Raw genomic sequence first — 72,089 nt, 5'->3', positions numbered from 1 at the left:
ACTTGCCCGTATTCATTGTTTATCAACAGTTTCCTATTTATAAACAATCTTCTAACCGCTTAATCTCATTGATCACATTTCCCATGATCTATCATAGCCATCAGATCTTCAATCTTGTCCAGGTTCAATGTATTCTTTGATCTGAAAATGTTTTACCCCACCTTGGAACTTGCATTGTCACCTTGGAACTTGTGTTAGGGTAATGCGGTTCAATCTGAGCTATAGATCTTCATGCCGACTTTCCATTGCCTTAGATTTGCTAACAAACTTCTTCCACGGCTTACCAATCATTGATCCACTCCAGCTCATCAGCTTCTTTCATTAAATATCACATGTAAACATTTAATGCATTATGTTATAGCTCGGTTGTAACTCGGTAAATACTATACTTCACTTGGTAGGCACTCTGCCTTCATTAACCGATAGCGATAACCTTAGGGTTTACCGACTAGGTTCTTTAGGGTTTACTGACTAGGTTCTTTGCTCGGTAACATAGTATAGTATCAACCTTTACATTTTACAACATATGTATGATGTAAAACAATCTAAAACATCATGATCTCATCATTTTCTGACTCGGTAGCAGTTGCCCATTGAATACCTTATTCATCCCTTTATTCATCATATTCTTTTATGTGTCTTTTACTGACTTCTTTATAATCTTCATATCATACTTCTCAAGATATGGCAACATCATATTGAATTAGAAAATCAATTTCTTGACATCAATGACAAAATAATAATATCAAGATAGTAAAACATATTTAATCAGTTATGTCCATAATCATCAACAACCTTCTCAATATCCTTATTGAAATGTCAACAATCTTTCATTGTCTGTTATATTGTAATATTGCCAACAATAACACTACCAAATAATCCACCTTATGAACCAAAAGTAAAACTTGTGTGGTGGAATGATGATGAGTATTGTGAGTATCACAAGAGAAAAGGACACACAAGTGGTAATTGTCATAGATTGAAGGATGTTATACAAGATCTTATTGACAAGGGCGACATAGAAGTTGATGGTCATACCATCAATGAAGAACATGCGATGTTTAAGCAGCCTTTCCCTAAACATGATAAAGGAAAAACCAAAACAGATAAACAAGTGAACTATGCTAATATGTCCTATGATTATGAATCAACTGTTAATCACGTTTCAGTGGACAATTATGTTTCTACTATTATCATAAAGGACAAAACTCTTGAAGGTTCTACCCAAAGGAGTAATTTTTTTTTAAAAGGCATTGGACCATCTTCCTCATCTTCCAAAGATGAAACCACTGAATGAAATGTCACAACCCATCGAGGTAAAGTCACCTTGCAAGGAGTTCCATCCAACACCATATCCTCATCATCCACCAATAATTAGTATGACCTTTTATATTAGTTAGGGAAGACACCTGCCCTCATTTCTATCCTTGAACTTCTATGCATATCCCCTTAGCATAAGGCCACTCTTGACAAAGCATTGAGAGAGACCTCTATACCTACTGATCTAAACGTGCACCGGTTTCAAGCCATGGTGGGATACCTTTCCACTTCACATTGTCTTACATTCACAAAATTTGATGATATCTCCATATGCCAACCACAAAATTCACCCCTTTACATTGAGGCATTTCTCCACCAAAACCATATCAAACAAGTCTTGATATATGGAGGAGAAGGTCTAAACATTTGTATATTGAACAATATTAGACAATTGGGATATTCGGGACAAACTATCAATTCAAAGAACAAGATCACTATTAAAGCATATGATGACGAAGAATGCTCATCCAAAGGAACAATCACCTTACCTTTAAGAATTGGACCAATCATGAGGGATGTGGTTTGTCAAACACCTTGATTTAGATCTTGCATACAATATACTTTTTGGATGTCTGTGGATTCATAATATGAGAGAAGTACCATCAACATACCATCAATGTATCAAATTCCTTTATAATAGAGTTGAAGTAACAATAAGAGGTGATCCAAATCCATTCATGTATTGTAATAACCTACAACCGGGATCAAAAATAATAATTCCAATCAACAAAGAAGAAACTCCATCATTGGTATATGTGCATCCAAAATCATTAGAACCTTCCACATCAAAACAAGGTGAGCTTATAGGAAAATACAATGACAAAGGCATGGGAGAATATGTTTTGAATCAAACTATGTATTTAAGACAAATAGTGGATTCTCCTAAAGATTATGGACAACCACATCCCTCTAAAAATGTATCCACCATTACCCTAAAATGGGATCCCACTATATTCTACAGATGGGGTGAGATGGAAGAAGAAGATCTATACAAAATTCTTTATAAGGAATTTGAAGAGGAATCTACACAAGATCACATCAAAATACCTTGTGAAAAATATGGCAAAGGATTCAAATTCTTGCAAAAAATTGTATATGATGGAAAGAGCCCTCTTGGGTTACAAAAGAAATAAATTATTGAACCATTGCTACCAGAGCTAACATTCAAATATTAGTGCTCCAAAGGACTTGGCTTCATAACCCTTAGATTAGGCACTCATACTCCTATAGAAGAATTGCAAATTATAGACTCAAATAACCAACAAGAAAATAAATTCTACTCCACAGACTCTAACGAATTGGAATAGGGTTTAGATAAGTCATCTAGTGATTATGAGCTCACCGAACCATTCAAAGAACTAGGTGAACCCATAGAAGAAGAAGAGTTTAATAAAAAAATTAAAAGTTGGTCAATTAACTTCATCAAAGTTTACATCACAAACAAATAATGATAGTGGAGATCCATAGATAAAAATATTTTGGGATCCCTAACCCTCAATATTTCAAGGTTCTAGGTCGAAACCACAAAGAGTGAAGACTCTCGTTGCTGAGATACCCTCTAGTGATGTCAATTTGGATTCATACATAATCGAGGCTGATAAGAAGAGTTCTAGTGATGACCCCGACGATTTCAATGAGATACCCAAAGACTCTTGTGTCTTTACCCTTACTCTTGTTGACTTTGAAAATATTGATGGCCTTCCCCTCAATCATCCACAACTCATTGATTGGGACCAACAAGAGCCTCCACAATTAGACACTTTTTAAAATGATGAAGCTTTTATTGATTATCTTGGCATAAGAGATGATCTACCTGTCAGGGACCACAAAGCATGATTCATCATAGAACTTGATAGTGCGACATATCTTGGAGAGAACACCAAACCTTCTAGTCACAAAAATATAAAAAATAAAAACAAATAATGAGTCTTATGGTGAAAACCACATTGTGGTAGTGTCTGACCCTAAAAAAGTAAAAAGAAATGACGTATCCGAGGGTGAAAACCTCTCTGAGGCGCCTGATGATGGAAGGTTTGACACTCTCCCTATGACATCATATGAAGAGAAATCATCAATGCTGGTAGAAGAGACTATCAAGACAAACATTGGGATGAAAGATAATCCACACAACATATTCTTAGCACAATCTTTGACAAAACAAGAAAGACTGAAGTTCATAAGTTTCTTCACAAAACAAAAAATAAATTTTGCATGGTCATATGCGGATATGCCTGGATTGGACCCTGATTTAGTAATGCATCATTTGACAGTTACTCCAAGAGATAAGCCTGTAAAATAGAAATTAAGAAAGATGCATCTGCAAGTGGCACTATTATTCAAGGTAGAGCTGGAAAAATTATTGGATGTGGGATTCATTAGACCGATTGACTACCCTGAATGGATCTCTAACTTAGTACCTATCAGTAAACTAGATCATAGTATTAGAATATGTACAGATTTTATAGATATCAATAAATCTTGTCCTAAAGATGATTTTTCGTTGCCAAACATTTATTTGATAGTGGATCTTACAGCTAGTCATCCAATGTTATCATTGATGGATGGATTCATTGAGTATAACCAAATCAAAATAGCATCTAAAGACCAACACAAAATAGCATCTACTTGTCCTTCAGGTACTTTCTACTAGAATGTTATACCCTTTGGATTAAATAATGTGGGTACTACATATCAAAGAGAAATGGAGACAATCTTTCATGATCTCATGCATATCAGTGTGAGATTATGTTGATGATCTCCTAGGGAAGTCGATAACAAGAGAAACACATATGGATATTCTATCAATGGTTTTTGAACATTTGGAAAAATACAAAGCTAGGCTAAATCCTAAGAAATATGTCTTCGGGGTAACCTCTAAGAAACTCCTTGGATACATTGTTTCACAAAGAGGAATTGAAGCAGATCAAGCCAAAGTTAGAGCTATATTAGAGATGCCACCACCAAAGAATATTAGTCAACTTCGGTCTCTACAAGGAAGACTTCAATTGATACAAAAATTCATTGCACAACTTGTAGATAAATGTCATCCTTTTCAACACCTCCATAATAATAATATTAAATTTAAATGGGATGATAAGTGTCAGCAGGCTTTTCAAACTCTCAAGGACTATCTTTTGAATCCACCAGTATTGATGCCACCTATTCTAGGAAAACCCCTACTATTATACAAATCAGTTACACAAATAGCACTGGGGGTACTCTTGGCGCAATAGGATAATGAAGGCAAAGAAAGAGAAGTATACTATATCAGTTGCACATTGGTTGGCTATGAGCCTAACTACACACCAATTCAGTATGCACGTCTTGTTGTGGTTTTTGCCTCATGGGAAATTATGAAATTACCTGGTAACTCATAAAATAAAGCTCATTGCAAGGATAGATCCACTAAAATATCTTCTTAATAAGGCAATACTCACTGGAAGATTAGCTAAATGGGTCATGATTCTAAGCAAGTTTGACATTGAATATGTGGATAGAAAAGCAATTAAAGGACAAGCTATCGTAGATCAACTGGTAGATGCACCTATGATTGATGAAACTCCTATTATCTTTGAATTCCTGGATGAATCCATTCTCACAATGACAAAGATAAAGCCTTGGAAATTATAATTTGATGGTTCATACACACAACATGGTAGAATACCAATTTTCCTTCCCTTACACCAACAACATAGAAGAAAATGAAGCGTTAACAACAGGACTATGAATGGCAATTCAGTGGAAGATCCAAAAACTTCATTTTTGGGGGGACTCTCAACTGGTAATTCATCAATTAAATGATGATTATTACAATAAATATGAAAATTTAATTCCTTACAAGAAAATGGTGGATGACTTCAAGCAATATTTCATGCAGATAGTCTTTGAGAAAATTCCAAGGGATAACAATTGAGCTGCAGATTCCATGGCTACCATAGATTTATTAATCGATATGCCTCAAATGAAAATTTTTATGAGTTCTTGGTAGATAATCTTTTGGTTCCCTCATATGAAATTACTCCCACCGAGATGATATGTGTTGTTGGTCCCCATTTCCCTTGGTACAATGCCATTTTCACTTATCTCCATGACAATATCCTTCCACCTGATCTTTCCAACAATTAGCGTCGTACCTTCATCTGACAATCCTCTTGATATGTCATCTTAGTCGATACCCTTTATTGTTGGGGTCTAGATGGTACTCTTCTTACATGCTTAGAGAGTGACGAAGCTCAAATTGTGTTACATGATGTTCACAAAGGTATATGTGGTACTCACTCTAGTGGTCAAAAATTAGCCAAGGTATATGTGGTACTCACTCTACTGGCCTACTATGGAAAAAGACTCATATTAGTTTGTCAGAAAGTGTAAGCAATGTCAGATTCATAGAGACCTTATTCATGCACCAACATAGGAAATTCAACCAATTGCTACTCCATGGCCCTTTTGCTAGTGGGGACTTGAGCTTGCAAGAAAGATTCACCCTCCTTCTTCCAATGGCTATAATTCATTATCACAGCTACAAAATATTTTATAAAATAGATTGAAGTTGTTCATCTCACCCAAGTCACTGGAAAGCAGATTGCAACTTTTATCCTTAATTATATCATTTGACACTATAGTGTTCCCCTTTCCATTCTCACAAATAATGGGTGTCCTTTCAAAAACCAGGATTTTCATGAACTGTCTGATCATTTCTATATCCATCATCACTTTTCCACCCCATAATATCCTCAAGGTAATGGTCAAGCTGAGGAATCAAATAAAACCATTCTCAAAATCCTTAAAAAGACAATCGATGATGTTGGTCGTAACTGGCATATCCAACTTAACCCCGCACTTTGGGCCTACTGTACAAGTGTTTGCACACCTACTAGAGCTACACCTTATTCACTTGTCTATGGTGTCGAAGCTATCTTGCCTATTGAGGTCGAGTTACCATCCCTGAGAGTTTCTTTGCACAATCTAATCAATGATGAAGATTACAGGGTCTCCCACTTACAAGATCTAGAATTATTGGATGAGCATAGACAAACTACTTTTAGTCATCTCAAACTATATCAACAAAGAATGAGTGGCAATTATAATAATAATAATAAGGTAAGGCCTCACACATTTGAGGTGGATGATTTAGTTCTCATAGAAAATCCTAAGAATCAGTAGGATAGAGAGAAAAAGGGCAAGTTTGAACCAAATTGGCTCGGTCCTTATGTCATCACAATAGTCTATGCATCAGGTACATATCAGATCTCAACACAAGATGGAGAACCTTTGGAAGATCCAATTAACAACATGTACCTTCATAGGTTTTACATAGTTTTTTAGAATATCCCATTGTCAAAAATACAAAAAATCATAAAAATAGAAAAAATCGTTACTTGGAGAAAATATGGAAAACAAACGCCTTGTAACACAAAAAAAATGAAAAATCAAAAAATTAAAGAGAAATAAATTCATCCAATGGTGAAAACCACTTTACCAATGCCTTGGGCAAGTACCATGGTGAAAACCAGGTTACCAGTGCCATGTGTAGAGACATTTGTCCCCACTCCTTCAGGATTCAATCTCATCCTTTCACCTTGCACACACTCACAATCTACTCCTCCATAATAAATCTACCCATTCCCATCATGGCTTATTATTGATCTACCTAATATTGGTTAGCCATTCATAATAAACCCCCCCTTTTTTCACCCTTTCCTTCCATAGTAAATCAGGTCCAATCAGCAACTGGGGAAAAATCTTAAATCTAGTGATGGAAGTGGTACCCTAAGCATCACATGTTTTGACAAGTATCGTTTGTTCATTCCTCCTTCTTTTCGTACATGATACGCAATAAAAAATCACTTGCATCAACATTCGCCAATAAAATTCCATTCTTATTCACAATAAAGTATCAATTTCAGGAATTCAGATAGTTTTAGATTAGACGCAAGTAGCAGTGGGCTTTCAACAAATCAAATCTTTCAGTAGACTTTGGCAACAATATGGTTTTCGACGTAATTTGTCCTTTATTAGGATAACAATATTGTGACCAAATCAAACATGTTAACATATGTGGCAAGAAACACAAATAACTTGAGGATTTCATTGTGTGTTGGTGTCAAGTCTTGGTTTTCTTTTTATTTCATCTTATAAGGTGACATGCCTTTTAGCTTTTTCCAGGATGTCTCTGACTAGATATTCTATCTCCAGGATGTCTTTGACTAGAAAGGAGAGGATGGGGTATGTTCACCTGTTATTTTATTTGCCTATGGATTGTCCCTTAGTAATGATATGGCTTGTCCAATGATAAGAGGACACTATCAGTCTAGTATGAACTGGGGAATTCCTTGTTTGTGACTATCTGGTCTCCATGCAAATGGGTACAATGACTTTCTGGGTTGAACCTATACCTAGATTGTCATAACCTATTTTCCATAATAAAGCTCAATGATGATAATAGCACTCTTTCACTTCTATATATTATACCTTCCATCCCCCTTTCTTGATTGTCCTCCAACATCCTTTCCTGAGTCCGTGTAGCCCATTATCACATGACCGAGTATAATGACATGCCAAAAGTATCTGCATTTCATGTAGTTTGTACCTGCATTGTCACGTGTTAGCATATCTCATTTTAGGCATATATATAGATATTAAAATCGCACCACATCCTGCATATATCATTGTTAGCATCTGTATTTCCATATAAATATAAAAAATGACAAAAATATAGACATCATGCATTTCATCTTGTAAATAATCATAGCACATCATTATCATACATCCATTTTTATTTAGTACATTCACATCTGCATTTTCATGAAAAACATAAAAAAGGAACAAAAATAATAATGCATCTCATCATGAACATATATACATCCACACATCATTAGCATTATAATACCGCATGCATACATAAGATTGCATCATAAAATAGCTACATACATTTTGTAAGAATATCACATAGAACACATGCATATAGTTTTCGCAAGGATAGATCATCTTATATATATATATATATATCAAAAAATAATATTAGTGTCATAATACAATGATGTCAAAATCTCATATGGCTAAAAAATCACCCAAAGGTGTCTACATCATCATACAAAAATAAATACGAAATGGCAATCAAGAGAGCTATGATGAAGACCCTCCCTCGGATATGGCTGGCCTCGGTGGAATTTGAGCACTTGAAATCCCTTCTCATGGATCACCTTCTTTTTCCCCTCCTCCCCCTGGTGGTGTGGGTGGACCCATGACCCCGCCACTAGATTTTTCTCTCCTATCTCTCCCTATAGTCATAGAGCGTGAAGCTCTCCTATAGCTCCCTGCCCGCAGCTCTAGTGGTATTGCTACATAGTAGACGTTCCTCTAGTAGGCTATCTCATCTCCTACTTGGAGACAAAAAGAAAAACCTGATGTGGTATCACCTGCAATTGTAGCCCTTGCAACCCGTATGGTCTCCTCCGTGGTCATATATCTCTATATGGCCTCATCTCTCTCTCACTGCATGTCACCTAGATGTCGACTATGTTGGCTTGATGATGATTTTTGTATTTAATGACTTCATGTGTTGTCATTGATGGCACATCTATTTTGATTAGCATAGTTAAGATAAATCAATATACTATTGATTCATTGTATTGTTAACCAGTATCATATGTATGAAGAAGTCTAACCGGCATGAAGATGTCTAAACTGGTATATGTAGATAACCAGTATATGTAGTTAAGTCAATTGGTTTTGTTCAGTTCCAGAGTTACCAGTTTTGAGATGCATCAGATAAAATCAAGTAGGTGCGTGGAGATAATCATCTAGTGTGATTTCAAGTGAATCATTCTGTGAGTTTGAAGCAGTCAACACTTAACCGATATTAGTGTTATAACCAGTTTCCTAGTTTGTGTGATGAGTTATCACCGATTGTGATTTGTTAACATCGACCGACACTATGGCGGTGATTTGTGTCGTGTTAAGGAAGATTGTCCATATTCATTGAACCTAATAAATTGTGTCAAGGTTTAGGAGCCGAGATGAAATATAATATCTATAAAAAGACACTGTGATGAGATATTTGAGATAGAAGATACAATTTATGTTATGAGTTGGAGTTGATGCGATTTGTTCAAGGAATTGAAGAGTATGTTGGTGATGTAGTAATGTATGTGAAAAAAAGGATCTAAACCAGCAGAAGGTATTATTCTTAGATCATTCCCAGTGTTGTTCTTTAACAACTACAACAATAAAATCACTTAACTGGGTAATCTCTGACAAGCTTCATTGTATAAATCCTCTAACAAGGTGATTCATTAACTTGGATCTAAATCCTCCACTGAAGTTACCTTTAACCAGGTATAGCTCCTAATAGGGCTTGAGATCTCTAACAGGATCTACTCCTAACAGAGCATTTGTAGACCTTAACCGGTCAGTTATCTATTTCTGCAGATAGTTAACTTGTGAGTTCTATCTCACCGTGGTTTTTCCTAGTTGGGTTTTCCATGTATAAATTTTTCTGTTATGGTGAATGTTTTGCTTGTGGTGAATACTTTTATAACACTTTGGATTATATGTTAAGTCACTAGTAAACTAGTTAAATGTTTGTACCAATCTATAATTAAAGTGTTACTATTTTAGCTTTCACTGATTCACCCCCCACCTCTCAGTGCTTTATAAGTTTATCAATTGGTATTAGAGCCTAACTTCCTTAAGGCTTAACCGCTTGGAAGGAAACCCTAAAGCCATTATGGGGGATATGAGTTATAGAGAGATGGATAGAGAACTTGTTGAAACTAAGAATGAGCTAGAAACCCTAAGAAGAAAATTCAAGGCTTCACAAGCAAAAGGGAAAGAACTAACTGAGCAATTATTGGAGATATCTGACAGTAGCTCTTCAGATGAGGAGAACATTGATACACTGGTTGAAGAAGTGGAGACACTGAATGGTGAGAAACTTAACCTAAGGAGAGAACTTGAAGCCCTTACAATCTATATGAGTCAAGAACTTGAAGCTAGGAGGGCAACTGAAGATCGAATCAAAGATAAGGAGCATGGAATCTTTAAGATCAAGCAGGAGAATGCAACTCTATATGAACATTGGCATGATGAAAAAGAAGAAAAAGAAGAATTACAGTCATAACTTGAAATAGAAATGTCTCTTAGAGAGACTCTTATGAAGCAAAATGAAGATCTTACAAAGGAACTTGTTGAGGCCAATGAGAAGCTTGATAAATTCAACAAGAGCTCCTCTATGCTGGATGAACATATCCAATCTCAAAGGATGAAGGGTGATACATCTGGGTTAGGATACAATACATCTAATAAGGGTGAATCTTCCGATACCAAGAGTGACATGCATGAAGGTAAAACTTCTCCTAAGGCTCAAAATCCTAGTGGTAAGAAAGCTTACAAACCTATTTGCTTTAACTATCATAAGCCAAGACATATTGCTAATGTTTGTAGAAGCAAATCTATGCAAATATTGGTTATTGTTATACATGCAATAGGTATGGGCATAGATCAAATGAATGCAGATATGGAGCAAATAATCCTACACTTCACATGAATCCAAGACCTATTGGTGATTGGAGTAGGAATATCACTGACCAGAGGAACACAAATTGGCAAAGACCCTATGTTAACCGATCTAGCCCTTATGAGATGGAAAAGAGAGTCAATGTGACTTGTTCAATTTGCAACAACTTTGGACATGTGCCTATAAACTACAGAAGAAGAACAAGAAGGGGCAATGTAGGACCTTGGAGAGCATCAGGAATGCCCTGCTATCATTTTCATAAATCAGGACACATTGCCAAGTTTTGTAGAACAAACAAGAACCAACTAGTGAATCATCCTTCAGACTAGAAAGGAAAGCAGAAGGTTGATATTGAGGAAACCAAAGCCAAGATGAATAGGATCTGAAAGAAGAAAATTGAGGACAAACCATCAAAAGAACCAAATACTTCACCTAGTGTGGAGAATCCAAACGCTAGCAAACTGAGCTTCTCAACAAGCTTAGGGGGAGCATATCGGTAAATCCTTTTTCGGACCCCTTGAAGAAAGTATAGTAAGTAAATTTTGCATTTTGAGTTGGAATATGAGAATTTTTATATTGCTATCACTCAATCAATCGGTTAGTATACCTACCGGTAAAGGCAAGTTTGTTAAGTGGTAATTAGGGTTTTTCAACCTATCAGTAGTGCAATTAATGCAATGGATAAAATTAATAAAAAGCAGTTTCGCTAAGTCATTTTTACCCTATTGCATTTGAAGAGAATTTTGTGAGCACTTGTAGAGAGAAATAGAGCATTCCCAGCAAATTGTGAACAAATTTGATCAACTAAGTGAGAAGTTGGATCGGATTTGAAGCAAAGAAAAGCGAATCTAGTGTGCAAGCGAGAGAGCAATCGGAAATCCTAGCAATGCGAAGGAAACAAGGTATTTGATCAATCTCCTCTCTTGAATCAAAGTTATTTGGAATGACATCATCATCTACACTGGCAAAGAGTCTTTTTATCACTGCTGAAGCCATTGAGTCTATGGGGCTGAACAAGATAGAATAATACAATGCATTATCAAAGGTAACCCAAATAGTTTTCATTAAAGGTGATATGTCAAGTTATATAGATTGCAAGATTGAAGATTTAGGTTCATTGGCAATCTATTCCTAGCTGAAATCTTTGTGCAACAAGGATGGGAAGATTAAACCCAAGTACATTAGGGTTTATGAGAAAGGTTTTCACAATGCAGTTTATTTTCCTGAGGAATTTGAGGAAGAGCACATCAAAATCATCCTAAGCCGTGTTCATGGAGGGAACATGTATTTAGATAGGTCTCTTACTACCACCAAGGAGGCTATTCATGTTGTGACCAGATTCTGTCAAATTGGTGAAGTTCCCAAGTTGAGGAAAATCTTGTAGAATACTATCATTGAACTGACAAAGACCACTTGTGATGGTTGTGATATGTTTGTCAGTAACATTGAAGATGAAGCAATCAAATATGCTACAATGGTTATTGGTTACAGAATATTTCATTCTAGCCGAATGAATAATGTGTCATGGGCTATCGTACATGCTACCTACCATATGATAAAGGAAGATGCAGATTATGATCTGTGTAAGGAAATGTGGAGTCAGCTAATGTTGAATCTAGAAATGATCACAAATGACAAAAATCAAAAGTTCAAGTTTGGGTAACTTTTGATTAGTTTGTTTTTCTATTTTTAGAATTGCACCAGATGAAATCTACACTGATAAGGATAAGAATGACACTAATGCACCACCTATCATATTCTTTGTTGATGAAACTAAGGATACTGAGGATATTGTTAATATAACCAATACCAATAATGAACCAATTAAGGAAAAAGAATAGGTACCAGATATGGTTAAGGAATAGAAAGCAAAGGAAGCACCGACTATTGAACAAAGTGTGGTGCAGAGGCACCTAAAGTACAAGAGATAAATGAGTTTAAGAGTCCTTATATCATGTATTAAAATATATTTTATTCATTTGTGATGTATTTGAGTCTAAATGTAAGGCTATGTGAAGCCATTTATATGACATTGTTAATATTGTTATGTTAAGGTCCTAGTTTGATCAAGAAGACAAAAATATGAAAGAATGTCTAATAAAGGCTAAAAATCATGTAAAAGGTCTTAAATAGGTTATTTGGACATGTCTAGGGTGATTTTACAAAGTGTGGAGTCATTTTTATTAAGTGTCATAAAAGTTGTCAAAATGCATAAAAATTGTAAAGCATGAAACAATGCAAAAAGGCATTAAAAGTTGTCAGAAGGAAGATGAAAGGTCATAAGGGTGGTTAAGTGGTTTCTAACTACCTAAATATGTATAAATATGATGTATTGTTCGAACCAAATCATATGGGAGAGAATAGAGAAAGAGGAGAACATTTTGGAGCAATTGAGTGAATTTGAATCTCTTATTTTGATTGGTTTTTTTTGTTAAGTTGTTGTTTCCAGGCCTTGTATGGCCATGTACGGCCTGGAAACCCTGTAATATAGTAATGGTTAGATAGTATATTGAATCCTCTTTCCTATACTTTTGGTTTGATCAATTTTTATTAACTATGGAGGAAGTTATGATATTTTTCGTGAAAGTTAGTATTTGCAGATTCAGGATTTTTGAGAACAGTCATAGTGAAATGCATGGTAAGAACGCATATGGAAGATTAAAGAACTCTAATTATATTCATTGGAAAGATATTTGAGTAATATTTCATTTCCTTTTGGTTTGGTTCAATTTCATGATGATTTGTGGAATCTATGACATTTTTAATGAAGACTGGTTTTAAACCCTCTTCAATGGAGTTGCAGGAAAAGAGTTGTGATGGTATAATTATTTATGATTGGTAAAAATAAATAGTTTACATATTCAAAAACTAGATTCATATATTCTTCAGATGGAATTGGTTTGGTATCATTTGAAATTGTTTTGAGAAAGATATATGATGCCCTAGGCAGGGGTTGGAGTTTTAAATCTGGATTATGACAGAGACATGGATCAGAATTTATAGTCTAAAAAATAATTGTTTGGGGAATCAAATGAGATTATCAGACCTTAAGATTTTATAAGATGATAGATAATGTAGTTATCTACAAACATTGTATTTTCCAGAAATTTTGGTTTGGAGTTTTGATTGGTCAAATAATTCAATCTTTAAAGACTGTCTTGAAGACAGCAATGTTGTGGTTTTCTTTATAAGTTGCCTTTGTTCAAAGATATTATTGAATGAATGTTGAAAGGATCATAAAGGATCCTATTGATCATTTGGTTTGTATGATTCTCTGCATCAAAGTGTGGACATGAAACCACCATCGGTAAAGGAAAATAATGTTGAAAGTCAACTGCCACCAGTCACTACAACAACATAGAAGGAACAACCAGAGACAAGGAAAGAAAAACTAGAGAAGAAGAAGAAAACAATAGTTGAGGATAATGATGATGACTCAATCAACATAAAAGGTCCTATAGATATGGATAATTTGAGTGCCTTTGAATTAATGGAGATTTCTACTACTATGCATTCTTGAGCACTTAAGAAGAGGTTGAAAGAGAAGAAATGAGAAGCAAAGACCATTCAAACTATTGTTGACATTTTGTCAAGTCTCCTACTGGAGACTGATACAGATAATATATCCACCCCTATTGCTAAGCTTGGACAGTTAGTTGTTGATGCCAATGAAAGACTAAAATCACTTGAAGAGGAAGCTCATCCTTTAGTAGAAAAACATTGCAGGAAGAGAAGGGGAGAATAATTGATTTCAGAAATTGACAAAGGCAAGGTTGCTTTAACAATGAACAAAGATCTTTTGATAACTGGAATAGAAACTGGCGGTAATATTTTGGCCACTATATCTAAAGTATAATTATTTTGTTCCAACTTAAAGAAAAAGAGAGAAGACATAGAGAAGGAACTAGATAGGATAAGTGATGCATACATATCAGTATAGGATTCCACTTTGAATTTTGGTAAATCTGTTGATGCCTTACAACACATATTAGAAGTTTATTGTTTTGAACAGGTTAAGCAGATAAGATCCTTGAAGGAGTTGAAGAACCAGTTAATTTTGAAAGTTGAAATCTTATAGAGAGCATATAAGGTGTCTGACGCAATTTTGACTACCCCAGAGATTGGCATTGTTGATGCTATGGAAGAATTTGCTGCATAGATTTTCACACATGTTAAAATCACTAAGACACTATTAGAAACATAGGACAATAACCTTAAGCAGTTAAAGTTTCATTTCAATGACATTTTCTTGAGAATTACATTGTAAAGACTTCAAAACTCTTATATGTATATATATATATGTAGTTTTTGATGACAAATTCTGATGTAATGTATGTACTTTACTTATTTATTTGGCATTGTTGTCAAAGGGGAGTATAATTTGTTTAAGAGTAAAAATTTTGTATGTAATGTTAAGGGGGAGTAACGATCATTTTTGTAATGGCATGCAATTGCTAAGGGGGAGTTTATGTCATGGAGTCAATTTTTGTTTTGCACACTTAGTTGACAAAAAATTTCCTAAGTGTTGCCATTAATGCCAAAGAGGTAGAATGTTGGCTTGATGATGATTTTTGTATTTCATGACTTCATGTGTTGTCATTGATGATACATCTATTTCGATTGTCATAGTTAAGATAAACTAGTATACTATTGAGTCATTGTATTGTTAACTAGTATCATATGTATGAAGAAGTCTAACTGATATGAAGATGTCTAAACTAGTATATGTAGATAATTGGTATATTTAGTTAAGTCAATCGATTTTGTTTAGTTCCAAAGTTACTAGTTTCGATATGCAACAGATAAAGTCAAGTAGGTGTGTGGAGACAATCATCTAGTATGAATTCAAGTGAATCAGTATGTGAGTTTGAAGTGGTCAACACTTAATTGGTATTGGAGTTCTAACTGGTTTCCCATTTTGTGTGATCAGTTATCACTGATTGTGATGTGCTATCATCGACTGACACTATGGCGGCGATTTGTGTCATGTTGAGGAAGATTGTTTAGATTCATTGAACATAAGAAATTATGTCAAGTTTCAAGAGCCGACATGAAATCTAATATCTATAAAAAGACATTATGATGATATATTTGAGATAGAAGATACAAGTTATGTTATGAGTTGGAGTTGATGCAATTTGTTGAAGGAAGTGTAGAGTATGTCGGTGATGCAGTAATGTATGTGTAGAAAAGAATCTAAACCAGCAAAAGGTGCTATTCATGGATCATCACCACTGTTGTTCTTTAACAACTACATCAATAAAATCCCTTAATCGGGTAAGCTCTAACAAGCTTCATTGTATAAATCCTCTAACAAGGTGATTCATTAACTTGGATGTAAATCCTCCACTGAGGTTACCTTTAACCAGGTATAGATCCTAACGGAGATTGAGATCTCTAATAGGATCTGCTCCTAGCAGAGCATTTGTAGACCTTAATCGGTCAGTTATCTATTTCTGTAGATAGTGCAGTTCTTGTTATAAGTGTGCCAAAATGCATGGCCCATGTTAGTCTCAAATTTGGATTTCCTTATCCTCTGCAAGAATTCTCCAGCCTTAAGGTACTTATGGAGAGAAACAATAGGAAACAAAAACAAAAGACAACATATAACAAGGTTTATATAGAAACCTTCTACACTTTAAGCTTCCACTTAGCTTAGGTGGGTATACCCTTTGTGATCATTTTTTCACAAATGCAATTAAAGAATTACAGAGAAAACCAATGCCAACCTCTGCAAACCCTATCTCTTTGAACATAATTGAAAATAAAAGTAAGACTTGTGCTCATTTTTTATTGATCAACAAGAAGGTCATGAGCTGCAACAATTTATACCAGTGCCTTATCCGGGCCTCAGAGTCATTCAGAATTGAACAAGAACTGATAGAATAAACTCACATACATTTCATTACATTTTTCTTAACTAAATCTATATATGCCTTACATATATAAACTCTCACCAGCCATCAAATTCAAGCAAAGTTATTGATCACCAACGAGAAGATTTAAGTGTATTTAATTTCCCTCCTTGAGAGAACAACCTAAAACATTTTCGTAAAATTGCCTGGCAACTTATTTAATTAAACAACCCTAGATCATCTAATCAAAATGGTAACCAATCACACAAACAAGAAGACAACATGAATCAAGACTCAAAATATTCTGGTTTGTATATTAATATCCTCCATCAAAGTTTACATAACTCAGAATGATCTCCAAAAAACATCAGAAAAACCCTAAATATATTTTGCCAGAGCCTCTTTACAAAATTATTGCGATCATCTATTCTTTAGTCCTGGTATCCATTTATAACATTATGGATGCATACAAGCTTTGGACATTCATAAGAATAGTTTGTTACAACTGCCATTTTCAAAAGAAGTTACAAATCTCTTTCAATCCTAGTGGCCTTTTAGTTGGTTATTAGTTGTAGCATCTTCTAACTATTTTGGGACTTCCTCTTCTTGCACCGCATATTTTCTTGTCCACTCTTGGAACATGTCATCAATAGGCCATGAGAAGCTAACAATATTTTCTTTCAACTTAACTAAACTTTTCCAAGAATTTCTCACTTTCTTAACCCATGATTCCAAGAAACGTAATGTGATTTTATCTTCTCTATTTCCTCAACTCTCTTGACAAACAGAGATGTGTCATATGTATTGATGATTTTATTCACCCTTAGAGACAAGTTAGCTCCTAACTCATCAAGCCATACTTTTTTGTCCTTCAACTGATCTGGACTAACAAAACCCCTGGGAAACAATTCAAATTTATGCTGAGTATATTCCTTCTTGTACAAATTCACTTTTCTCTCTACACCAGCTCTTCCTTCTGATAGCCTGGTCATGATTTTCGCTAGCTCACTTATGGATTTAATAATGACATCATATCTTGCCTCATCATAAGATACACACATAAGTTCTAAATCCACTTCCCTAGGCATCCACTTCTCTAAAATTGGCTCCAAAGTAGCCTTGTCTTCATTCCACTCACTCAAAATATCCAAAATTCTCTTCATGTTAGTGTGCACAATGGGGGCTTCTACTGTATTAGCAAAACTCAAAACTGTGGCCTTTACCTTTTCTTCATATTTATTTGCAAATAGGACTTGAGCCTGTTTTAACTTTTCCAATTCATGTTGAATGGCCTCGACTGGTTAAAAACAAGAAGACATAGGAGAAGGGGGAAATTCGATGATGGGACTGGTGGGTGGAGGTCTTGTTGGAGAAGATGCAATCATTAGAGTTGAGGACTTACCTTTCTGGTATTGTCTTGCCAGTTGACTCTATAATCTAGCAATAATACTATTCTTGTTGGCTATCTCTCCTTTGGCCTCATTATCAGCCTTAAGAATTGTTTTTAGTTTCACTTGGAGATCAGTTGTCTCCTTTGCTTCTTTCTTAGCCACTACCACACTGAATTTTGTAGTTTCTAGAACTATTTTGATAGCTTCCACCACCCTTGTATCTTGGACTCTCTTCACTATCATACCTCCTAGGAAACTGGATTCTGAGGTTTCCTTTCTTCTTCTACTCTCATCCCTCTTTAAGGACCACATGACCAAAGCAGCATTATCCTTGCTGAAAGTCACTCCTTCCATAGGCTTGGTTTCTTTTCTGACCACTTCAAGTACCAAGGCATCTACTATATCCCATTCAAGGAGAATTAAAACACCAACCTTTGACACCATTTCTCTTCCTCTTTCAAGAGTGATGGCTTTAAATTCTGCAATGATTTCTTGCTTTACTTCTTCCTCCACTAAAGTTGCATCTTTGTGGGGTTTCTCATTATTTCTCTTTTCACACCTTGCCTTGAGTTGCTCAATGTTTTTCTTCCAGACAAAGTGCATGAAGGCCCTTGTTGTGACAAAATTACTATCAACCAGGAACTCCTCACTGGCTTGCTTGACAACAAGGTCTAGCTCTTTACCTTTGAACTCATCAACAATTAACTTCATCTCAGCACTCGATGGCTCTTCTGGCATCCCCTCTTGTGTTTCCTCATATGTATAGGCAATCTCCCCAAGACTCCCTAACTACAATAATTGTTCTACCATTTCCTGTTCATCTCCTATATGGATAGGGGATTGAGATGGAGAGTACAAAGACTCACCTGTTTGTACCTCTTCCCATTCTTTGCCTCTTAGGAGAGTCTTGGATTTCAATGACATCTTTTATTGCTCTCTTTCCTCTTGAAGTAGAGGGCTCACCTGTTACTGGCACCAACAAAATATATTTTGGCTTCTTATGAATTTCATAATTACCCAGAGGGATGGCCTTAGCAAAGGCAGGCTTAGCTAGAACCAACTTAGAATTGTCATGATTATCTCTTATTATAGGTTCCCTCTTTTTGTTCAAAGTTTGCATTAGGTCTTCAAAATAAAGAATTAAGAATGTAATCTTCTCCTCAAAGGGATTAAAGATAGAAAGAGGGTCATAACTACTATCAAATTGATGAATAAAATCAAGAGCCCTTTTGTATGCCACCCACTTTTCTTTCCTCAATTCCTGCTCATCCAAATTGAATTCATTTCTAATCAGATCCTCAGGGAAATGAAATTGGTGTGGCCTACCTTTACATACTGCTCTCTTCCTGAACATGCCATTGAAAAAATCTTCAGGGTCAGCAACCTTTGATACTAGAGTAGACAACCTATATGGGTGAAAGAATTCATCAAAGTGTTTCCAACCACCTTTGGTGATTACAAATTGATGAGCCATGGTGACAGTTGGGAAAATGGTCCCTTTTCCCCTATTTGTTAGCTCTGCCTCTTGCACACCCCCAATTTTCCTTAGGACCTCTGCAATTCCTATCTTCAATGGGACTTGATAGGGAAATTAATATGGAGTGCCTCTGAAACCATAAACTCTGAAAACTGTAGAGACAGGGTATAAGTATATGTCACCCCAATTGTGCACAATCTTGATACCTTCAGCAAATTCCTTAGGCCTAAGGAATTCTAAAAGATCTTTGGGGACAAAATGGTGCTCCATGATTGTGCATGCATCTCTTCACCTTCCTTTTCCTTAACTAGACCCATTTCACTAGCAAATTAATCAACACCTTTAAATAAAAACATATGCATGAGAAGGGAGTACCATCCAAAAGGTTTGTCTACCTTACCACTTTTTATCCCTATTAGTCTTGCATGGATTGCATCAGTGAGATAAGGTGCATAATCAAATGTTACTGCTAGAGAGGGGTTCAGAATCTGTGCTATCATTAGCATATAATGGGTTGGCGTAGTTGTTTCAGCATCTTCCCCAAAGATTTGACATAGTGACCAATACATGCCTTTAGCCCTTAGAGTAAACAAATTTAGAGAGAAAGGTTCCATGGTACTAGGGCCTACAACAGTTAGCCCTCCTATTTTGACAAAAAACTCCTTCAAAGGGCCACTCCTGAGGTGATCTCTCTGCACACTATAAACCTAGGCTAGTGTTTCAAAATTGATAGGCTCTAAGTAATTTGATAGCTCGCTGAGCTTAAACACCTTCCTAAATTCATCATCATTGATCTCAAATAAAGCTCTTCCATTCACATTCATGATATATTTAGCCACAGGGTCATAATTGTATGCAATCCGGGTTAACAAATCTATATCCATGGAAACCCTAGGGACTATGAGCTTTCTTACATCTAATTCCCATATACTATTCATTGGGGAAAGGGTGTTGGCATTTTTTATGACGATGTTGTGATTGTGATTGATGGACACACACTTTCTTTGAGATCACTTTTTCTATGTATGAGTTATGCTCAACCGGTATTTGTTCCAACCTGTTATGTATTATAGTCTTTAGACTATCCGTGTTTTGCAGAAAGTGTTTACCGATGTCAAGCGGTATGAAGACCCAAAGCAGTATGAAGACCTCAAGTGGTTTGAAGATCCCAAAGCGGTACAAAGGAACAAAGCGGTTGTTATCATTTTTCCCAGTCTTCATTTTGACAAACCAGTAATTGGTAAAATGTATGAACCGGTATTTCTGTGATGAGTTATCATCCACCGACACTTTGGCGGTGATTTTGTGTCATGTTACCAAATGTGTCCAGATGCACTGAACCTAGAAACTTACAATGCAATCCTATTGGACCGACATGAAATCAGATTCCTTTATAAGGACATCATGTCTAGGGTTTTAGGGGTTTTTAGGGTTTTAGGTGGTTGATAAGGTTTTTGTATGTGCGATCATAGAAGAAGATTAAGTCTGTGTGAAGAAACAGAGTGTGGAGATATTGAAGACTGAAGTAATGCTAAATGTACATTAACAATGAGCTATCAAGGATCTAACCAAGCATACTATGCTATTATCTAGTTCACTCACTTGTTGATTACTCACATCTTAGACAAGTCTGAAACCCTTAACCGGGTAGACCTGGCAAAGCCTTTGTAAATCCTCTAGCAAGGTGGTTCACAACTATGGATCTGAAATCCTCTCATAAGGTAGTCTTTAATTGGACTTATCTTCTAACAGAGATCAAGATTCCTAACAAGATCTGTTCTGGTGAAGAACATTCTATGACCTTAACCGGTGTGACCTTAACCGGTCTGGTTTCTATTCTGCAGATAGTTACTTGTGAGTTTCATCTCACCATGGTTTTTCCCATTTGGGTTTCCACGTCAAAACCTCTTGTGTTATGGTGATTGTGCTCCTATGGGTGAATGCCTTATTTGTTGTTTGGTTTGCATTTTTTTAAACCGGTTTGTTAGTAAATATGTTATACCAGTTTACTACTAAGTTGTTTAAGTGTTTGAGTTTAGTATTTTTTGGTATACTAATTCACCCCCCTCTTAGTATTCATCAATTGGTATCAGAGCCAACGTTTCTATAAGTTTAACCACTTGGAAGGAGATATGGGGGAATACACTATGAGGGAGCTTACTCATCATCTCACTCAGATTGAGAAAGCCTTTGATGAACTTAAAGTCAAGTATAAAGCCTCTCTAGCAAAGAGAAGAGAACATGCTGAAAAACTGATGGAGCTTACTAAAAATAGTTCTTGTGATGAAGCAAACATGGAAGCCCTAGTTGAAGAAGTTGAAAAATTGAATGAATATAATGCCAACCTAAGAAGGGAACTGGAAGGACTGACTATCAGAATATGTCAAGAGCTTGAGAACCAGAGGAAAGCTAAAGACCTGGTAAAAGACAAAGCTCATGAGATCTCTAGGCTGAAGCAAGAAATCAGTGCACTTACCGCTCATCTCCAAGAGAGTAAAGTAGAAAAAGAAGAAATGCAAGGTGAACTAAACATGGCTATTTCTAAGAATGCAACCTTGAAGGAATCCAATGCTGCTATTTCCAAGGAACTCACTTAGTCAAAGGAAATACTTGTCAAATTAAATAAGAGTAATGTTAAGCTAGAACAAAAGCTTGAATCAGCAAAACCGGTAAAGAATACCACTGGACTTCATTTTTATGGTTATGAGGAAGGTGAGACCTTTAGACCAAAATATGGAGCATCAAAGAAGCAACTAGCACCAAAGGATAAAGGTAAGAAAAAGTTTAAACTTGTTTTCTTTAATTGTCTCAAGGAAGGACATACTGCTAATGTATATAGAAATAAGGCTTACAATAATTTTCCTTACTTTCTAAACAATGAGCCTAGATCCAATAGATTCAATGGTAACTGTTATGCATGCAACAAGTTTAGGCATAGAGAATTTGAATGCAGGTCAGTTATACACAACACTGGAAGGTATCCTCAAAGGAGTCAAGGAATTTTTCCTAAATCCTTTGTGAACCATAATTCAAACCGGTATAATACCTATGACCATTAGTCAGGTGGTGGTGGCTATCGAGCAACAACCAGTTGGAGAGCAACCTGTTTGATTTGCCATTGTAGCGGTCACACTGCTACAACATGTAGGAGGAAGAATGGTAGAATGAACAATGGACCTTGGAGAACACCTAGAATGGTATGCTATCATTGCAACAAACTGGGACACCCTACTAGAACCTGTAGAATGAGAAAGAACATATCAGATAAGATACCGGTCACTCTAGAAGGAAATATTGATGTTGAAACTATTCAAGAAAATATGAAGACAACATGGAAGAAGAAACCTGAAGAAGTGTCACAAGAAGAACCGGTTTCTGCACCTAGTGTGGAAGTCGTTGAACCGGCAAACTAAGCTTCAGAAAAGCTTAGGGGGAAGAGATCGGTGAAATGTTTTGAACCCCCGGTTTACACCGGTAAAAGACCTTAATCGGTATGTGTTACCTGTCAATCAGTAGAAGATCGAAAATGGTAAAAGGCAAAATTAGGGTTTATAACCTAATGGTGGAGCATTTATTATGGTAGGTGAAGAATTTGTTTAAAAGGGATTTTCAAGTCATTTTCACTTATCAATTTGCGAGTGAAGAAATTTTCAAGTGCAGAGCGACCAAAGGTGATTTGACTTACGATTCAGAGTGAATTGAAATCTTGCAGAGGAATTCTAAGGTACTTGCAACCTATCAGCGAAGAACACTAAGCGGTATTTAGACAATCAAAGTGGTGAAGTGTGCACTATATTGAAAAACCCTAAATTTCAAAATTATGAAGGTATTTATTGAAATCCTTGTTTATTAGTTAATTATGGCTTATGCATTGTACTCCAGTCCTAGTGCACCTGTTGATTTAGTGGATTTTATCCAACAGAAAATAAAATACAATGCCCTATCCCAGAAAACCGTTGGAGTCATAGTGGAAGATGATATTTCAGGGTACATTGATTGTAAATTGGAAGACCTAGGATCTCTAGTGATCCATTCCTAGCTAGGTCTATTATGTGGGGATGACAAAAAGATCAAACTAGAATACAACATCTTGGAGAGGAAGAAACTTCACAATGTGGTGTACTTTCTTGAAGAATTTACGAAAGATCACATCCGCATCATCTTGAGCAGAGTGCATGGCAACAAGATGTATCTCGAAAGAACACACAACATTACACCTGAAGCTATTCATGCCATCACCAGTTTCTACAACACTGGTGAGGTGCCAGCCCTAAGAAAAGTCATCAAGATTGAAATGACCAAGCTCACCGATTCTGTGAGCGACCAACGGGGAATGACCGTCAACACCATCAAGGATGATTTGGTCAAGTATGCCTGCATGGTGATCGGATACTGGACATTCCATGCTAGCAGAATCGACTCTGTCTCTACTGCTATGGTAAATGCTACCTACAGAATGATAGTGGAAGATGCCTCATTTGATCTATGCACCTGTATGAAGATGCAACTTTTGGTAAACCTGAAGTCTATCAAACAAGACAATGCCATCAGATTTAAATTTGGACAACTCTTGGTAGGTCTGTTTTTCTACTTTCAAGGCTATTTTCTGGGAGTCAGTGATATTCAATGGTCTGCTGACCAACCAGTTACCAAACAAATTAGAGGAAGTCTACAAGTGGTGGGAATCGGTTATCCTGAAGTCTTGAATAAATAATTTGATGAATTCAAGCTGAAGAAGAGCCAGCGAATGAGAATATCTGGCGATATTGTTAAGAAGTATGAAGAGGACATCTACTTTATCATCAGAGTAGATGAGTGCATAATGGAGGTGGTGGAGCTCAGAAAGGAAAAATTTGAACCCATGGGATATGAGGTGATGTATGACATGCTAGATGGGTATGCCTCTACCCTACTTGCCTTGCCTCTTGATCCAAAGAAGAAGAGAACCAGCACCTACTTGGAAAGGGTAACACTAGTTGAAGAGCCTTCAATGAAGAAGGGAAAGGCAATGCCATCGGTATTGGCACCGGTTACCTCTGCCAGTCCTAAAGTGACCAAGTGGTCACCGACCAAGAAGAAACTGAAAGTTGCACCCGCCAAGGTTTTTGAAAGAAAGCAGAAGATTAAGAGTACCTCACCAGATTCTGAGGATACAGAACCTGAAGTGCAGCCTAAAAAGACTATGCAAACAAGGAAGAAGGCAAAGACAACCAGCAATAAACCGACATCGTCAGCATCGGTAAATATAGACATTTCCTCTTACAAACCATTGACACATTGTCAAAGGACTATCAAGAATGTTAGGATAAAAGTGCTAAGTGATCTAATAGATCATTTTGATGATTTTAATGATAATGAAAAGAAGGAAGTTGAACAGTAAGTTATTCAATATCTATATTAATGACTAGTTGCCATTAGAAATTAGATCTATGACAGCAGATTCGTTATACAATTCTTTAGATAACAAATGGCACATTTCCATTGAAAAGGCTAGGAAATAAGAGAGGAAATCTTTGCACAGTATTTTCCTGATGTGTCAAATTCTGAGCTTTATGAAATCATGGATAAGTACAAAGGCCTCTTCTTCATGAGAAGAAGAAGACTCTTATTACTAGAAGGCAAAGTCTTTGAAGTGGTGAAAGATACACACTCCCATGCCAAAGCCGCTCTGAGGTTGCACCAAGTGTCTAAAGCGAACAAGAAGACTGAACAAGAATTGGAAACCAGAAAACCAGATGGTGTATATGATAGTGAAGGAGAATCGGTTACTAAACAAATGGACACTATTGACATTCATGCTTTTGATGGTGAAAATGTCACTCCAGATGCAGCAAAGCAAAAAGGTTGATAAAGAGAGAGTGGACAAAGAAAAATAGGATAAAGAAAAGGCAAAGAAGAAGAAACGAGACAAAGAAAAGGCTCACAACGAGCAAGTGGAGAAAGAGGAAAAGAAAAATAAAGATGAAGAGAAGAGGAAACAAGATGAAGAGAAAAAGAAATAGGAAGAAGAGAAGAAGAAACAGGAAGAGGAGAAGAAGAAACATGAAGAAGAGAAGAAGAAACAGAAAGAGGAGAAGATGAAACACGAAGAGGAGAAGAAGAAAGAAGAAGAGAAGCAGAAAGAAGAAGATAGAAAGAAGGAAGAAGAGAAGAAAAAGAAAGAAGTGGAGGAGAAAAAGAAGGTAGAAGAGGAAAAGTAAAGAGTCGAAGAGAAGAAGGAAGCAGCAAGGAGCACACAAGTGGAGACCCCAAAGGCAACCGGTGGTCAAGCCAAACCAGCTGACATCACTAGTCCTATTGACCTCCAATCTACAAATGAATTGGAGTTTCTCCAAAGCATTAAGCTTGCACTAGAATGACTGGAAGCATTAAGGAGGAAAAAGGAGCAAGATGTTATTCAAACTATGGTTGAAACTCTTACCAGTTTGATTCTCGGTACTAACCTCACTAGTACTGATTCCTCTTTGGCCCAACTAAAACTTCTATGTACAGTTGTGGAAGACCAGGTACAATTCTTGGAAGAGGTTACTAAAGCTAATGCACAGAAGAAGCATCAAAAGGCACTAAACACTGCCTTAGTGAAGAAATTGAATGAGCTTTGGTCTAAACTTCAGAAAGAATAGAAGGACATAAGAGATGCTATGGATGAGGAAAAACTTCTAATTAGCAAGATAAGCCAACCCCATCTATTTTGTGATGATGTGCTTGCATAGTAGGAAAAACTGCAATCTGATTTGCAAGCATATATAAGCACCTTCAAGACGCCCTATGATTCCTTCACTACATATGGGAAAACTGTTCACCGGTTTCACCTCCAGTCTGCCAGAATTGAAGTAGAGATTTGCAGGAACTTCAACTAGTTCTACTACCCAAATTGCAAATACTTTAGAAATGTTATCTCAATTTGGATACCTTAATAGTCACTCAAGAGATGAGAACGATTGATGCCATGAAAGAAAAGGTATCCCAGATGCAAACAGAAAGTGAGGTGACTACCTCATTACTTGAGTCATGGTCTTTATCCATGAAGACTTTTATGCAGGATTTTAAATTGGTTTTTGATAAGTTTCACTCATTACTGTCATAAACATTTATTATATTAATGATAATGAGAAACAGGGGTTATTTTGTAGTTTTTTGTCATTGTTGGCAAAGGGGGAGTAGTATTTTGTATTTTAAAATTTTGATGAATGTATACTTTCATTTTATCTCTTTAAGGGAGTAGTATACATTGTATTTTCTGTAAAAGAGATAGTGTATATGCTTAGGGGGAGTAATTTTGATTATGACACTTTTTTTTGTTGTAAAACACTTCAATGTCAAAATTTTCCTAAGTGTTGCCATCAATGCCAAAGGGGGAGATTGTTGGCATTTTTGATAATGATGTTGTGATTGTCATTGATGGACACACACTTGCTTTGAGATCACTTTTTGTATGTATGAGTTATGCTCAACCGGTATTTGTTCCAAACGGTATTATGTATTATAGTCTTTAGACTATCGGTATTTTGCAGAAAGTGTTTACCGATCTCAAGCAATATGAAGACCTCAAGTGGTTCGAGGATCCCAAAGCAGTATGAAGGAACAAAGCGGTTGTTATCATTCTTCCCAGTCTTCATTTTGACAAACCGGTAATTGGTAAAATGTATGAACCGGTATTTCTGTGATGAGTTATCATCCACTGACACTTTGGTGGTGATTTTGTGCCATGTTACCAAATGTGTCCAGATGCACTGAACCTAGGAACTTGCAATATAATCCTATTGGACCGACATGAAATCAGATTCCTTTATAAGGACATCATGTCTAGGGTTTTAGGTGGTTGATGAGATTTTTGTATGTGCGATCATAGAAGAAGATTAGGTCTGTGTGAAGAAATAGAGTGTGGAGATATTGAAGACTGAAGTAATGCTAAATGTACATTAACAATGAGCTATCAAGGATCTAACCAAGCATACTCTGCTAGTATCTAGATCACTCACTTGTTGATTACTCACATCTTCGACAAGTCTGAAACCCTTAATCGGGTAGGCCTGGCAAAGCCTTTGTAAATCCTCTAACAAGTTGGTTCACAACTATGGATCTGAAATCCACTCACAAGGTAGTCTTTAATCAGACTTATCTCCTAACAGATATAGAGATTCCTAATAGGATCTATTCTGGTGAAGAACATTGTATGACCTTAACCAGTCTGACCTTAACCGGTCTGGTTTCTATTCTGCAGATAGCTACTTGTGAGTTTCATCTCATCGTGGTTTTTCCCATTTGGGTTTCCATGTCAAAACCTCTTGTGTTATTGTGATTGTGCTCCTATGGTTGAATGTCTTATTTATTGTTTGGTTTGCATTTCTTTTAACCGATTTGTTAGTAAATTTGTTATACCGGTTTACTGCTAAACTGTTTAAGTGTTTGAGTTCAATATTAATTGGTATACTAATTCACCCCCCCTCTTAGTGTTCATCAAAGGGCATGTCTCTGATCAAATACTACTTTGAAAAGACCCAGACCGGATATCCCTATCTGTGGATCCCTAAGCCAGTTGCCTTTGTCATACAAATCATCTCCAATTCTTAGACGTGGGGCTTTGGGTACCAATTCTTTAATTATGGCTGCGACATTTGTGGACACGGTTAATTGTTCTAAAAAATCATCACAGATAGCTTTGTCCTGGTAATTTAATTTTCTTGTAAAATCCCTTCTTGGTGCCATCTTGAAAATGTAATTATATCAATCACAATTTGGACAAACTTCTGAGAAAACAAGCATGCAGTGATACCAATTCAGACTATAATTAACAAGTAATATGCAAAAACTTACTAATTGCATGAAGAAATTTTCTCTGTGCACTGGCTCCTCTTTAAAACTATTCAAAATGGTGCTAATGTTTAGTTGATGTGAAGCTTAATACGGTAGCTGAGCATTGAATTGAAGCATTGAAACTGCATGCTTCGGTAATCAACTCAGGATTGAATTCACAATTGAATTCAAAAAATGGCTCCAAGGGATCATTAAATTTTCTAAGTGTTTCACCTTTCACTATTTCACAGAGGTTAAAATCCTTGCACTTTTTCATTACGAAGCAATGCTATCCTTTGGATCCATAGAAAACTACACATCTTTTACCTTGGCTCAAGCTGCTTAAAATCGGGCCCTACCTTCCTTTCGCTATTTCTTGGAGCATAAACCCTACGCATCTCTTCCTTGCAAAACAATGTCTACCATTAGATCTTCCACCATCCACTTGATCTTTACTCCCTGCGATGATCGCTAGTCCCTTATGACTAACTGCACACAACCGTCACCGCTAGTGGTTTTCGTTGTTTCGCAAAGGTTAATCGCCTTGCATCTTCAGGCTGCAAAACAACGTTCGTCATTGGATCACCTTTGAGACGCGTGACCTTTACACCCTTTAACCTTCAAAGTGGGCCCTCTACACAGAGTCCACGTGCCCTTTTTATTTTCGGCAGATAACTCTGACGTGTCAGCCACCAATTAGTCCAAGAACTCTATCAAAATCCATATTTTAATAGCCACGTGTTTTATTTTGGCCATGGATTTCATCACCATCGCTACTCAATCAAAGTGGGCCATCCACGATCTACTTGGAGCCGTATGTCATACCGACAGATCATCATTTGCCCTAGCTGGACATCCAGTTGTTCCACCAAATCATCTGTCATGCAACTTCCACCTCATTTCGCTACTTCGCGAAAGGTAAACCCCATGTTGCTTTTGGCTACGAACAAATGTGGGTCGTTGGATCTTGAGCGAGATGCTCAATTTTTAACTTCATTCTTTAACCCAGCCACCCGGGTCCACCATCTCTTTCACTACTTTGCAAAAGGTAAATATCACACATATTTCCTTTACAAACCAACGTGGACCACTTGATCAATCTTGACTTGATCGGTCTTTAATCATAGGATCTGCTTACTTTTCGAGCCCGCTACCTTTTCGCTACTTCGCAAAAGATAAGTCTCGCACATCTTCGAGCTATGAAACAATGCGGTTCGTTAGAGCTTTCGAGAGATGATAATCTATTAACCTTCCTTGTGACCATTTTCACCAAGCCCGCCACCTTTTTGCTACTTCATGAAGCTTAAAGTTCGAGCTACTTTTGGCTACGAATCTACGCACACCATCGGATCAACTTCAAACCTGCATGATTTTTATGGGGCTCGACAAAGAACTCAAAACTTAGGAAAAAGGGTTTTAAATAAAAGACTTAATAAAGATCTGCCTAAGGCAATTCATAAAGGGGGGACCCTTTCACGATGGACCTACCCTTCCGGTTAAGTGGAAAAAGGTAACACAAAAGTAGAATGCAAGGGCTTTCAGAACATATGAAGGGTTAAATTTCAAAAACCCTAAACCCTTTTTGACCCAAAAACTCAGAGGCAACATGAAATGCTAAGCAAAACTTTGCAGATTTTAGCCGATTATGGAACAAAATCACCCAAGGTTCAAAACAGTGATAACAGCGGCTCTGATTAGGGACGGTTGATTGCAAGATCAACACAAGAATACATAAAACTCTGGAGAACAGACCAAAAAGAAGCCCAAAAGCAACCAACAGAAGCAAACCTAATTATATACAGACTAAAACCTACTGTGCATGGACCTAAGAGAAGTAATGCTTCAGGAATTGTCCATGCACTGGGAATTCATGTACCTCACCATTCATTGTCTACAAAAAATAGGAATCTTTTCCATTCAGATCTTAAACAACAAAAGGGCCTATCCATAATGACTCATTTTTTTTGTGTTTTCATTTATCTTTCCCTCTTGCATTCCATTGAAGAACTATGTCACCAATTTGAAACTTCCTTACGGTGGTTCTCTTATCAAACAAATACTTGGATTGCAATTGAATCTTCAAATTCCTTTTATGGGCCAAAGTTCTGATTTCCTCCACCTCGACCATTTGAATCATTCCAGCTTCCATAGGTTCTGACAACTCCATATCCTCATCTTGTAGGAACTTGTACATAGGAAGGAGATTGTTGATTGGCACCCTAGATTGTATGCCATAAACCAATTCAAATGGTGATACACCAATTTCTTTCTTGACAGTAATTCTATCTACCCATAGGGCCAATTTCAATTTCTGATCCCACGACGTTTTGTCCTCCTCAAGGATTTTCTTAATAATATTCAGAAGGCTCTTATTGCTGGATTCTGCTTGTCCATTACCTTGAGGGTGATATGGTGAAGAATAAGACATAATTATTCCATGACTGGTGCAAAACTCAGTAAAATCCTCTAATCTGAAACTCATGGCATTATCCATTACCAGTTTCATAGGAACACCAAATCTAGTTATAACATTATCCATCAGGAAATCAATAACAACTTTACTAATGGCTTTTCTAGTGGGCATAGCTTCAATCCACTTAGTGAAGTAATCAGTGGACTATGATCCACCTATGACCTCTTCCTGATTCTTAACTATTTCCCCAATAAAATCAATCCCCCATTGGACAAAAGGGGCTTCCACTGTAACTAGGTTGAGGGGCAAAGCTCCCTCATACTTCAATTTGGAAGAATTTTTTTGGCATGGGTCACATCTCCGAACATGTTCATAGGCGTCTTTGAACAAAGTAGGCCAATAGTATCCAACTCAAACTATCTTACCAACTATGGTCTTGGCAGAGTAATGACCTCCACATACTCCATCATGCATTTTAGTTAATATCCTTTTAGCTTCGGATTTGTCTAAACATATTAACAATGCCTCATCTCTATTTTGCGAATATAGATCACCCTTAATAAGGACATACTTTTGAGATTTTAGTTTCAATGTCCTTCTTTGGTTGTGAGTCATCCCCTCTGAATATGTTGCATCCCTTAAAAAATGTACTATCTCTGAGTACCACGACTGTATCTCAATACTTGTGACCAAGATGTTCTTAATTTCAACATTATTCACCTCAACATCAAGAAGGTTTGATTCAGCCATCAGCTTAGCAAGACCTAAACATATTACTAATTTAGTAATTTTAATCTCTAGATCAAACTCTTGAATTTTGGTTATCCATCTGCACCTTTTACCAGTGACCTCAGACTAAGATAGAATGCCCTTGATAGTCGCATGTGGGACATAAGCAGTTACTTGTGCATTCACAAGATATGGCCTAAAAGATTTTACTGCCTTAACCAAAGCATACTCTTATTTCTCCATGATTTCATATTTTAACTCCACAACTTGTAGAGATTTACTATAAAAAGCTATATGGTGTTCATGTCCTTCATTATCCTTCTATAAAAGAACTGCATCCATTGTATGATAAGAAGCAAAAGAAAATAGAGAAAAGGGCTTAATGTAATCAAGGGACTTCAACAATGGTGCCTCCTAAATAGTCTTTTTAATTTCACCAAAATCTTTTGAAGCTTCTTCATCCCAGTAAAACCTTGTATCTTTCTTGAGCAATCTAACAATAGGCTTAACTATCTCTGCAAAATTGGTAATGAACCTTCTAACAAAATTTACCTTGCCCAAGAAAGACTGGATACCTTTGACACTCTTTGGCTCAGGTACATTATTTATAGATTCAATTCTTTCAAGATCTATTCTAACCCCTTCCTTGGAGACAATATGCCCAAGCAACTTTCCTTCAGTGACAGCAAAATGACACTTTTTTGGATTTAAAGAAACACCAAATTCCAGAGCTTTATTGAAAACCTTTTCCAAGTGCCCACAGTGGTCATCCGCCCTTTTGGAGAAACATGTTAAGTCATCTTGGTACACAACCATGATGATGTTAATGAATTCCTTGAAAGCTACATCCATTGCTCTTTGGAAAGTAGCTCCAACATTTTTTAAACCGAAAGGCATTCTTACATATACATATGTTCCCCAAGGGGTGGTAAAAGCAGTCTTGAATTGTTTAGATTCTTTCACTAACACCTAGTTATATCCTGAGAACCCATCCATCATAGACAACAGGTCACAGCCAGTTACTCTTTGCAACATTGCTTCCATATTGGGAGAAGAATAGTTGTCTTTTAAAGAAGCCACATTTAAGTTCCTAAAATCAACACAGAGCCTTATGTCCCCATTCTTCTTTCTAACTAGGACCAAATTAGATACCCATGATGAATGTCTGATAAGATTAATGATCCCCCCTTCCCTCAACTTAGTTAATTCTTGTTGCATTTTAATTTCCAAAAGGGGGTTGATGGGTCTCTATTTCTGTCGAAAAGGCTTAGCATCTAGAAGCAAAGGGACTTCATGCTGAAACAAATCTTGTCTATACACCTTCAAGTCTTCATAAGACCAAGCAAAAACATGCTTATATTTTTCAATAAATTAATAAGGTTAACTCTAATGTGAGGATACAAGTTTTTCCAATATATATCAGCTTAGGGGATGATTTTGTCCCCAAATTCACTTCCTCTAATTCATCTAACTTGGTGGTTGACTGCTGATGCATTGCAATCAATTTTCTGTCTAGTGTGACTAAGCATACCTTCCAATTTTACTAATCCTTTGGGTATTTCATTAGTTTCCAACTAAACCATGTCATTTCCAAACACTGTCTCTCTATCTTCCACCAGTTCTACCAATGCATTGCAATCAATTTTCTGTCCATCATAGTCATCAATGCATTGTATGAATCTAAGAATGTCTTCATCATCGACAAACACTTGCCAATTATATACATTATCAAGAATAGGAGGCCTAGCTTTTATCTCAACTGTGGATACACCAGTTAGTGTTACATCATCATTATTTAATGCAACATTTTCTAAGATATTCTTTGATCTTTCTATCCAGTTAATAGAGAAAGCACAAAAATGTTCAATCACATCCCAAACAACATGTTTATACCTTTTTTAGACTATTATTCTTGGATTCATACTTAGACCTTACTTGAGAAACAACCAACTCTGAATCCCCAAACACTCTTAACAACTGAATTCCATGCCTTTTAGCAATTTCAAGCCCCAATAACTATTGGTATTTTGGTATGGTTTTTTCATTGATGTCAACACCTACTAAACCTTATCAACTTTGGAACTTTGGAGAATCAGCAACATTCACCAGCAAGCAAGTGACTTATGCATAGTCACCGGTATCTGGTACACCGGTAGGATAAAATGATCATCGACATTTGGAAGGACATGGAAAACACTTGGTTATGTTGAAGACATCATGTGGACACCTTGTCTTGGAGTTTTGTTAATTGGAATATTTGTATTTACATATTTGTTGTTACCGGCAAATAGGTCCAAGTTACACTGGCAGGTTTATCTTCTCCAGATCAACATGGCACGCTATGGAGATGACTTATTATTGTTGTAAATTCATTGAGCCGACATGTTGAATCAGTTGTTGCATCGGATATTGTTTTTATTATAAATGATTTTATTGTAATATATCTTGTAGAGCCGACCTACTAAAATTGGTCCTAGGTTATGGTATAAATGTAAGATCTTATTTGTAAGATCAGGTGTGGAGTGTGAAAAAGGATTGTGTAAAGGTATATGCGAGAATAAGCAGAGCTATACACGCAGACATCATTTGAAGATTGAAGGAGGTTTTTTGTGAAGACAATCAGAACCACACCGGTATTGAATCTAGCATATGAAGATGATATTTTGAGCAGTACACTCTTATTAAATTTAACCATCCAATTGTAGTCAGTGTGACTCCTATTTTGTGATTGAGCAGTGATCTCTAGGTGCTTGGTCTTTCTGCATGTGCTGACCCCATTTGTATACACTTACTATCTATAGTAGTATCATCTGATTGTGGGTAAGGTTTCCCACCATGGTTTTTCCCCTTACAGGGTTTCCACATACAAATATTGGTGTTATGTGTTTTGGATGACTTTGTCTTTTTGTTTCATACATTAATCTTTACCGGTATTGCAATTATCTAGCAAAACTGTCCACCGGTATAATAGACTGTTTCACCGGTATTAAGCAGAAAGTTGTTTAAGTTGTTTTTGGTTTAAATTCATTTGACAACTAATTCACCCTCCCCTCTCAATTGTCTCTGGGACCTAACAATAACAAGGCTTCATATTTAGCAGTGTTATTTGTACACTGGAAGGCTAGCAAAAAAGAGTATTTGAAAGTTATACCTGATGGAGACATAAAAAGTACTCCTACTCCAGATCCTTCTTTATAGAAAGCTCCATCAAAATACATATGACATAAACCATGCTGCTAAGATTCCAATTTAGTCACAATAGAACCAATATTTTTTAATTGATGTAAAATTGATTGTATTCTAAATTTGTCAAGATCCACATCAATAATATTGTTTAACATATTAGGGTCTATCTTCTCAATTACCCTAGGGGCATGTGGTTCTCTATACAACTTGACCTGGCTTCCATTTATTGGGATTGTAGCATATGAAATATCTAACTAAACATTTCCCCCCACTGCTACAACCCATTGTCTAGATAGTAGCATGCCATAATGAGGTTTGGTATTAGTTACTATGACATCCATCTTATATGTTGCTTCAGGAAATGCTGCTATCTTCACTTCCACATCTTTCATTGTACCTATCACTGGCACTTCTTTGTTATCCATAGCATAACACTTTCCATACACAATACTTACTGATAGTCCTAATTCTTTCATGACACCATATGGAATCACATTTGCAGCAGCACCAGAATCTATCATGCAATTCTTAATCAGTCTATTGTTCACTAATAAAGTTTCAGAGAAAGGATCCACCTGTGAAGGTTCTTGATTAATAGTTGTTCCCACATATACTTTTGGAGTTTGCAACTCATGATCCTTTTCATCTTTTATGGCAGCTGTAGACAAAGCCGCACTATTATCAGATATATTAGAAAACAAAGACAAAGCATCTTCTCTATGTTCCTTTATTTTCAATAATTCTACCAATGGAACTGTAACCTTCATTTGGGTCACAGCCTAAGTCATATCAAAAGTGGAATTATTAATTAACTCAGTATTAATTTTAGCTTTGTCTACCTTAGGCTGACATGCCTTTTTCACTGTAGCAGTCCCTTGTATATCACCAGTAGCATTATTATCCACACTCTTGGATACATCTTTAAATTGGTCACTCTTTGCCTGGCCATCTTGAGGCAAGGTTCCATTACTTCTTGTTGTCTTCTTTTGAGATATCTCTTTTATGAACATTGAGCCAGGTTCGCCCTGATCTACATCCTTTTTACTACTTCTCAAGTTGTAATTATGCTTGGCTTTGGCTATGGCAGTCTTAGTAAGATTTCTTACCTCTTCATCACTGGGTCTTCTGAGATGAACTTCTTCATCTTGAATGGTTACAACATTTAAGGTAGGATGCCAATCAAGTGTCAATTGTCCTTGGTAACATTTATTATTATTTAGCACATCACACTCACTAGATTCACTTTGTGAGGACTCATCATCACTTTCAATAATAGTTTCAAACATGTTAATATCAAGCTCACCTTCTTTTCTCATAGATTCTTCAAGAGATTGAGCTACAACACATTGATGAGGAGAATGTGGTCCATCACAAGCCATGCACCAAGGAGTATTTTCCATATTATGAAGATTTCCTCCTTTCAAAGGATCTGGGATATCTTGGCTTTGAGTGTTTTTTGGCTTATCATATTGAGGTTTGCCATCCTTCCAAGTAGTGTTGTAAGGCATTTCATGTAATCTAGGAGGTCTATCTTTCCAATTATAATGAGGTTTTTCATTTTTACTTACCTTAGTAGTAAGATCTTTCATGGCAGTCATTAACATCTCTATTTTGTCATCCTCCTTGGCAACTTTATTTGGCTGTTGTTTTGATTCTTGCCACAACCTTCCATCAGTTCTCCTCCCTACTTTTCCAAATGCTTTCCTATTACTCTCCACATTAATGGCAATCATAAAAGCATCTCTCAGACTGTGTGGGTTTTTATCTCTCAATATTTAAGCCATTTTTGAATTAAAAGCATTATAATAAGTGTTCAGACATTTATTATCATCTAACCTCATTACTTGGTAAAGCCTATGTATTGCTTTCTAAAATCTAGAATTGAAATCTATGACAATCTCATTAATAGGCTTTCTAATATTATTGAACTCATTGAGCATGAATCTCACATTTGTTTTATCACCATATTGTTCCTGGAAGCAATTCTTAAAATCCTCCCAAGAACCAATGCTATTCATAAGCAAACCTCTATACCAATCCCTTGCATCATCTACCAAGGATTGTACAAATAGTTTCATGATAATATCTTCATCTACAATTTCATAATCATTTATCAGGTTGCCAAATGATTTTAGATGCTCTTCTGCTCTAATTGCATTTTTACCAGCAAATTTATGAAGCCTATCTCTTAATTCAGTAGGAACATGGTTAGGATACCCTGGGATTCCTTAAAAAAAGAGCTACCTATATAATTCCAAGTTAATGGGTCTTCTTTGGAATTGATTAGCATTAGAGTTATTACCCATATTCATTCTCATATTTAAATAATGAGTCAAAGGGACTTGGCTACCTTGATTAGTAACAGGGAATTGATTAGTTGGCGGAATGCTTACAGGTAAAGCTGACTGAGTCTTTACTGAAGGGAGTGAAGCAGGCTAAGGTAAAGATTTACTTAAGTCTGTTGAAGGAAAAATTATAGGAGGAGCCTTTAGATAATTAATTTTCCATTTAACCTCTTGATTGGTTGCTTCTAATTCAGCTCTCTCCAATTCTCTTTGCAGGTCTTCTTTTTCTTTTCTCATTCTTTCTATTTCTTTCTCATATACTGATAGAATGTGAGAAACTTCTACAGTAGTCTTAGACCCAGACTTATCTTCCATACATTTTTGTTTTCCTTTGTCAACAACATTCCTAATAGGTTGTGGGTCACTAAGGACCTCCCTACTTGGTTTCACAATAGATTTGTATGCACGGTTAATTTTGGTAACTAAATTTTCTTTGATGACTGGACCTTCATCCTCACTCTTAGCTTTCTCCTCGGTGAACAGTTCAAGATCAGCAATCTGTCTTAGAAGCCTATCCCTCTCAATCAACTTAGCTTTCACTTCCTTTTCTTTATTTGCTTCCTTTTGTGCCCTTAGGGAGATTAAGTGATGGACTCTTCTATTGAGGGCTTCAATTTCTTGGGACACCTTATCTTCATCAAGGAACATTTCTTCAGAATCTAACACATTGACTTGGTCAATATCAATTAAACTAATATTTCCATCTACTATTCTAGGTACAGAATCCATCTTCATATTAGAGTTATTCCTATCCTTCCCTGAGATACTAGTGTGAGAAATCTTTTGATTCAAAACTGGGACATCCTCAATATTACCAAACAAACCAGAATGGAAACCCAAAATGTCCTGCTTAGATTCACAGGAAGAAGAATTTGAATTTGCATATATGGGTCTATCAGATAACTTACTCATATGAATGCTCTTTTGTACCCATGCTGCACTAGATGGCTCATGTGCAACTGATCTTTTTTGGCCTCTCTATGTTTGTTCAGGTAATCCCTCTTGCAATGTCTCTTGAGGATGCTTCCTCATAAATGATCTAGTGTTTCTTCCTCTCTGCATTATACTTGTTTCTCTTAAAAGAATTATACTTATTCAACAGCACTGGTTATACTTGTCAGAGTCACCACCCACAAATATGGGGAAAAAAGAAAACAAGTTTTGATGAATCACTTGCAGAGACTTGGATAACAGGAAAATTTTCAGAGAGAAAGAGATGGCACAAATGAGAGATAAGGCAATTTGCCACAAACACACAAAAATTCAAATGAACTCCTGAGCTAATACAAGCACAAATCTATAACATAGATACACACTATGACTCTCCCCAACAGAGTCACCATTTTTGTTAGTCTCAAATTTTGATTTCCTTATCCTCTGCAAGAATTCTCCAGCCTTAAGGTGCTTATGGAGAGAAACAATAGGAAACAGAAACAAAAGACAATATATAACAAGGTTTATACAGAAACCTTCTACACTTTGAGCTTCCACTTAGCTTAGGTGGGTATACCCTTTGTGATCATTTTTTCATAGCTGCAATTAAAGACTTACAGAGAAAACCAGTGCCAACCTCTACAAACCCTATCTCTTTGAACATAATTGAACATAAAATTAATACTTGTGTTGATTTTTTATTGATCAACAAGAAGGTCATGAGCTACAACAAGTTATACCGGTACCTTATCCGAGCCTCAGAGTCATTGAAAATTAAACAAGAACTGACAAAAGAAACTCACATAAATTTCATTACATTCTGCTTTACTAAATATATATATGTCTTACATATATAAACTCTCACCAGCCATCAAATTCAAGAAAAGTTACTGATCACAAATGAGAATATTAAAGTGTATTTAATTTCCCTCCTTGAGAGAACAACCTAAAACATTTTCGTAAAATTGCCTGGCAACTTATTTAATTAAACAACCCTAGATCATCTAATCAAAATGGTAACCAATCACACAAACAAGAAGACAACATGAATCAAGACTCAAAATGTTTTGGTTTGTATATTAATATCCTCCATCAAATTTTACATAACTCAGAACGATCTCCAAAAAACATCAAAAAAACCTTAAATATATTCTGCCAGAGCCTCTTTACAAAATTATTGTGATCATCTATTCTTTAGTCCTAGTATCCATTTATAACATTATGGATGCATACAAGCTTCGGACATTCATAAGAATAGTTTGTTACGACCACCATTTTCAAAAGAAGTTACAAATCTCTTTCAATCCTAGTGGCCTTTTAGTTGGCTATTAAGCTATAGCATCTTCTAACTGTCCCGAGACTTCCTCTTCTTGCACCGCATATTTTCTAGTCCACTCTTGGAACATGTCATCAGTAGGCCATGAGAAGCGAACAATATTTTCTTTCAACTTAACTAACCTTTTCCAAGAATTTCTCACTTTCTTAACCTTTAATTCCAAGAAACCGTATTGTGATTTTATCTTCTTTATTTCCTCAACTGTCTTGACAAATAGAGATGTGTCATCTGTATTGATGATTTTATTCACCCTTAGAGACAAGTTAGCTCCTAACTCATCAAGCCATACGTTTTTGTCCTTCAACTATTCTGGACTAACAAAACTCCCAGGAAACAATTCAAATTTATGCTTAGTATAAATTCCTTCTTGTACAAATTGGCTTTTCTCTCTACACTAGCTCTTCCTTCTGATAGCCTAGTCATGCTTTTTGCTACCTCACTTGTGGATTTAATAATGGCATCTGATCTTGCCTCATCATAAGATGCACACATAAGTTATAAATCCACTTCCCTAGGCATCCACTTCTCTAAAATTAGCTCCAAAGTAGCCTTGTCTTCATTCAACTTGCTCAAAATATCCAAAATTTTGTTCATGTTAGTGTGAAAAATGGGGGCTTCTACTGTATCAACAAAACTCAAAATTGTGGCCTTTACCTTTTCTTCATATTTATTTGCAAATAGGGCTTGAGCCTATTTTAACTTTTCTAATTCATGTTGAATGGCCTTAGCTAGTTGAAAACCAGAAGACATAGGAGAAGGGGGAAATTCGATAATGGGACTAGTGGGTGGAGGTCTTGTTGGAGAAGATGCAATCATTAGAGTTGAGGACTCACCTTTCTGGTGTTGTCCTGCTAGTTGACTCTATAATCTAGCAATAATACTATCCTTGTTGTCTATCTCTCCTTTGACCTCATTATAAGCCTTTAGAATTGTTTCTAGTTTCACTTGGAGATCAGCTCTCTCCTTTGCTTCTTTCTCAGCCACTGCCACACTGAATTTTGCAGTTTCTAGAACTGTGCTAGCAACTTCCACCACCCCTGTATCCTGGCCTCTCTTCACTATCATACCTCCTAGGAAACTAGATTATGAGGTGTCCTTCCTTCTTCTACTCTCATCCCTCTTTAAGGACCACATGACCAAAGTAGCATTATCCTTGTTGAATGTCATTCCTTCCATAGGCTTGGTTTATTTTCTGACTGCTTCAAGTACTAAGGAATCTGTTATATCCCATTTAGGAAAAATTAAAACACTAGCCTTTGACACCATTTCTCTTCCTATTTCAAGAGTGATGGCTTTAAATTCTGCTATCATTTATTTCTTTACTTCTTCCTCCACTAAAGTTGCATCTTTGTGGGGTTGCTTATTCTTTCTCTTTTCACACCTTGCCTTGAATTGCTCAATGTTTTTCTTCCAGACAAATTGCATCAAGGCCCTTGTTGTGACAAAATTACTATTAGCTAGGAACTCCTCACTAGCTTGCTTTATAGCAGGGTCTAGCTCTTTACCTTTGAACTCATCTGTAGTTAAGCTCATCTCAGCACTCGGTGGCTCTTTTGGCATCCCCTCTTGTGTTTCCTCATATGTATAGGCAATCTCCCCGAGACTCCCTAACTGTGATAATTGTTCTGCCACTACATGTTCATCTCCTATATATATAGGGGATTGAGATGGAGAGTATAGAGACACACCTGTTTGTACCTATTTTCCCATTCTTTGCCTCTTTAGAGAGTCTTAGATGTCAATGACATCTTCTATTGCTCTCTTCCCTCTTGAAGTAGAGGGCTCACCTATTACTGGCACCAACACACTATATTTTGGCTTCTTCTGCATTACATAATTATCCAGAGGGATGGCCTTAGCAAAGGAAGGCTTAGCTAGAACCAACTTAGCCTTGTCAGGATTATCTCTTATTATAACTTCCCTCTTTTCCTTCAAAGTTTGCATTACGTCTTCAAAATAAAGAATTAAGAATTTAATCTTTTCCTCAAAGGGATTAAAGCTAGAAAGAGGGTCATAGCTACTATCAAATTGATGAATAAAATCAGGAGCCCTTTTGTATGCCACCCACCTTTCTTTCCTCAATTCTTGCTCATCCAAATTGAATTCATTTCTAATCAGATCCTCTCAGAAATGTAATCAGTGTGGCCTACCTTTACATACTGCTCTCTTCCTGAACATGCCATTGAAAAAATCTTCAGGGTCAGCAAACCTTGATACTGGTGTAGACAACCTATATTGTTGAAAGAAGTCATCAAAATGTTTCTAACCACCCTTGGTGATTTCAAATTGATGAGCCACGGTGACAGTTGGGAAAATGGTCCCTTTTCCCCTATTTGTTAGATCTGCCTCTTGCACACCCCCAATTTGCCTTAGGACCTCTACAATTCCTATCTTCAATGGGACTTGATAGGGAAATAAATATGGAGTGCCTCTGAAACCATAAACTTTGAAAACTATAGAGACAGGGTATAAGTATATGTCACCCCAATTGTGAACAATCTTGATACCTTCAGCAAATTCCTTAGGCCTAAGGAATTCTAAAAGAGCTTTGGGGATCCTAGGGTTCTCTGAGTATAAGAGAATCCTAATCTTAGATGCAAAGCATCTTTCAAACTTTAGGTAGCTGACATCCTCTCTATCCTAGGACAAAATGGTGCTCCACAATTGTACATGCATCTCTTCACCATCCTTTTCCTTAACTAGGTCCATTTCACTAGCAAAGTAATCAACACCTTTAAATAAAAATATATGCATGAGAAGGGAGTACCATCCAAAAGGTTTGTTTACCTTACCACTTTTTATCCCTATCATTCCTACATGGATTCCATCAGTGAGATAAGGTGCATAATCAAATGTTACTGCCAGAGAGGGGTTTCGAATCTGTGCTATCATTAGCATATAATGGTTTAGCATAGTTGTTTCAGCATCTTCCCCAAAGATTTGACATAGTGACCAATACATGCCTTTAGCCCTGAGAGTAAACAAATTCAGAGAGAAAGGTTCGATGGTATTAGGGCCTACAACAGTTAGCCCTCCTATTTTGACAAAAAACTCCTTCAAAGGGCCACTCCTGAGGTGATCTCTCTACGCACTATAAACCTGGGCTAGTGTTTCAAAATTGATAGGCTCTAAGTAATTTTATACCTCATTGAGCTTAAACACCTTCCTAAATTCATCGTCATTGATCTCAATTAAGGCTCTTCCATTCACATTCCTGATACATTTAGCTATACGATCATAATTGTGTGCAATTTGGGTTAACAAATCTACATCCATGAAAACCCCAAGGACTATGAGCTTTCCTATGTCTAATTCCCATATACTATTTATTGGGGCAAGGTCATGTCTCTGATTGAATCCTACATTAAAAAGACCCAGACCGAATATCCCTTTCTATGGATCCCTCAGCCAGTTGCCTTTATCATACAAACCATCTCCAATTCTTAGACAGGGGGCTTTGAGTACCAATTCTTTAATTTTGGTTGCAGCATTTGTCGACATGGTTAATTTTTCTAAAAAATCATCACAGATAGCTCTGTCCTGGTAATTTACTTTTCTTGTAAAATCTCTTCTTGGTGATATCTTGAAAGTGTAATTATATCAATCACAACTTGGACAAACTTCTGAGAAAACAAGCATGCAGTGATACCAATTCGAACTGTAATTAACATGCAATATGCAGAAACTTTGCAATTTCTTGAAGAAATTCGCTCTGTGCATTGGCTCCTCTGCAAAACTCTTCGAAATGGTGTTGATGTTGAGTTGATGTGAATATTAATACAGTAGCCGAGCATTGAATTGAAGCATTAAAACTGCATGCTTTGGCATTGAATTCATAATTGAATTCGCAATTAATTCAAAAAATGGCTCCAATGGATTATAAAATTGTCTAAGTGTTTCACCTTTCACTATTTCATAGAGGTTAAAACCCTTGCACTTTTTTATTGCGAAGCAACGCTGTCCTTTGGATCTTGAGAAAACCGCACGTCTTTTACCTTACCTGGGTCAAGCTGCTTAAAATCGGGCCCTACCTTCCTTTTGCTATTTCTTGGAGCATAAACCTTATGCATCTCTTCCATGCAAAATAGCGCCTACCATTAGATCTTCCACCATCCAGTCAATCTTTACTCCCCATGGCGACCGCTAGTCCCTTATGACTAACCGCACACAACCGTCACCGCTAGTGGTTTTCGTTGTTTCGCAAAGGTTAATCACCTTGCATCTTCGGGCTGTGAAACAACGCTCGTCATTGGATCGACGCATGGCCTTTAACACCCTTTAACCTTCAAGTGGGCCCTCTAGATGGAGTCCACGTACCCTTTTTTATTTCCCATAGATAACTCTGACGTGCAACCGCTAATTCATCCAAGAACTCTATCGGACTCCACATTTTAACAGCCACATGTTTCATTTTGGCCATGGATTTCATCACCATCGCCGCTCAATCAAAGTGTTCCATCCATGATCTACTTGGAGCCGCGTGTCATACCGACAGATCATCATTTACCCAAGCTGGACATCCAGCTATTCCACCACATCATCTGTCATGCAACCGCCACCTCATTTCACTACTTCGCGAAAGGTAAACCCCACATTTCTTTTGGCTGTGAACCAATGCGGGTCGTTGGATCTTGAGCAAGATGCTCAATTTTTAACTTCATTCTTTAACCCAGCCTCCTGGTTCCACCATCTCTTTCGTTACTTCGCTGAAGGTAAATATCACACATCTTTCCTTCACAAACCAACGCGGACCACCCGATCAATATTGAGTTGATCGGTCTTTAACCATAGGATTTGCTTACTTTCTAGGCCCACTACCTTTTTGCCACTTCGTGAAAGGTAAGTCTCGTGCATCTCCGAACTGTGAAACAACGCAGTCCATTAGATTTTTTGAGAGATGATCATCCGTTAACCTTCCTTGTGACCATTTTTGTCGGGCCCGCCACCTTTTCACTGCTTTGCAAAGCTTAAAGCTCATGCTACTTTCGGCTGCAAATCCATGCACACCATCGGATCAACTTTGAACCTGCATGATTTTTATGGGGCCCAACAAAGAACTCAAAACTTAGGAAAAAGGGTGCTAAATAAAAGACTTAATAAAGACCCGCCTAAGGCAATTCGTAAAGGGGGGACCCTTTCATGACGGACCTACCCTTCTGGTTAAGTGGAAAAAGGTAACACAAAAATAGAATGCAAGAGCTTTTAGAACATAGGAAGGGTTAAATATCAAAAACCCTAAACCCTTTTTGACCCAAAAACTTAGAGGCAACATGAAATGCTAAACACAACTTTGCAGATTTTAGCTGATTATGAAACAAACCACCCAAGGTTCAAAATAGTGATAATAGCCCCCATGCGAATCTTCGGTGCTCTATCATGAGGATCTCCAAATTCCTCCCCCAACTAATAGCCAACCCTTGTGTAGCCCTGTCAGGATATAGAAACTTGTTGATCATCCCGCCTACCACAACTGATAACCTTTGTCTGCCAAAATGCATAACAGCCTAGCTCAGGTATCCTGGTCTTAGCTTCAACTCTAGGTCCTCAAAGACTCATCAGAGTTCATCCCTATCTCCCTCTCTATCATTAACTATGATATCCCCATGGATCAAAACCCATAGTATCCTGTATGCATCCTCTAATGTGACAAACATCGCGCCAATCGACAATTGAAACATGTAGGTCTCAGAGTGCCATCTCTCTGCAATATTAGTCAACAATCTTGTATTCTTTCTAATCTCTGGCATGTATAGGACATGTCTCAAACCCATACCCTCAATAGAAACATTCTCCTCGAAGGTCAACTCTGCGTGCAATCTCTAAGTCATAGGGAATCGCTCTCTAGACTCAATTTGGGGTAAATACTCCTGCATCCAATCAAATCAATCACGTCAATAATAATGGTACTCATGTTCATCATATAGTGCTACTTCTATCCTAGTGCTTATGTTTATCACATGGTTTTGCATCCTATTCTAGTGTATATGTTTATCACATTTCACTTCATCCTTGTTTTGCTAGAGCACTCTGCAGATTTTATCAATTCGATGACTTATCCTATACTTAGCTTAGCAAACCTACTTGATCTAGGGCACCTATTGAGTGAATCCTCATAGAAATTTATCCAATTTGCAAAGTATGTTTATCAAAGAATTGTCAATTTATAACCTATCCTTCAGTTTGTCTACCTAGGGCACCTGTTTGAGTGTATCCTCTCGAAAACTTATCCAATCAACAGTGTATGTTTATCACATAACTGTTGATTCTTGTCTAATCAGATATAGATGTGTTTTTTCTATACAAACTCATTTTTGGCTACTCTAAATGCACTTTTGTAGCGTAGACACGTTTGTTAATCACAGACGCGGGACTGCTCTACCTATATGCATTTTTTTCAATGTTGATGCACATGTTCATCACAGGCATGCCTATATCTATACCTAGACGTGATATTATTCCTAGACATGATTTAAACCTACCTAGACATGCATGTTCATCACAGACATGTTCAAACCTAACGCACACGCATTTCTACCCTAAATGTCACTTCCGCATTTTTGCAAAACTAGCCTAAAATGCATTAAATGAGGTCATAAATGCAAAATCATAGAAGATGAGTTTGAGGTACTTACTGGCTCACCCATGTCATCTGGCCTCTAGAACGAGCGAATTCTATTGAACCTATGTAGCCTATCTACCATCTCTCCTACTCTGCTAACTACTCTCTAAGCTCTCTATGCTTTCAGATCTTGTAAGTGTATGGATGCAAATGAGGATTTTTTCCTTGTGTCTTGTACATATAGGCTACTTTGCAGTAGTCTCTCGTGATTGTCTTTCTTTTCTCACGTTAGTCTTGATCTTGTTTGTCCTTTCTGGCCTTTCTCTCTTATCGAGAGACTATCTACAACCCCTTTCACTCTTTTCATCCAATCTCTTGAGGGGGCATATCATTCCCATCTTGAGGAAACTTTGTATCAGTTTTTCTTCTTTGAGCTAACATGACAAGCTGCATTGTCCAAAAGAAGGGTAAAGTGTAGACACCTAAAATTGTCTTGCTTAATTAAATAAATATTTTTATTTAATTAATTATTTTACCCTAAATCTTCTATTAATTAAATACATATTTATTTATTTAATTAATTCATTTAGCTTCTTCTAGCCCTTTTCTAATTTAAATAAATACTTTTATTTATTTAAATTATCTTTCTCGTAAATTAAATAAATACTTTTATTTAATTAATTGATCCCACTTCTTCTATTAATTAAATAAATCTGTATTTATTTAATTAATTCATTAGCCTTTTCTACCCATGACACATGACATTCATCTCTTAAGTCCTACACCACCTACCCTCTCATTATTTTCTTATTTTCTCTACCTACCTTTTTAATCCTAGCTGACCATTTATCTTTACACCTCTTAATCTTATCCTTCCATTTCCTAAAGTGTCTTCTATATAAGAGGATACTCTCCTTCATTATAAGAATCTAATCAATCTTATGCAATCAAGCCTTCTTGCGATCAAGCTATCAATCACAATCAGTTCTTTATTGAGCTCTTGTACACACATAAAATGTGAGGGCAAATATATCAAACACGATCAATGGAGATTGAAACCCTACTTGACATGTGAATGGTAATATTGTTTTATTTCTTGCATTTGCATGATCTCTATTGGTATATGGTGGATGTTTCATTGTAGGATTTATATTGTTTGTGGTTGGATCTTTATGGTTTTACAATAGGTTTTCATCATCACATTTTCAGTGTGTACATTTAAAATTTAGAGTGTCTTTGAATCCAAAGAAGTGCATCTTCGGAGTTCCATGAGGCAAATTGATTGGACATGTAGTGTATAAAGACAGGGTCTCAATTGATCTCAATCAGGTGAAAGATATTAGGGAGCTACTTTTGTGAGAAAATTTATATCTGATTTTGCATGGATTTTGTGGGTATGGTTAAACCAATTACACTCATGTTAAGAAAGGATCAATCTTTCAAATGGACTAATAAGGAAAGGGAAGCTTTTGAAAAGATCAAAGGAGCTATTTCTTCTGCCCTAGTACAAGTTAACTTGGATCTCTCTAAATATTTCATCATGTATGTCTATAGTAGTGAATATAACATAACCATGGTCCTAACCCAAAAAGATGATAAAGGGAAAGTGAACATCTTGTAGCCTTTCATTCCAAGACTTTGAAGAATTATGAAGTCAACTATAATTTCATTGAGGGTTAGGATTTTTCCATTGTTAAAGGACTCAAGAAGTTTCAAAATTTGATTGCCTGCAACAAACCAATAATTTATGTAGTACATTCCAATGTGTGTGTGTATTATTGAAGGAGAGATCACTGAAAAAAGGGCTAATTGGATAAACAAGATTCTAGAGTATCATATTGAAGTCTGACCAACCAGAGTTGTGTTTGGAAAAGGGATATGTGAGTATCTAGCATAAGGACCTAAGGCCATAAATGAAGAAGATCAATTGGAAGCAGTCCTAGTTAATCAACCAGAATTCGAAGGATGTTGGATGGCTGATAGGATGAACTTTATGCAAACAAGTAAATATCTGATAAACCTTCCCTCTCATAAGAAAAGCTTCGACAAACTGTAAAATGTTGGTTATGCACTTATTGAGGGAGTTTTTTTCAAAACAAACTTTAATGGGGTTCTTTTGTAACATGTGAACAAGGAGCAAGAAAAGAAAATTCTCACTGAGTGTTACAATAGTCCCACAGGTGGGTAATTTTCAGCAAAAACCACCACAATTAAAGCTATGTGTGTTGGTTACTTCTAGGCCTAATATATTTAGTGATAAGCATTCATTAGTTAGATCTTGTAAAGAGGGTCAATTCTTTCTAGTTAAATAGAAGAATGTGGCCATGCCCCTAAATCTTATAATGGTTATTGAACTATTTGCACTATGGGGTCAAGACTTCATTGTAATGATTAACCCAATTTCAAGTGTCAGACACAAGTGGATACTCATGGCAACAAACTATTTTACTAGATCGACAAAAGTAGTTCCTCTAAAAACTGCAACAGAAATGGGAATTACAAACTTCTTGGAGGAGTTAGTTACAAAGTCCGACCCACCAAAAACCATTATCTCAAATAATGCTAGGGCCTTCCTAGGATCTAAGATACATCAATTCACATTAGATCATAAAATCTTCCTCAAAAATTCTTCAAACTATTACCCACGAGGGAACGATCCTACAAAATCAACAAACAAAAACCTAATCAAACTCATCGAAAGGATAGGGTCAGAATGTAAAAGGGAGTGGCATAATCATTTGAAAGAAGCACTTTGGGTAGATATAATTACCCCAAATAAAATATTGAATTATTTACCATATGAGTTAGTCTATAGTAAGGAAGTCTAACTGCCCATTTCAATATAAATTATTGCATTACAGTTACTTAAGTCTCTTGAATTTCAAGAAAATGGGGCCACAAAAGTCAAATTAGTGGAGTTACTTGAAGTGCAGAAATCAAGAGAAAAAGGGTACAATGCAGTGAATAGTCAACAAGAAACAGTTAAAAAGTGGTTTGATAAAAAGAGCTTTGACCTAGGTTTTAAGAAAGGGGATTTGGTCTTAAAATACAACAAGCATTTTGCTAAACCTTATCAACATTCCAAATTTGATACCCTTTGGGAAGGCCCTTTTCATATTACAAACTGGAAGGAGCATAACGCCTTTGAATTAAAAAGTTTAGAGGGTGAAGTGTTAGGGATTCATGTCAATGGAATCCACCTTAAGCAATTTAATTAGTTTTGAATTATCTACTTAAGTTTTGTAAATATGTATTTTTTTATGTAGAGCAGAATTTTGTAAAATTATGAGCCATAGAGTGCCAAATGAAAAGAAATAATATGATGCAACACACAAGAGCACATAGAGAAAGTTGAAACATCATATATTCATTATATTTTGAGATTATTTACAATATATTGGTCAAAATGGCTCTTGGATGTATGTACAAGAGTAGAAAAAGGTAGCTAAAGGAGGGTGCTTAGTCTTCTTCTTTGCTTGAGGCTGGAAGAGCTAGGAGTGTAGTAGGAGCAGAAGCAAGAGTGGGTGGGATCACAAGGTCACGAAAGCTAGTATACCATTCCACATCATAAATGGGCACAATATTCATGTATCTCATGAGGAAATAATAGAAACAAGTTGATTTCACTCGATGGATCTCCACTATGGTTGTGTGGAAATCATTGAGGAATGGAAACCAAGCCACCACCTTGTCATGGTAATTCTAGCATCGAAGGTCAAAGGCAGTTGGTATGCCTAAACCTATTATCGTTGTATGAACAACTTCTTCTAGCCAACCTAGATACTATTTTGGGAATAATTCCTTAGTAAGTTGAACAATTCAAGCTTTTGTTCACTAAGATCTAGCAAAGAGGTCATCAACTAAGAGACAATATCAGTATTCACCTTAAATCTATCTGTGTTGGTGAGAAAATCCTTGCCCAAAACCTACTTAATGGTTATAATCACCATAGTATGCTTCATTTTTGTCATTCGTATGAGGCGATTATCAATGACGTCTCCTAGAAAGCCCAACAATTGTTTCTTACTCACCAACCTAATCGGAGTATTCATAATAATTCTCTCATAATGAAAATTGACTATGTATGAGTTGAGAAGTTGCAACCTATGGTCAATTTATAGACCAAGCCTAATGATCCAGGTGGCGATAGGACATAATATCGTCAAAATGAAAACTTGAGAATCTAACCCAAATCAACTGTCTAGCATGTGAAATGAAATGGCAAAAATTAGTGAGTTGGAGGCGGTGAGCTTGATAAATGTGAAATGTTCAACCAAGTGCCAAGTGTCTTGTCGTAAAATGTATTAAATGCAAGAAAATCAAGCAATAAATTTTCCTGTAAAGTAAATCTGCGAGCTTCTTTTAACACAAAGTAGATGAAAAGGTCCATACTTACCATTTTGAGGCACTTCTTCCTAAAAGGCATCCCTCTTAAGTGGAGTGATCATTTATCGTACTAGGGTGGCATCCTTTCGACAACTGGAAATCAATTTCATACAAAGGTCTTAATTATCGACATGCCTAGGGAAAAGTGCCTAAACTTCTTGGTTAAACTCAAAGTAGGGTAAAAGGCCAAGAGAAATGTTAAAAAAATAAGTATCAAGCATCAGAGTTTAAAACAATAGTATAAAAATTCAAAGATTAGCATAAGGATAGCCAAGCGCAATAGATTTCAATTATCAAGGAAAAATCAGCATCGCAATAGAAGGAACTTCAACTAGCGATGACATTGTAAGGTCATCTGCTACAATGACTTTTGTTGATGTCTTTGGGTAAATATCTTATGCCTCTATTAAGATGTTGAGAAAACCAGTATGGCCAAATACAAGAGCCATTTTGAAAGGGATACACAAAAATGCATGAACTATGTTCAAACCCAAAGACCCTCTAAGAAGGAGCCTACACATGGATGCAAGAAAAATTGAAGAAAAAGGATCCTTAATCTTTGGGGTATAATCTCTGGTATTTTGACCTCCTTCAATATATTGTTCCACTTGTTCATCATTTCCCAGATATGGTATATGCATGCATTGTAAATTTTGAGGCAGATGTGGGAATAATTCAGGGGCAATCCCTTAAGGTAGTTATCGGTGTTGATGCCATAAGGGACATGTTGTGTATTCCTACTCTTTCGTCAGAGGTCAAAATGTTCAATAGGAAAATAATAGAGAGCTAGTGGTCCACCCAAACCAATGCCATTAATTTTTGCAATCATGATTTGAAGAGAAGTAGGGATGAGACCTAGTTGCCAAAATTTCCCATAGCCCTTAAAAATTGTAATCAAGATTTGCAAGACATTTTGTCTATGTTGGCATTGATTTTTTGCTTTGACCATGACTAGAAGGTGCATGATTTTCATATGGGTTGGCTTTTAAACTTAGGAAGCAGGAGTGTTTTTTCTAGTATGACTTCGTAGATATAATTGCAAAAAGAATAACCAAACAGTTGAAAAGTTATGACAAGGAGTATAAGTTCAAGTACCCTTTTTTCTAGCTCACATGTTTTTACATCAGAATGTAAACTTTTTCACTCAATATATGTCTTTATTGATAATCGATGAGAAGAATTGTAGAAAGCCTATGTCTACCTAGACCCATATCCTTTGAGCTACTCATGATTATTATGCTTTTTTTGACCAATTCTTTGTTGGTATGGTTGTCATTGCACCAAAAGGTCGATCTGTCAATGCCCACTACAACCACCAAACATATAGAATCCATGTGAGGAAGTTAAGCCATGTCACAAACCCACCACTTGTGCTACACAGAGACCAAGGGCACACACCTTGCAACAATCCCCCCTCAATGCAAGTGGGGTTTTAACCCACGACCCAACTCTGATACCATTTGTTGGAATCAAGGAAAACTGAGAGGGGGGGTGAATCAGTGTTCTGCAAAATTTAACTTTATTAATTTGTTCATTCAACCAGTTAATAAATTGAACCAAAAGAAAGATGCAAGAACACAAAGAAATCAACCACAACACCATAACATAGAGATTTTATAATGGAAAACTCATTCAAGGGAAAAACCACGGTGGGGATGAGACCCGCAAATGAGTATACTCAAATATAAGGTTTTATAATAAGAATGCACATGCATTCATGCACACTTCCTAGAGCTCACTACTCAAGAAAGACAGACTCATTGCCTTTGATTAAGTTACAATAGATCACGAAAGTACATGAACTAAATAATATCATCCACAAATTCCTGATTATAGTTCCGATTAAGCACATTTTATAAACATTTCATATTCTATCTTATACTACTCTGATCCACTATTTTGTCTTACACTGCTCTGATCCACTATTTTGTCTGACACTACTCTGATAAACCTTGTACTCAATAACCATAGAAGCAAACTTCACATCAGGCTCAATAATAACATTGATCATCATAAACCTTTTGTCAAATTTGGAACCGATTGGATCGGTAACCATTTCATTTTTCACAAACCTAAGCGCAAGTAAACCACTGAATGAGCTAAAACTTGTTACAATTCAGATTACATCCTTAGTGATTTTGAATGGTTGATTCAACCACATGAATTCATCATGAATTGGGCTCAAAATATATTGGTCCCACTCAATCTCGTCAAACACTAGAAACCTAACGACCTGCATAAATTTTTCTCCTTCAAAGCATTGAATTCGGGCTTGATCTTGAAATTCTCTCCCAAAATGTGATTGGAGTACAAATTTAGCAATTGGGATCCTCCCAACTCCTCAAGATTCATATGAATGTATAGCCTGATATCCTCAACATGAAGAACACCATACAGAACAGATAAAAATGCATCTAGTGGATCATCTTCTACCAATTTGAAAGGGTGCTTCTTGAAAGTCGGGTAGTATCTCTCAGTGATATAAACTACCAAAGGTGTATCCATTTCTAGAAATATCAAATTCAAAAACTTCATAGGAAATACCTTTATACGCTGGATAGGGTTTCACACGGAATCACGTTCACACTTTAATCACATGGAAATCTTCTTGCAAAGCTTGCTCATCCTCTTCACTTAGCATGCAATGTGACAAATGAAACGGGTTAAGTTGACTTTTATCATTCGCATATCTAACCTTTAGGTGTAATAAATGAGCTTTCCCTAAAACTTCCAAATACCTTTCTTTCATAGAATGCTCCACAAAAATTCTTTTGTGGATCATCAATGATGCTCAATCTCTTCAAAAAACCCTTCCAGAACATCTACATTACCTTAATACAACTATTGACAATTTGTCGATCTTTTGGCACCAACTTCTGGCAAGGGAGAATAGGATCTTCTTGAAAACTCCCCCTAGGCCAAAGGCCTTAAATCAATTCCTGAAGGAATTTCTAGCACCGTATTCAGGTGTGGATCCATTTCCTATATCAGAATCACTCTTCTTTACCCATGTGTTCTTCATTTAAATTTTTATCTCCTCCACTTTCTCTTTTCCTTTATCATCTAATTACACATTCTTGTTATTGTTTACCAAAACATTTCTATTCACATTCTTACTTTTGCAGAATATTGCAATGTAACTGGATTTATTGCAGTTATAGCACACAACATTTCCTTGTCTAGGCCTGAAATTCCCTTGATTTCCTCTTGATCTATACTGATTAGCAATGTGTCCAAACCTACCACATGCATAGCAAATCAAGAAGAAATCAAGGGAATTTCATACCTATGCAAGGAAATGTTGTGTGTTATAATTGTAACAAATCCAGTCACATTGCAACATTTTGTAGAAGTAAGAATGTGAATAGAAATGGTCTAGTAAACAATAACAAGAATGTGTAGGTAGATGATAAAAGAAAAGTGAAAGTGGAGGAGATCAGAAATCAAATGAAGAAGACATGGGTAAAGAAGAGTGATTTTGATATAGTAGATGGATCTGCACCTGAATCCGGTGCTAGAAATTCCTCCAGGAATTAATTTAAGGCCTTTGTCTTAGCAGGATTTTTCAAGAAGATCCTATTCTCCCCTACTAGAAGTTGGTGTCGAAAGATCGGCAAATTATCAGCAATTGTATTATGATAATGCATATATTTTAGAAGGTTTTTCTGAAAAGATTGAGCATCATTGATAATCAATAGAAGAATTTTTGTGGAGCGGTCTGTGAAACCAGGGTATTCAAAATCTTTAGGGCAAGCGCATTTATTACACCTTAAATTTAGATATGTGAATGATAAAAGGAAACTTAACCCTTTTTATTTGTCACAATGCATGCTAAGTGAAGAGGATAAGCAAGCTCTACAAGAATATTTTTGTGTGATCAAAGTGTGAAGGTGATTCCGCATGAAACCCTATTCGACAAAGAAAGGTATTTTCCTGTGAAGTTTGTGAATTTGATATTTCTAGAAATGCATACACCTTTGATAGTTGATATCACTGAGAGATCCTATCCAAACCTCAAGAATATCCCTTTCAAATCGGTAGAAGATGATCTATTAGGTACATTTTCATCCATTACGTACAGTGTTCTTCATGTTGAGGATATCAGACTATACATTCATGTGAATCTTGAGGAGTTGGGAGGATCCTAGTTACTTATTTTGTACTCCAATCACATTTTGGGAGAATTTCAAGATCAAGCCTGAATTCAATGCTTTGAAGGAGAACTTTATGTAGGTCGTTAGGTTTCTAGTGTTTGAAGAGAATAAGGGGGTCTGATATATTCTAAGCCAAATTCATGATGAATTCATGTGGTTTAATCAACCATTCAAAATCACTAGAAAAAATATCCCTTTCAAATCGGTAGAAGATGATCTATTAGGTGCATTTTCATTCATTACGTATGGTGTTCTTCATGTTGAGGATATCAAACTATACATTCATGTGAATCTTGAGGAGTTGGGAGGATCCTAGTTACTTATTTTGTACTCCAATCACATTTTGGGAGAATTTCAAGATCAAGCCTGAATTCAATGCTTTGAAGGAGAACTTTACGCAGGTCATTAGGTTTCCAGTGTTCAATGAGAATAAGGGGGTCTGATATATTCTGAGCCAAATTCATGATGAATTCATGTGGTTTAATCAACCATTCAAAATCACTAAGAATGTAATCATAATTTGAACAAGTTTTAGCTCATTTAGTAGTTTGTCTGCGCTCTGGTCTATGAAAAATAAAATGGTTACTAATCAAACCAGTTCCAAATTTGACAAAGGGGCTATGACGATCAATAATATTATTGAGCCTCATGTGAAGTTTGCTTCTATGGTTATCAGATACAAGGTTTATCACTCGAGTAGGGAGAATTCGGTATCTGACACTACTATCTATGTTGCATATCAGATGGTAAAGGAGAACAAAGAATATGATCTATATGAGCTACTTTGGAGGCAGATGATGGAGAATATCACTTCAATCAAGAAGGAAAAGAATAATACATTCAATATGGTACACTAATCTGATTCCTCTTCTTCTATTTCATGAATGAGATTCTAAGTATTGGTAATGTGCAATGTGCAAGTGGCAGACCAGTGGCTATAAAAATCAGAGATATTTTATATATAATTGGAGATAGTAAGGTCCGAAGAACTATACTTTGGGGATACTTCAAGAACTTCCAAAGAATGATGTAGGCTAGGGAAAGGATCCCTAAAACTATTGTGAAGAAATACAAGAATACAATTTGCTTCATGGTTGAAATTTATCAATGCCTAATGGAAGCAGTGGAGCCAAGGACTGTATGGATCATGCCCATGGGGTATGAGGTAGATGAGAAGATATTAGAAGTGTATGGTCAAAATGTATTGAGTAAGCCTATTGATGCTACAGATGAGAGTTTTGGAACATTCAATGAGAAGGACTTGCAGTCGCATACGCAATTAAAGAAGCATTGGCATTACTGTTGAAGCAGTTTGGGAAGCTCAGAAAAGAAATATGCTAGTTGCAGAGGAGCCAGTCAAGGTTAAGAAATCTAATCCGGAAGCCTCGTCCACAAAATCAAGACAATCTGGAAGCTCTGTACCCTCTTCTGGTTCTCAAAATCCATCTATCTTTGTAAAATCTGAAGCCAAATCATTTGATAGAGAAGGAAAGAGAAAGAAAGATAAGAATACAAAGGGTGTATATTGCCATTGATGATGAGGAGGAGATTGAGTCTGATGAATATGTGAAGAAGATGAAGTCCAAGCGCACCAAAGCATAAAAAATTTCTAAGGAAATGCAGAGAGAAAGCAAGTAAGAAGATGAAGACTGATTCTGACAAATCCATTATGTCAGTAAATGAATTAGAAAAAGCTCTTATTATGCAAGGTAATCTGAAACCACTCTCTTAAATCTATGATAAGTTTGATGTTTCTAGTCAGAGAATTATTGAAGAAGTCATCATTAAATATTTAAACACATTTAATAGGGCTCTCGTATAGATAATGTAAAAAATTCTTAAAAGTCTATATGATGTCTTGGAAATGAGAAGAGTTAGTGCTCAAGCTAAGGATAATAGACTAAGAGAGTTTATCTTAGTCAATCTATGTTTGGTAATATCTATGGAAGAAATAAATAAGATATTCAAATAAGCCAAGAAGGAATTTAGAAGAAAAACAAGGATTAACAAACTTATGATTGGGTTGACTGAGGAAGTGATCAGAGAAATGGAGAAGATCATAAAGTCAATCCTACTTAGGAACAAATTTGATATTGTCTCAGAAGAAGCTCTTGTTGCCAGTGAGTCATCTATTTTGGAAGCCCATGGAATGAAATCAAAAGATGAACAGGTTAAGGTGGATGTCCCTTCTTCTCTGGTAGAAAATAAATTGAACAAAGTGGTGATGAGTCAGTGAAAGCAGATATAGTTGAGGATACTCATAATCCTCTTGTAGTGCAAGCTAAGACATCTGTGAAAAATGAAGTCCCATGAAATTAAAAGGCAGAGAAGGAGGTTGAGGCCAAAGAACCTATTTTTGAAGAAGGAGACACTATAGGGGCAATGAAGGAATTATTGGAGAAGAATCAACAAGAATTGTTTGATCCTGAGTTAGTTCAAGACCCTATCAACTTAGCTACTCTATCCCCTATTTATAAATTGCAACTAGCATCATTTTCTCAGGCTAAGGTAAGGGAAGAGATGCTGAAATCCCACATTGAGAATAATGACCTACTTAGTACTACATTTGGTATCTTCAAAAATATCATTCCTTCATTTGTCAAGGACTCCTCTAATACTCCCTCTAGCCAGCTAAAGAATCTAATCAATGTTGTAAGTAATCATTTTGAATCTCTTGAGAAGTCAGCAGAGGTCAAGGTCTAGAATGCTTTGATGCAAATAGATTCAATAAGTTAAAGGAAATGATTGCAAATGATAGAGTTTTGTTAGACACTTATGTTAAGGGTATTCAAGATGCCTTATCCAAAGGAGGCAGTGTCTACAACTCATGTTTGTCATTGTCTAAATTTATTGAGGATATGGAGAAGAATATTAAGAGGCATGAGAAGCAATTTGCCAATATATTTGTCCTTTGATCCTTTGACTATCTCAGTTGCTAGTCAGGAAGGTCTAGTCATTTCTTTGCTTTACAAGATTAGGAGTTTAATGCATGGTAAGGACAAGGTTGTCAATAGGGTTGGTGAGCTTTGAAGTCTAATTGGTCCCAAGATGGAGACAATCATCAGTGCTTTGAATGAAGCTCAAGATGCCATGGTTTTCAATGATCTGATAGGTCTTCAAATGGCAGAGATGCAGATGTATCTTTTCAGTGGTCACATATCAATTTTGGAGAATCTCAAGAAAGTTTGGGATAGTTGTTGGATCTCAAATCAACAGATTGGATAGGTTCTAAGGAAATGTCAACTCCTATGATCAAACCCTCCAATTGACTTGGCCAACTTACAGAGTGAACCTATGTGGTTACTAACTCCCTCACTTCAGGCTCTACAAGACCTAGGCGGGTATACCTATTCAGTAGTGGCTTTTGATGACTAATTCTTTTTATAGTAGATTGTTTATCTTAATCTAACTTCCTCCTATCTCAGAATGGTATAGGTTTCTAGGATGGGTGGCTTTTAGACGAGTTCAAGATTGTTGTTGTGGAAGCTATTTGATCTTTGTACTTGAAATTTATAAGTATGTATACTATTGCTAATTGGTTTGATGTGTCCTAATCAACTAGTCCTATTCCTTTAATGTAAAATTAATTAATATGGTAAAGGTTGTGATTTGTGAATGACCAGTGTCTTTCTTGTTATTTGGACTAAAGAGTCTTATATTTCTCTAAGACTTAATGTATAATTTGTGAGACAGTTTTTAAACCTACCCCCTTTGGTAAATCTGTCAGTTACTATTTCTTATGAGATCTGCTAAATTTGTATATCATAAACTGATTTAATGAATTTAACCTTAACCTAAAAGGACCATCCAAGGAATAACTACAAGGAACAATTACAATTCACAAGTAGATCCTTTTAATCCAAGTTTATAACATAGAAACATAAACTTCACTGTAAAAATACGAATAACCTTATTTCCTTTAGATAATATCACAAACAACTACCAACAGAAAATGAGATAATCCACAGCACATATGCAGAGAGAAATGACTAATTCTATTAAAGCTTCAAAAATGGTACAATAGTATGCCAGAGGCTATAGTATTTGTCCAGTATATTCTATTCTAATTCCCTTCATTTTACAAAACTTGCTCATATAAATAAGTGAGCAACACCTATTCTATGAAAAGTTATGTCCCTTCATCATTAACAACCTAATTACAGTTGCTTAACAAAGTGAAAGATAAAGAGATTAAGCATGCCAAAATAATTAATATAATTGTCACTCTTATGGCATCTAATGACCGCGCTCTTTTTTTTTCAGATCTGTCTCCAGTGAAAAGAGATCAAACACTGCCTGGCTGACATGTGGGGCTATATCTTCATTCTAGTTAAATCTAGCCACTTCTTTCTCCTTACTCTATGCAAATTCCTTTTGTCATTGCTCTAATGGATTCAATTCACCATCCTTGTAGATAACTGGTATCATTGCAACACAATCTTCGTCCAATATTTGGAGATTTTTATTCAATGTGTCTGTATATTTGTCATGCTCCATCAGGTATTGGTCCCCTTGAGCTCTTTCTTCTGCAGTCATGGCCCCATTGTCCTTCAATACATCTTACAATCTCTTCTTTAACCTCTCATGCTCTTTTAGGGATTTTAGAGTTCCTCTATATTCTTTCCAATATTGGTTAGCATGTGGCAACATAGCTTTGAACCTGTGCTCAATGACATCATTTGCCAACTTGTTCATCTTCTGTTGGGCACTGGTTAACTACTTGGCTAACTTTTTAGCCTTTATCCTCTAGTAGGTAGCATTAGATATAGCATCTAAGACCCTTAGGTCAAGTTGATAACCCATATCTAGTTCATGTTCCCCCATAATAGGAGTCTTTGGTGATAACTATCCTTGTAGCCTCTGGATTTCTTCAATAGCCTTCTCATACAAGCCTCTGTAAATGTCATTCCCTTTGACCAAAAAATTTGTTTGTTCCTAGTTCAATTTTTCTACATCCATGTTCAACTTGGCCGTGATTCTGGGATCAATTTTCCCAACCTGCTGGATGATCAAGTGGCCAAAAACCTAATCCGTATCAACCAGTATGGGTCTCTTTTCTTTCAGATACAAGGCCCATATTATGAGAGCCTTTTGATTTGGATCATATCTTGATCCCATAAAGATCTTGTATATCTCCTCTGGTATGATCTGCTTGTTGGGGTCTTTCTTCTTGAGGAAACCGTCAAACAACAATGCAGACCACATGTCCCATCCTGAGTAGATCAGCACACCAGCATCCTTGAGTAGTTGCCTTCCTTTCTTAGCAAGGTCCACCTCCTCTTGTAACCTTTGGGCTTGTTCATCCTCTATTTTATCTTTCATAGCAGTCCTAACCCGTATTCCTTTATGTTGGTATAGAAATGTATCAAAGTATTTGGAGGAAATGAAATCATCATCAACAATGAAACCTTCATGTTCAAACATCCTTATACCTCCAACATCTTGGACATTGTACTGTCCTGTCATCATATATCCATCTGTATACCACCCTGAAATCCCAGAGGATACTCTTCTCTAGGGGAGTCAATTGGAAAAATATTAGAAATAGATTAAAGAGACAATTGGGCCAAGGGATCTGTATCCTTGATAGTTTTGATGTGCTTCCCATAGACATAAGAAACTACTCCCTCACGCAATTCTAGCTCATGCTCCATAAGTTTATTTTCTTGATCTAAGGGATCTTTGATATTTCAAAGCATGTCCTCATTTATTCTCCCTCAGAAGAGCTTCCATTTGTAGGCTTGGAACACTCGCTCATACTTAGCCCTTTTTCATTAGCTTCTTCCCTTCTTATATTTCTGATGAAATCATCAGGTATGAGTGACACATGCTCTCCAGCCTTGAGTTTCTGGGATGACCTCGCTACCCCTATGTATCCTTCTGGATCAAAGTTTGGCCTAGGGTCTCCTTCTACCTTCTTGTAGTAATCCTATTTATTCTGTAGCAAACCGTAACTCTTTGACCTTTTGACAATAAAGTCTAAAAAGACAAGTAATCCAGGCACTATGGATTGTTTTCCATGATCAATTAAGTGTTGGGTGCTTACTATTGACAACTGCCTTACAATATCTAAGCATGCCACTCTATTAAGCATAGTGATAGGCAATACATATGGTTTTCCCTCAAATCCATACACTCTTCTCTGAGTGCAATCCGAAAAGCAATAAAAATCTCCCTAGTTGTGCTCAATTGCAGTATCTTCTCCATAATCTTATGGCCTCAAGAATCTCTAAATTTCAGGAGAAAAAGCATGATCACATGGGTATCCCAATAATTTATGTAATGTCTTAATGAAATATTCCTCAAAGTTCCAATACTGGTTGTTGTTGTATCTTTGGTCCCATGAAGATACCCATCATCACACAAGATTCCTTACCCCAGCTTTATCATATGCACTAATGCACAACTCATCTAACCATATCCCTTTGTCTTTCTTGACATACAGTAGCATATGCATAAGAATAGAGTAATACTTGAAATTCACATTAATCACATCTCCTTTCAGTTTCTCTAGTCCATGATTGATGGCATCAACAAGATAGGTATAAAAATCAAATAACTGGGGATCTTTAGATTTCAAATCTATACAAATGACCATAGTTGCGACATCCATTAAGGGATGAACCTCTATTCCCAAATCCTGAGTAGCGCAGTAGTATGTATACTTGAAGTAGGGATGAAACAAATTGACATCACATGGAGCTTTGTTATCTTTATCAAATGGCACTATCAATCCTATAACCCTGGGTCTATGGATAGGGAGTCTCCACCTCTTATAGACTTCCTCTATGTTGAAGTACTCTTCTGTCAATTTCTTAGTATCAATTTGCTCTTTGAATCCCCAATCTTAATCAAACACGGTGTCAATAATTTCCTTGGTAATTGACAGTACTGGTCTCCCCATATAATCATATATGGTCCTGGTCTTGGGTTCATAGTTGTTGGCTACGGATTTCATGAGTTCAACATTCACAAAGACATTAGCCACTGCCAATTTCCCCAAATTCAACCTCCACAGGTTATTCATAGGCTTGAGTGCACTCCTTCATATATACCCAAAAATAAACAATTCATGACCCCTTACCTTTGTCCGTGTATCTCCTAGGCCTTCAAATCTATCCTCCAGACCTTCCTCATCTATTTTAACTTTCCTAGACCTAAGGCTTGACGCAGGACATTGGTCAATTAGGTCCTAAGCCAAAGAGTGCCCTTCCTTTTTTTTCCTCTTAGGTTTGTCTTCTGGGGGCTGGGTCTCCTTAACTTTCCTAGCCCTATTATTTTTAGAATATGACCCCTCCATTATCACTACAAAGCTCTGAGAGTGCAAGACTTACTTGAATTTGGGGTATACCACTCATAAATTTGATCTTGAATCATTTTGGCTCTCTGAAACTCGCTGCAAATTCTTCAAGTGTTGCTCAGAAGTGTTTCCTCTTTTGCCAATTTATCGAGCATTCATGGTGATTTTGTCAATTATCATTACCAGTTGCACAATGGTCATTGAGGCATTTATTTGAATTCATGATGAAGTGACTTTATTAACACTTGTGTTGATCATCACGACATAAATTAATCATTCATCTAGAAGCACTTCATATTGGCCATCGATGCTCATCATTTTTATGGTCGTACCCTTTTTCGATGGAATCATGTACTTTGGTAGCTTAACTTTATCTTCCCTTGAAATGTCATGTTTCATCAATGTCTCCTTAGTTTCGATAAAACTACCATCATCATTAAGGAGATTTGTCACTTCATCGACCTCTTCACTGTCATCAAAAGGCTTTACCTCACGTGTTACATCTGCACTGGCATCGATGAAATCTCCCCTTTCAGTACAAGAAAAATACTCTCCTTTGACTCTTTATGTTTGGCCGATAACAAGTCATTGATGGTAATATCGCATGTTTCATCGATTCCTTTTTCTTCGGTGAGAAAGCTATCTTCGGTCAACATCTTTTGTGTTTCTTTGATACCCTCTTTTCCTCGAAAAGTCTTAACGGTGAGATCTTTCTGTGGTTTCTTCAACACACCATCTGTCAATGAAAATAATATTCTTGATGAGCCACTTTTGGAACTCATCGAGGCCCAAGTCTGTTCGATAAGTCACTTGTCGATGAAACACTGATGGGTTTCTTCGATACAATTGATGTACCATTTCAGTCAAACTAGATATTTCGGTAAAGGATTAGTATGTATACCTGATGGATTTAGTTATAGCGATAATTTTTTGGATTTTGATGTCAATGAAAATGCCAAGGGTTCTATCTAAATTCTTAAGGGCATGGTTGAATTCATTTTTTTTAAGAAAACTTATGTAGCTTGAATTGAAACTATGGAATTCTATTGATTTAAAATCAATGCTCAATAGTGGCTCTGATTGGGGATGGAGATATACTTTAGATTCCTTCAAGAATCTATAATCTCTAGTGAATAGGGACCTTCTAATGGTGGTTGGTGGTATATACAATGAAAAATGAACCCTAATCTATTGTACATGGAATAATATTTTAAGACAAAAATTTCTTCAGGAACTATCCATGTACAGGCAATTCCTGATTGTCTCCTCTCACACCTTGTAGGTAATAAGAATCCTCCCTTGCTTTCTCTATAATCACATATGGTCCAAGCCAAAGGGCCTCAAACTTTCTATGCCTACCTTTGTCCTTGTTTCTGGCATCCCACATCAAGACCCAATCTCCTATCTCAAACTTCCTATTTGTTGTCCTTTTGTCATATAACCTTTTCATTTGCTTTTGTGCCTTAACATTCTTCCTCTAGGCCTCTATCCTGACCTCATCAAGCTCTACTAGTTGAACAAGCCTCTCCTACAAAGGATCTTCCACATCAATTTTTTCTTGTATCATAAATCTGTGGACAGGCAGAAGATTATCCAACGGAAGTCTAGCTTTCTTGCAATAAACCAATTCAAATAGAGACTTTCCTGTGGACTTCTTGATTGTTATTCAATCAGACAAAAGTGCCAGACTCAATTTTGAATCCCATGCTTTCTTATTCTATCCTAACATCTTCTTGATGATTTTGAGGATATTTTTATTGTTGGATTCAGCCTGACCGTTACCTTGGGGATGATATGGAGATGAATGGGATATTTTGATGCCATACTCCTTATAGAAGGTGTTGAATTCTTCAGATCTAAAACACATACCATTTTGTGATGATTCTTGCAGGGACACCAAACCTAACAATGATATTTTCCATCAAGAATTTGATTACCACTTTACTAGTAGCCTGTTTGGTAGGAATTGCTTCTACCCATATGGTTAAGTAATAGGTGGCTACCAATATCCACCTGTGACCTCTACTAGATTTGTCTGATATTTCCCCAATGAAATCCAACCCCCATTGTTGAAAGGGTTCTTTAACTTGCATAGGTCTTAATGGGAGAGCCCCCCCTGATACTTGAGTTTTTCTAAGAATTTCTAGCACGCCTCATACTTTCTAACATATGCATAGGTATCATTGAATATATGTGGCCAATAATATCCAACCCTCAGTATCTTATGAGCTATGGTTTTAGCATAAAAATGACCACCCCATACCCCACCATGCATTTCCTATAGGAGTCTTTTTTCTTGATGTTCATCCAGACAAAGCAACAAGATCCCATCTCTATTTTTCCAATACAAGTCACCATTAATGATCACATATTTTAATAATTTCAACTTCAGGGTCCTCTTTTGATTATCAGTCATGTTGTTTGGATACTTCATATGTTTAAGAGAATACACAACATCTATGTACCATGCTCTGTGTTTGATGCTAAAACTGGCTTCCTGAAACCCAACTTCATTTACTTGAAATCCTTCAGAATCTTCTCCTGCCATGAGTCTAGCTAATCCCTGGCCCTTAATGACTTGTGAAATCTTGAGCTCAATGTTAAACTCTTGGATTTGATTGATCCATTTGCACCTTTTTCCTGTTACTTATGTTTGTCTGAAAATATCTTTCACTACTGCATTAGGAACATAAGTTGTGATCTCTGCCCCTACCAAGTACGGTCTGAAGTGTTTTACCGCTTTCACCATAGCATAGGCTTGTTTCTCATTTATATCATACTTGATCTCGGATGGGATCAATGATTTGCTAAGATATATGATTTTTTGGTCAAAACCATTTTGGTTCTTCTGTATAATATTGTTGTTGTACTCTGTGACAAGAGGCAAAAGAAAAGATCAGAAATGGTTTGCTAAAATCTAGTGATATCAGTACTAGTGCCTCAAATATTGCCCTCTTGATTACTACAAAGGACTCCAATCCTTTTGTATCCCAATCTAGCTTGGCTCCTTTATTCAACATCTGCACTATAGGCTTTACAATATCTACAAAGTTTAAGATGAATCTCCTGACAAAGTTGATTTGTCCTAGAAATGACTGAATGGCTTTAGCAGTTTTTGGAATAGGGACTTCATTAATCGCAACCACTCTTTTAGGATCAATTTTTACTCCCTCCTTCGATACTATGTGTCCTAGGAGATTTCCTTCCTTGACTCCAAAATGACATTTCTTTGGATTAAGATAAATCCCATATTCTAAAGCTTTTCTAAATATCCTTTCAAGGTGATTGCAATGGTCTTCAGCCTTTTTTGAGTAAATGGTCAGATCATCCTAATATACAACCATTATCACATCTATTAGCTCTGCAAATGCTACATCCATTGCTCTTTGGAAATTTTCCCCAGCATTAGTTAAGCCAAATGGCATCCTTTCATACACATAAGTACCCCATGGTGTTGTAAAGGATGTCTTGTATTGCTCACCCTCCCTAACTTTCACTTTGTTATAACCTAAGAATCCATCCATCATAGATAATAGTTCACATCCAGTCACCTTCTGCAACATGATATCCATATTTGGTAATGGGTAATTATCTTTCAAGGATAATATATTCAAGTTAATAATTCTACACAAAGTCTTATGTCTCCATTCTTTTTTCTGACAGGCACTAGGTTTGAAACCCAAGTGGAATACCTAAAAGATTTGATTATCCCTGCATCTTTCATTTTTATTATTTCTTCTTTCATATTAGGTAGCAAGGTTGGATTTATAGGTCTTTGTTTTTGTCTAAATGGCTTGGCATCAGGTTTCAAGGGGTATTTCATGCTAGAAAAGATCTTCTCTATAAGATTTGAGGTCATAATATGACCATGCAAACACATGCATGTATTTTATGAGCAATATTGTCAGTTGTTGCTTCATTTTAGGGGTTAATTTCTTTCCAACAACCACATGCCTTGGTGACTCCTTTCTTCCCAAGTTGACTTGTATAACATCACTTTCTTTAGTTGCAATCACTTTAGTTTCTATCCTATCCTGTGTATTGAAATTTCTTTCCAATGCAACCAAACCTCTTGGTAGTTTGTTTGATTTCAGCTGTATGATTTCCTATCCAAACAAGGTTTCTTTCCCATCAGTCTTCTCCATAAAGTCATTAAAGTTAATAGCCTATGCCTGATAATTACCCACACTATGCAAGAAGTTTAGCAAGTTAGCGTCATCTTGAAAAATCTACTAGTTGTATAGATTATCAAGGATAGAAGGTCTGACTTTTATCTATACTTCTGATATCCCATTCAATGCCATGTCATTTTCCTTAAGTGCAATATTCTCTAGAAAGTCAGCCATTATGTTTTTTGACCTATCAACCTAATTTATCTTAAAGGCATCAAACAATTCAATGGTGTCCCACACTGCATTCCTATATTGCATTAGTCTGATATGTTTAAAGGCATATCTTTCTTTAACTTGGGACACTATCAGTTCTGAGTCCCCAAATACACTAAGGATTTTAATTCCATGCTTAATAGCTAGGTTCAATCCTATAATTAGAGCCTCATACTCTGCAATATTATTGGTATATTCAAATAATAACTTGAAAGAATACTTAAATGTTTCTCCACTTGGTGAAATGAATACAATCCCAGCCCCACTTCCCTCTTTACTGCACGAGCCATCAAAGTACATGTGCCACACTTGATCATTAATTTCTTTGATTGAAGACTGAATTGGAGACAAATCCTCAGTCTTTGGCTTTGTCAATTGTACTTTAAAATTATCCATTTCTGACTGAATAAAACATATTGGCTCAGGTGTTTCCACATCCTCAATGATATATGAGGAACGAGGCTCTCTTTCAATTCTCACTTCATTTCAGTTTACTGGTATGGTTTCATATGACAAGTCTAACTAGACATGTCCCCCTATCAGGTTTGACCACTGTCTGGATAATAACATCCCATAATTAGGAGAGACATCTACCACTGTGATATTTGTTTTGTAGGATGCTTCAGGGCATGTTGCTAGTTTGAACTCTACATCTTTCATAACACCCACAACTAGAATAGATCTATTATCCATAGCATAACATTTTCCAAACATCGTATCAACCCCCATTCCAAGCTCTTTTATAACTCCTACGGGCATATTATGTGTCGCTGCTCCTGAATCAATCATGCAGTTTTTAATCATCTTGTTATTGATCATCAAAGTTAAGTAGAAAGGATCCACTTGGGAAGGATTCTTTGTTATTGTTGATCCCAAGTATATGGCTGAAATTGGATCACTTTCACCACTACCATCTTGACCACCCTGCTTGTGCTCCTTCAGCTTTTCTCTTGAGACATCTGCAATCATTTTAAGAGTCTTTTCTCTATATTCAGGGAACTTAATTATCTCAAGCAATGGGATAGAGACCTTCATCTACATCAAAGAATTTGCAATGTCAAATGACGTAGTGGCTGGTGTTAAGGAAAAAATTGTTATACTCTCTTTCTCTCCCTTTTGTGGTTTTGTTATTTTAACATCCCTCTCTTTGGTTTTCCCTGAATCCTTGCCCTAGACATTATCCATTTTATTCATTGATTTAGATATCTTATTGGTTTCTTTCATGAACATAGTAGAAGGCTTTCCTTGCTCGGGGTTTATAGTTCTATTCTTGAGAGCATATGTTCTTTTGGGTTGTTCCACTGTAGCCATCATGATTCTTTCTCTTTCTTCTTCAGTGGGGACCCTGAGTTTGATTTCTTCTTCCTCATCTAAGAATAAATATTGTACACAACACTGTTGATTGATGCCTCTGGAACTTACATCACTATCTCCCTCTTCCTTGAATGAGTTGTATTCTTCAAATGATATAAATTTTATGGTGTGATCATATGTATATCCTTCACATTCTTCTTCGTCTTCCTATAGCTTCTTTACTATTATACATTGGTAAGGAGAATGTGGCATGTAATAGGCAAAGCACCACAAGTTATCATTTGACACCTGATTCACAGTTCTTTTTAGAGGATCTGGTATCTGCACATTATCCTTTTGATTCTTCTCCACTGGTTTCCCATCCTTCCAGGTAGTGTTGTAAGGCATATCGTGTAGTCTAGGTCTATCTTGACGGAAGAGTTGTTGTTTCTCTATTTTATTTACCCTCACAGATAAATCCTTTAGAGAATTTAATACCTTATCCAATTTATCTTCATCTTTAGTTTGTTTGGGAGCTCTTGGGTTAAACAACCTAGTATCTTCTCTCTTCCCAACTTTCCCATCAACTTTTCTATTGTTTTCTATAGTTATGGAAGCTTTCATAACTGCTTGAAGACTTGTAGGATTTTTTGTTCTCAGTTCATAATTTGTCTTGTTGTCAAATGCATTTATGTAGTACAAGATGATTACTTCTGGGACTGGTTTTATCCTATTAGGAATTTTATTTATAACTCCATTGAATCTCTTATTGAAATCAACCATTGTCTCATTAGGTTCTTTCTTGATACTTATGATTTCATGTAGTGCAAACTTAGGGCTATTTTGATCTCCATATTGTTTGAGAAAAAGTCTTTTAAACTCTACAAGGCTACTTATTGAAAAATCAGGTAGTGCTCTGAACCAATCTCATGCATCCTCTATCAAAGACTGCATGAATAACTTCATTTTAACATCCTCGTATGGGAGGAAGAAATCTTCCATGACTGTATCAAAAGCTTTGCAATGTACTTCTACTAAGATAGCATTACTCCCAGTGAATTTTGGTATTGCAGTTCTAATTTCATTTGAAATGGGATGAGGATACACCATCATTCCTGAAAAATCAAACTGTCTGATGTGTTCTATATTCATCAATCCATATCCTCCCTAGAAGAAATTCCCATGGTTTTGACCCACATTATTATTACAAGGGGGAAATTGGTTTTGAGGTTGGAAATGGTTTTGATATGCAAAGTTGTTAAAATGATTATGCTGATATTCAGGAGGCATATTAGTGTATGTAAAATTATTGAAATGATTGTGTTGGTGTTCAGGAGGTATATTGGTGTATTTAAAGTTGTTGCATCTATGATCATATAAGGGGTTTTTCAGATATTTTATAGGTATTGTTCTTCACATTGATTTCATATTTATTGCTTCCCCCCTTATTTGATCATTGGGTTGCATATTCACACCTCGCCTTGTACTTATTCAGGGCATGATCAATATCATCTTCATTGACATTCACGCCCAACTTAGCACATAATTCTACACACTCCCGTATCCATCCAGTATCTTTCATTTCAGTAGCTACTTCTAACATTTGTTTCATCAAATCTACCATACGGTCTGGTGCATCCATCCTTCTTGAACCTAAGGAACTTGATGTTCCTGTCCTTGAATTTGGGTGGTGATTTTCAAAACCAAGAGGGAATTTTTCTTTTCATGCTTTAGCTGCAGCCGCCAAGTCCTCATTTCTTGGGTATGTAGGAACTGTGTGGTTATGTTTATTTAGAGCTAGATGTGAATGATTTTCAGAGTAATATTGATTATACTTTTCATTCATGAATTCATTCATGTGTTCCATTGGATTGTCTATTAATTCTTTCTTTGGATTCTTCTTATTTCTTTTCTGAACAAATTTTAATTGTACTATTGGATGGCCTTGTGTTATTGACCTCCTTTCGTACATAAAATTTCTTATTTCAGAGTCGTCACCTTTCTTCTTGAAAGGAAATTGTATTTTGTATATGAGTTCTTTCCCACAACAGAGTCTTTCTTAAATGAATGCTTCCCCAACAGAGTCGCCAATCTGTAGGATCTCAAATCAACAGATTGGATAGGTTCTAAGGAAATGCCAACTCCTATGATCAAACCCTCCAATTGACTTGGCCAACTTATAGAGTGAACCTATGTGGTTACTAACTCCCTCACTTCAAGCTCTGCAAGACCTAGGCAGGCATACCTATTCACTAGTGGCTTTCGATGACTAATGCTTTTTATAGCAGATTGTTTGTCTTAATCTAACTTCCTCCTATCTCAGAATGGCATAGGTTCCTAGGATGGGTGGCTTTTAGAAGAGTTCAAGATTGTTTTTGTGGAAGCTATTTGATCTTTGTACTTGAAATTTATAAGTATGTATACTATTGCTAACTGGTTTTATGTTTCCTACTCAACTAGTCCTATTGCTTTAATGTAAAAGTAATTAATATGGTAAAGGTTGTGATTTGTGAATGACTAGTGTCTTTCCTATTATTTGGGCTATAGAGTCTTATATTTCTCTAGGACATAATGTACGATTTGCGAAATAGTTTTTAAACCTATCCCCTTTGGTAAATTTGTCAGTTACTATTTCTTATGAGATCTAAATGTTTATATCATAAACCACTTGAATGAATTTAACCTTAACCTTAAAGGACCTGTTATCACTGTTTAAAATTGGATATTCTTATTCCATAATTGGCTAGAAGTCTGCAAAAAATGTGTCTAGTATGGCCTTGTTGCCTCTGATTGTCTTGGGTCAAAAGAGGGTTTAAGGTTTTTGAGTTTTAACCCTTCGTATGTTTGCAAAAATCCCTTATGTTCTATTTCTGAGTTACTTTTACCACTTAAAGAAGGGTCGGTCTATCATGAAAAGTGTCCCCCCTTTAGTTCTTTCCTTAGGCAATCCCTTAATTTTTTCAAAATTTACGCCTTCGCCTATGTCTTGTTCTAATATTTGTCAAGCTCCTTAATTAGTATGCAACTCATTGTTGATCCTGCGGTTGTCATTGTTTCGTTAGGCAAAGATGTTGGCGAGTTAATGTTCACGAACCAGCGAAAAGGCTTGGCGGGTCTAAGAGGCGAGTGTTTTCTTAGGTTAAAGGATGATCATTTTAGAAAAGATCAACGACTCACACTAATTCGCAGTCAAAAGATGTGAGTGTTTTACCTTTCGCGAAGTAGCGAAAAGGTGGTGGGCCCAAAGGATAGGCAAGTCATAAAGTTAAAGATCGATTAAGTATGATTTGATCAAATGGTTGTCGTGGTTTCGCAACCGCAAGTCAAACAAAGATTAGTGATCACTAAATGGTGAAAGACAGGTGGTGGGTCCGATGGCGCTTAGGCGGCGGTCCGTGGTGGGCCCGAAGGTTTTGATGAAAGTGCCTGTTCGATGAGACCTATAGACTGCTCGCCGAAGAAATTCCACCGAAAGACTGAGACCAGACTGCTGAGGTGGTAAACACAAAGGCATGACATGGTAGGATAGATGGTTTGTAATGTGGAGTGTAATGGTGACCTGTCAAGTGCACATGGCTCTGAAGGGTAATTGAGGGCCCGCCTTGGTTCAACCGACAATTATGTGGGGAATAGTAAAGAAAAGCACGTGGCGGTTTCAGAATGGAACCCGATGGAACTTCATGAGCAAATGACTGACTACCACGTGGCATTTGTTAATTGGTGATGAGATAAAGCAAGTGGTCTCCAAGTTAAAGGGCCCACACTTGAGGGTTAAAGAATGTTAAATAGTATACATCTTTAGATTGATCTAATGGCTCGCGTTGTTTTGCAACCCGAAGATGCCTGTGGTCTAACCTTCATGAAGTGGTGAAAACCATTAGCCATCAAGGTGATACGCGGTTAGTTAATATGACTAATGGTCATTGTTGAAGATAAAGACCGACCAGGTAGATCATGATCTAATGGCTGGCATTGCTTCGCGAAGGAAAATTGCGCAAGGTTTAAGGCCCACGAAATGGCAAAAAGAAGGTAGGGCCCCTCACTAACACCGAAAGACTAGACAGAATAAAAGCAGTGCAAGTTCCCAAGATCCAATGGTTGTCGTTGTTTCATGAAAGAAAAGTGCAGAGGTTTTAAGCTTCACGAAATAGCGAAACAACAAAATAGAGGAAATACTCAGAGAATTTATGATCAATTGGAACCCGTTTTTGAATTTGATTTATGAATTCAATTCTGAGGTGATGGTCGAAGAATGCAGGATTAATTTCTAACATTCAATGCCAACTTTCCATATTAGAGTCTGCATCAACTTGAATGTTAGCATCATTTCAACAAGTCTATTGCAGAGCAATTGGTGTAAAGCGGTTTTCTTCAAGTGAATAACAGGTTTTTTGTGCTTTCTCTTGCTAATTCTGGTTTGAATTTGGTGATTTCTGTGTGAATTGTTTCATTAGAGGTCCGTGCAAGTCTTAATTGATATAGTTGCATTATCAAGATGGCACCAAGAAGGGAGTTGATGGGAAAAGTGAATTACCAGGATAGGAACATTTGTGATGATTTTTTGGAATAGTTCACTATGTCAACCAATGTCGGGGCTAAAGCTAAAGAATTAGTACCAAAGAACCCTTGTCTGAGAATTGGGGATGGCTTATATGATAAAGGTAATTGGTTAAGGGATCCTCAAATAGGGCTATCAGGTTTAGGATTGTTCAAA

This window comes from Cryptomeria japonica, chromosome 11, assembly GCF_030272615.1.
Source record: "Cryptomeria japonica chromosome 11, Sugi_1.0, whole genome shotgun sequence".
Classification (NCBI taxonomy): domain Eukaryota; kingdom Viridiplantae; phylum Streptophyta; class Pinopsida; order Cupressales; family Cupressaceae; genus Cryptomeria; species Cryptomeria japonica.
This window is presented reverse-complemented; position numbering follows the sequence as displayed.